Source organism: Rhinolophus hipposideros, assembly GCF_964194185.1.
Source record: "Rhinolophus hipposideros genome assembly, chromosome: 5".
NCBI classification, from domain to species: Eukaryota; Metazoa; Chordata; class Mammalia; order Chiroptera; family Rhinolophidae; genus Rhinolophus; species Rhinolophus hipposideros.
In genome coordinates, this window is record NC_138051.1 from 95135840 (window position 1) to 95207420 (window position 71581).

Below are 71581 nucleotides of genomic sequence, written 5' to 3' on the forward strand. Positions count from 1 at the left end.
CCTGTTGGTTCCCACAGCTGTGCAAATATCACAGTTGGCAACGGGGGGGTTTCGAAGTCATTTACCCACAGTAGGAGGGGAAAGAATGCTAACAAGTGAATCCTTACAAAAATTCCCGGTGTTCTTATAGTCCAACCAAAAATCAACTTGAATTCTTACATGTCAAGATTCTTTCAACCACAAATGGCGGAAAGTCAATTCAAAGTGGCTTAGCAAAAGACAAGACCTATTGGCTCACTTAGCTGCAAATTCCAGGGGCTCGGAGCGTGTTGTCAGAAACCTGTCACTCCACCTTCCCATCCTGATGACCTTGGCTTCCAAATGGGCTCTCCCCTTATAGAAGCAGGTGCTACCAGCACCTCAACTTGTCCTCTACCAGCTTCACGGACTCCAGGGAAAGCAACCTCTTTTTTTCCCCCTCGTAGTTCCAAAGAAAAGGACTTGCTTGACTCTTGTTGGAATAATTCATCTATCCCTGCTAGATTGTGGGACGTAATCACTGACTCGTCATGGAGTAACCACTCACTCAGGCTGAGAAGTTGAGAGGTGGAGGAGTGGTCAACCTGGTCTGATCACTCTCTGGAGACAGTTGGGAAGGTCTGTTTCCCCAGGAAAAGAAAGGGTGCTAAGAGCGACAAGGCAAGGATGAAATGTTAGGCAGGTAAAAACAATAGATGTCAACTATGTCCTGCACTTTGCCAACCTCCCCATACCACAATCTTCCCATGCCTTCAAATATGCCTCCATCTAACGTAATGCAACAAAATCACGTGCAATCAAACACTGCTCTCTCACACACCTCAAAAGAGACAACCTAAAGGCGTGTCCATACCCAGAGCTGCATCCATGATCCCCGGGTGAATTTCATTAACTTTGATGCGCTCTGAGTGTAGTTTCCAGGGGTCCAGCAATATATGGCTGAAGGATAAATTAACTCTCTCTCTTAACACATCTCTTGTACAACAGGTGAGAAAGAAAAATTGCAACAAAAATCTCTTTGGGAAAAGAAGATAAGGAGAAACAAAATACGACTGCCCCTGTCCATATTATTGAGCTTACGGATAAGAGCATGGAGTCCATCCTGATGATGGACCAGTTCCTTGGGCGGCCACTTTGAGCTGCTCCAGCTTCTTCTCTCTCTGAAGAGATGCTCCGCATCCACGGATCTTCACTGGTGGATCACGAAGGATGTTCCTTTGGAAGCCGTGTCTTTGCCCATCCAGTTCCTGCTGCTGTAGGCCCAAGGCCTCGTGACTGCCTCCACGATTGAGCATCTCGGGGTTTCTCTAGAAGTCCGATGAGCGTACAAGCTCATTAAAATCCTAGTCGACTTCTTTCAGGACAACTCCTGGAGCTAGCATCCAGATTTAGAACTCTGCTGGAGGTGAGGGTCCTTTCATCCAGGTGATGGCTTGGGAAATTCCACAGCCATCGAATGAAACAGGCTTCCCGCTGTCCTCTTGTCTGCCTCTCCGTCACAGGCAGAAAAAGGCCCTTGTGGGAAACTCAGCTTTTATTCTTGTTCATCACTTGGATGGGCCAGCTTCCATCAGAGCTCATCTCTGTCTTGTAAGAACTCACTGAAGTCCACAAGAAGTATGCTCCCAGATCCTTTTTCCCTGCCATAGCCCCAGTTCCAGGACAGGCAAGTGACTCTCAGCAGCTGGTTTGCTTCCGTATAGCAGGGGCTGCAGATGGGGAAATTCTCATTGCTCCACCCCATCCGCCATTCAGCTGTTCCCTCGTTTGAGGTGATGTCACCTGCAACACCCCACTTCTGCTACCAGTTTCTATATTGAGTCAGATCTTTTGGTTTCAGGAGACAAAACTCTAATTTATTTTCTCCAGTAACTGAAAAGTCCAGACGTAGATGCGCCTTCAGGCACCATAGGATCCAGGTGCTCAAACGATGGTATGGGGAACTTCCTTCCTCTCTCAGCTCTGCTTCCCTATGGGTTGGCTTTGGTGGGAAGATGGCTACTATCTTCAGATTTACATTCTACCAGCTTAGCAACCTCACAGAGAGCATCGCTTTCTACTGAAAATTCCAGGGCCAACTCTCATTGGACCAACTTGTAATTATATGTCCACCTTTGAATCAAATTCCTGTGGTAGCTGGTGGGAAGGGGGGAGGGAAGGCCCTGGTTGAGCCTCATGGACAGAGAGCTGAGGATGGGGTTTGCCCAGGAAAAACTGGGGCGCTGTCACCAGAACAGGGAGAATGGATGCTGGAAAGGTATAAACAGCATACATCCACCGTAAGTATTCAGCCTTAAATGGCAGCTGCAACTGGAGAGCACAAAGCAAAGGAGAATGAACAATTCTGGAACACCCTACTGTGTGCCTTTCATCTGTTTATTTGTTCCACATAAATTTTCGAGCACCTATTATTATGAATAATAATAACAGGTAATTCTTATAAAGCATTTATCCATTACTAGGTTTCACACTGTTAATTCATTTAATCCTCACGACTTTACAGGGTAAGTACTAATTATCATGCCCATTTGACGAGAAACTGGAGCACAGAGCAAATCTTTCAGTGAGTGGAGGAGCTGGGCATCCATCTTAGTTTCCTAGGGCGGCCGTAACAAAGAACTACAAGCTGGATGGCTTAAAACAACTGAAATATATTCTCTCACGATTCTGGAACTGGAAGTCTGAAATCAAGGTGTCTGCAGGGCCCCTCTCCTCCTGGTACTCTGGGCAGGCTCCTTCCCCATCTCTGCCAGGCTGCCTTCGCCCTGCCTGTTTGTGTCTCCTCTCCTCTTCTCATAAGGACACCAATCACTAGATGAAGGTCCACTCTAGTGACCTTATTTTAGCCTGATGACATCCGCAAGACCGTCCTTTCACATAAGCTCACATTCACAGGTACTGGGGGTTCGGACCTCAACATATCTTTTGGGGGGAACAATTCAGCCCGTAATAGCACCCAGGCCAGGCCTGGTTCCAGAGTCCGTGATCACCTTTATCTTGGGGTTTAGGGCACAGCGGTGAGGAAGCCGGCTGTGTACCTGTAGGGGTTTTGGTGGAGAGATACACATTCAGCTGGGAAACAGTGAGCGCTCCGATCAGGGTGGGCACGAAAACTGGGCACAACCCAGCCCCAGGCAGGCTCCAGGGTGAGGGGATGTGTGCAAGGAGCCTTGAGGGATGAGAAGGACGCAGGAAGGAGGGGGCAGGGGCCGACCAGACAGGAGGAGGGTGTTCCTGGCAGAAGGGAACCCGGGAGCCAAGCCTGAGGGAGAGGGAGCACAGCGTGTTCAGAGGCACCCAAACGGTCCATGGGGTCAGGCCAGAGAATTCAAAGGGGAATGTGAAAGAGGAGAGGGCGCTAAAGAGGCTGCGAGGCAGAGCTGGGACGGTGGCGGGAGCTGTGGGAGAGCTCACCCTGTCCTGGATGTCACAGGAGCCCTGGGGTGGGGGTGGGGGCAGGGCAGGAGGGGCGGTTCCTGTGGAGGTTCTGGCTCTGAGGGACCCCTCGCTGTCCTGTGCGCTCAGTGATAGTAGCCCCATCTGACGCATAGAAATCCAGGCTCCCTGAGAGCAAATCAGCTAGGTGGGGGCAGAGGCAGAATGTGTTGGGCTCTGATACTGGATGTCCCCTAGGGACACATCTTACTCCTGGGAGTTGGGATATAAGGTGGTGGCAGAGGACAGACCACAAGGCCAGATGCTGAGGTCCAGTCCTGCCCTTCCACTCATTAGACTTTAGGGCAGTTCACGCAGACACCTCGCCCTGCAGGGCAGCACAAAGGGGCTTGGAAATCCACATGTAGGAAAACAGGAGCAGCCTGGTGACCACACGACGGCCTCCAGCATTCTCACTGTTGTGGTCCTTACCGGGAGACAGTTGGATGTGGCCGTCTGGGCAGGCAGGGCTGGAGAACGAAGCTGGTGCCTGCATCACAGCCCTGCCTCTCTCCCCAGCAGACCTGCGCCGCCCCCACCACTTCCTCCCGATGTCATCAGCGCTTTAATTAAAATGAGTTCATCAGGGCCTGGAGGCACAGTCAACAAAGGAAGCAAAGCCAGCAGTTACCTCCTGGGGACAGTGCCTGGAGCTTTGGAAGGTTCTGAGGCAGAGAAACACGTGTGGGGGATGTGACCAGATTTAGCTGGGCGTTTGGGGGAGGAAGAGAGACCTACCTCTCTGTGTGTGTGATACACAGTCAGGTCCCTGGTCTGGGCCTGGGATGGCAGGGTGGAGTGGACGTTATCTTCCCCAGATAGTGAAATAAGCGTGGCTGAACTTGAGATGCCTTTCTGTTTGGTCTGGGGAACTGGAAACTTATTCCGGTTCAAGTTGCCCCCTGGCTAGAACAAGTCGTCTGTCCCCTACTCTGTTCACCTGCCCCAAACCAGCCCGTTCTTTATGGCACAGACCCTCCAGACCTTCCTGCACGCTCGCCAGCATCACAGAGGAGACTTTTCGCTCTGAACTGTCTCTGCCGGTGCTCTTCCACACAATGCCAGCCGTGTACACAACGTGTTCTAGTAGCCACATTTAAAAAAGCAAAAAGAAAACGGGTGAAATCGATTTTAATAATACATTTTCCTTAGTCCGATATATCCGACATGCTGTCATTTCAACATGTAATCAATATTAAAACGTATTACTTTTTTATACGAAGTCTCCAAAATGCTGTGAATATTTTACATGTGCATCTCAGTTCAGACTGGCCAGATTTCAAGTGCTCAATAGCCACATGTGGCCCGTGGCTATCATCGTACTATGTCAAGGTTGGGCGATGGCCTGGTCTGCATTTATCAACTTGGTACATTTCCCTCCATTTCCCTCCAGGGAGCCCGGCACAGTGCCTGGCTCTTGGCAGAAGCTTAGAAATTGTCGTGGAATGAATGATTTACAAGGGTCCTTCTGCCCTCATATTAAGAAATGGTGCTAGGAGTAGTGGGTCTCTAATTCTCTCTTGGTGGGGTAGTGGCCCAGGAATCCCGCTCCAAGTTCCCTTTCTCTTCCCATGCTGCAGGAACCCCACAAGAATGAGGAAATGGTGAGACCCACAGGTGAGCTTCTGGCATCTGTCATTCTCTCATTAGAACTATCAGCCCTGATGCATTTGCGGGGAAGGGAAAGCAGGTGAGACCAAAGAGAGGGACAGGAGACATTTTACTTCCTACAGCCTCCTACTTAATGTCATCCATTCATTGATTCAACCATAAATGCTTATTAGCTCATTAGTTTGCTCATTCAGGAAACATTCTCAGAGCACTTCAGTTAAGCCAGGCTTTTGCTAGATGCTGGGGCATTTCATGGATAAATAAGAGACCATCTGACCTCTGGCGCTGTAACCCTCTGGTGCAGAACGTGAATGAGCCAGGACAGACATAGCCCACGAGCAATCCTCATATAAAACTGGCACCTTCCTTCCCCCCAAGAATGTAATCTAGCCTCCCTTCTCCCCTTCCATTGACAGCACATGTGCCAGGGAAAGTGCTTTCTTTCCATCATCTCATTCAATCCTCCACTTTTAGAGATAAAAAAAACTCTGGCTCAGAAAGGTTAAGGAAATGCCTAACGTCATCCAGCTAGCAAGTGGCAGAGCCAAGCCACAAACCCAACTTTTCAGCCTCCCCAAACGGGGAGCTTTGGATCACAGACTAGAGCTCCTTGTCATGGCTGCTGAAGCTTCGCATAGGTCTCTCTAGCCCTTCCAGGCACACAGTGCCCAGCACACAGGAAGGGTTCAGGAAACACATATTAATGGATGAATGGAATACTTGTTGAATTACAGAACGAATGAATGGATGAATGAATGAATTTTTTTTTTGCAGTATTCTGACTAAAACGCAGGTTCCTTACAGACAGGAACCACAGGGTACGAGACATGTGGACTCTGCAATCAGCTGGGTCTGGGTTCAAATCCTGCCTTGGCCCATATTTGCTGAGTGACCTGAGAGAGTTCCTTAACCTCTTTGAGCCCGGGGTTTTCTGGGACTTGGAGGCAACGTGTGGGAAGGATGATAAGCCTGTGCACTGCAGAGCATAGATGCTCCGTAAAGACCAGTTAAATGAAATGAAATTGAGTTGCAATTTCATAACAGAGTCCTAGGGAGGCCTGGAGAAGAGGAGGCTTAATTCTGGCTGGGAGGAAGAGGGGCTGGCATCGGAATCATTTGGGGACAGTACGCAATCCTGATTGCATGGTCCCCTTCCAGAGAATCTGATCAGGAGGGATCTGCCTTTTAACAAGGTCTCTGGTGATCTGCATACTGATCTAGGAATCACTTTTTGAAAAACACTAGGGGAGACCCTGAAGTGAATGGTCAGAGAAAAGCATGTCTTACTGAGAGAGTGGACAGAGGAGGGAGTGCTGGGGACAGGCTTCAAAGGACAGCAGGATTTCCTGTGCATTTTGCTGTCCCCAGTGTTGCCCTCAATTTTGGCTGCCTGCTAGAAAGAGGAGTGGATGCTGGGCCACCCCCACCCCAGTGATGTGCCTTGAAGAATTGATCAGGTCGCTCAGTGAGCATCTCATGAATTCTTAAATCCTTTTAAGGGCCTCCAAGGAAGGGAGGGCATCCCCCTCCCCAGGGTCTCCGTGGACCCCTGCCCCCTACATCTGGGGCCCAGATGAGGCTCACTGACAGTGTCAGGTCCCCCTGCTGTGACCTCAGTCTGAGAACCTTTGAAAGAACAGAATGTCCCCCTCACAGGATCCAGCGTTCTCTGCACACATGAATTATGTATCCAGCACTTGGCATCACAGCAGCCTGAAGATTGTCCCTGAAACCCAGATCCTCTGAATGTACTGTACAAAGATGCATCCCTTCCTCTGTCCCCTGGCCACGCTGCCAAGACCGAGAGCATGCAGATTGTTCAAAACCCGGTACGCTCAGAGCCCACGGCAGATTGCCTCTCCCACCAAATAAGTAAACTCAAAAATGGAGGAATGCTAAGGAAAAAATAAAATACGGTGCGTTTTCTTTTATAGACAGGCTACTTTAGCTCGGGAATGCCTCCTGGAGGAGATGACTTTTGAAATGAAACCTGAACCATCAAAAGAAAGAGGGTAGAGGAGAAGCATTCAAGCAGAAGGAACAGCAAAGACTACACCCCCGAAGGGAAGTGTATTCTGTGCTCCTGCCAGGAAAGAAGCCCCAGGTGGCACAGTCAACAATAGGGTTAGACAGCTGAGAGTGGGTATCATGGAGACAGAAGCCTGAAGGATAATGCCTGGATCTACTGGCCCTTGTGAGGCCTTTAGGGAATAAGCAAAGGCACCCCTTCCTCTGGACAGACACAGCCCCTCACCTGAGCACAGGATTCCATAGGAGGAGCACGGCTGGGATTTACCCTTGCCTGCCACTCTGCCACGCGCCCATGTGCAGCATGCAATGTGCAAAAGTGTACATGGAGGACCCGGGAAGTATCATTATCTGCTGTGATACAGACAGCTGGAAGGGGGGACTCATAGCTCAGTGCTGGCCAGGTTAGATGTGAGATGCCATTAGCCACCCAGGAGAAGGTGCTGAGTAGACAGACGGATGTGCCCGTCTGGAGCTCAGGATGGAGGTCTGCATGTCCTCATTGGCTCATTACATACCCACATGAGGTCACTCAGGGACAGCTAAAGAAAGGAGAGTGATATTTCTAATGTACACGTCTGTGAGGTGGTTACTGCTCAGTCGGTGGGGCCAGCATAAAAATTTGATCCCAAAGTACCTAGATATCAAAATTTAAGGAGACACGCATACTCGGGGTCGCACAAGTGCAGAGACAGTGTGTGGGCCACTTTAACTACTGTGTCCCCTTTAATCTATTCTTAGTCCTGGGCATTCGATGGAAAAAGGAGAAGTCATTACAGTAAATGGTGCTGGCACAATCTGACATCCATTTGGCAAACCAAAAGTAAATAAAGAAATAAAGAAATAAAGAACCACAACCTTTACTTCACACCATATATATAAAAAAAATAGGCGATAGACCTAAACATAAGAGCTGTAACTATAAAATTTCTGGGGGGAAAGGAAGAAAACGTCTTCATGACCTTGAGGTAGGCAAAGATTTCTTAGGTCACAAAAAGCATGAATCATAAAAGAGAAAATAAGATCAGTTGGATTTTATCATGACTAAGAACATTTTGTGAAAAACACCATTAAGAAAATGAAAAAAGCCACAGACTGAGAGAAAATATTGGCAGTACACATATCTGACAGAGAACTTGTATCCAAAACACATGAGCAACTCTCACAACTCAATAATAAAAAGACAATTGATCCAGTTTTTTTTTAATGGCAAAAGATTGAAACAGACCCTTCAGAAAAGAAAACACACAAATGGCAATGAAGAATGGCAAGTAGAAGAGATGTCCACCATTGTCAGTCATCAGGGAAATGTACACTTAAACCATAATTAAGTACCAGTTTACACCCATTAGATCAGCTAAATTCAAAACCATGAAAATACCAATTGTTGGTGAGAATCTGAAACAACTGGAACTCTCATACACTGTTGGTGGGAATGAAAAGTATACACCCTTTCTCAACAGTTTGGCAATTTCTTATAAACATACAACCAAGCTATTCCACCCCTAGGTTTTTAGCCAAGAAAATGAACACAAAATGTCTATACAAAGACTTGGACACACAGATCCATAGGAACTTCATTCATAAGAGCCCAAAACTTGGAAACAACCCAAATGTCCACCAACAGGAGAATGGGGAAACCAACGTGGTACATCCATAGAACAGAACACGATTCCACGATAAAAAACAGAACTGCCCATCTGTGCAACAATATGAATGATTCTCAAAAACATCATGCTGAACAAAAGCAGCCAAAGAGAAGAGCACGTTCCATATGCTTCCATCTATAGGAAAATCTAGCAAAGTCAAGTCTCGTCTGCAGTTTTCGATACCTACCTGAGCAGTGGTTGGATGACCTGTGGGACAGAAATCTGAGGCTGGAGGTGGGGATGCAGGTTGACTGCAAAGGCATTAGAGGGAACTTTTAGGGGTGAGCGGCATGTTCTCTCTCTTGATTGCAGTTATGGTTACATGGATGTATATTTGTGTCAAGACTCTTCAACCTGCATTTGTAAAATGGTTACATTTACATATATTGTACATCAGTACAGTGATTTAAAAATACCTCGATTCCAGTGTTTGTTGACAACTTTTTAAATCCTCTCATCCTCCTCCTCGTCACTGAAAGTGGTAACTAACATAATATATTTTCTTTCTTCAAGGACATTGGGATTAAATACCATATTTCCCTGAAAATAAGACTGGGTCTTATATTAATTTTTGCTCCAAAAGACGCTTTAGGGCATATTTTCAGGGGATGTCTTATTTTTTCATGTATAACAGTCTACATTTATTCAAATACAGTCATGTCATCTTCTTCTGGAACATAGTCATAACGTACTAAATGCGTCCGTCTTGCTGACGATCTTAACTGGGGCTTATTTTCGGGGTAGGTCTTATTTTTGGGGAAACACGGCAGTTCTGTTCACCACCAGGAACGGATGGATATTAAAAATGGACTTGAAACTAGCACACTAGTGGGTCCACGTCTGCCCCTTCTTTTAGAGATGAGCGGAATGGGGCCTGGAGAACAGCAGTGACTTGTCCAAGGACACACAGCTTGATGCAGGCATTGACTGCAAGGTGCCACTCAGACATTTGGGTGTAAAACAGAAAAAACAGACATCCTCAGCTCGCCTCCTGTCTTGTCTCTCTTTTTCATCATGGCCGAGTCCTGGGACAGGTCTGGGTTCCCACGGGGAAAGCCGGGCTGCCAGGTGGGGGACTGCACAGGCCCCTTGCAGAGAACCTTCTAGAGGAGGCGTCCACTCCGTCATCACATGGGCAGTGAGGGCTGCAGGACCGAGAGCCACCTAGTGTAGGTCTATCCTTCATCCTTGTCTTGTCTGCCACCCAGGGTCCTCATGAGAAGCAAATGAAAACATGGATGTCTGCTCTCGCCACTCGTATTCAACCTAGTGCTAGAAATTCTGGTCATCGCAATAAGGCAAGGCAAGGAAATAAATTCTAGACCACAGGATGCAAGATAGATACAATAAATGATATTTCTATAGATAGTAGACACCCCCTTATCCACAGGGGGATATATTCCAAGACTCCCACGTATATGCCTGAAACCACAGATAGTACTGAACCCTACATACGAGTATGTATACCATGTTTTTTTCTTACACTCATACATACCTTTTCACTTGAAGCACTTGAAGCCTTCGCTTAGGCATATCCAAATTGCTAGCATCACTACTATTGTGCTTTGGGGCCACTGTTAATTAAATAAGGGTTACGTGAACACAAGTACTGTGATACTGCGACAGCCAGTCTGATAACCCACACAGCTACTGCGTGACTGACGGGCGGGGAGCAGACAAAGGAACCATTCACGTCCCGGACAAGACCAAGCGGGATGGTGCAAGATTTCATCACGCTACTCAGAATGGCGTGCATTTGAAAACTTATGAATTGTTTATTTCTGGAATTTTCCATTTAATATTTTTGGGCAACGGTTGACCCCGGGTAACTGAAACCGAGGAAAGAGAAACTGTGGATGGGGGTGGAGTGGGGGGGCGACTATACTAGTGATGAACATATAGACATCAAAATTAAAAGTGCACTTTTACAATCACTAAAAAGGAAAAAAAAAAGAAGAAAGAAAAATACTTAGTTATGAACTTAACAGACATGCCCAAGGCTTGTATGCTATAGTCTACACAACACTGATGAAAAAAAACTCAGAGGATGGACATAAATGGACAAACACGCAGTCTTCATGGATTGAAAGACTCACATAGTAAAGATGTGATTTCTCCCCAGTTTGATACGTAAATTTAACCTAATTCCAGCCCGGCAGAATTTTTTGTAGGTACAGACAAAATTATTCTAAAATTTATATAGAAAGACAAAACAGAACTGGAATAGCTAGCACACTTCTGAGAAAGAAGAATAAAGTGAGAGGACTCTGTCTACACGATTTCAAGACTTAGCGTCTAGCTAGAGTAGTCAGTACTCTACTAGTAGGGTCAGTGGTATCAGCAAAGGGACAGACACATAGGTCAATGGGACAGAATAAAGAACCCAGAAATAGACTCACACAAATACCCGACTGATTTTGACAAGAGTGTAAAAGCAATTCAGTGCAGGAAAGATAGTCTTTTCAATACACAGTCCATACGCAAAATAAAAACTTCTACAGAAGTCTCACACCTGATATAAAAAGTAACTCAAAATGGACTTACCTGTAAAACATAAACCTATCAATATTTTAGAAGAAAACCTAGGAGGAAATTGTCAGGATCTAGGGCTCGGCAAAGAGTTCTTAGAGCTGGCACCCTAAGTACAATCCAGAAAAGTAAACAGTGATAAATTGGATTTCATCTAAACTTAAAATAGTGCAAGCGGTCTGGCAGAGGGAGAATTCAGCCTTCCAGCTCCTTTTTGTTCTCTTCTGGCCCTCAGGGTGTTGGATCGTGCCCACCCACAGTGGAGAGGGCCATCTGCTTTGCTCCGTATACCGATTCAAAGGGTCATCTCTTCTAGAAACACCCTCATGGACAAATCCAGAAATAATGTTCAACCAGCTATCTGGGAGTCCTGTGGCCCATTCAAGTTGACACATAAAATTAACCATCATGGCAACTAAATCAGCATAGGATTAATGTAGGGAGAGATGAACGACCAGTGGAACAGAATAGACAACAGGGAGACAGACCCACACCTAGAGGGAAATCTATAACAAATTTGGTGGTTAATCAACCCCAAGCAGTGGGCTGGAACGGCCAATAAAGGGGCTGGGATGTTGATTATTCACATGGATATGTGAAAAATGAAATTGCTTCCTTAATCCATACTAAAAAGTAATCAGTTACAAAAAGGCTGAAATACAAAAAAAAAAAAAAAAAAAACACACAACAAAAAACCACAGGTGAGTACCTTTGTGGTCTCAAGTTAGGAAAGGATTTCTTAACAAGAGTTATCTATAGAGGAAAATACTAATAAAACTTTGACTAAATGAAAACTGAAATCTCCTGTTCTCTTGTCTCTTCTTATGAGGGCACTAACCCAATCCTGAGAGCTCTTCCCCTCATGAATTCATTACTTCTCAAAAGCCCCATCTCCGATTACTGTCACATTGGGGATTACGGTTTCAACACATGAATTTTGTGGGGAACGCAAAACATGTAGTCTCTAAGTCAGTAAGTCCCATTCCAACCACCCCTGCTGGGCTCTTAGCTGCCGAGTGACCTTGAACAAACACCTTCATCTCTGTGCCACAGTTTATTTGCCCTTGAGAACGCTTGAGACTGCCTGGGCGCCTTCCTCACAGGCTGTCTAGAGGCTCATGATGACCATGGGTGAGAAGATCCTGGGAGAAACACCAACCACCAAGCTGGACAAAGTAAGGAGACCTGTCAGAGCAAAACCCAAGCCTCCCGGTCAGCCCTCAGAGAAGGGCAAAGCTCCCACCTGCTCTTCCGTAGACTGGCCACCAAGTGTGGGTGTCCACACACACACACACACGGAACAGGCCCCTTTGAGCATCTCTGCTGCTGTCCTCACTATGGCGTCTGCACAATTTGGGACACTCGTTTGAGCCATAGGGTACCAGTTGGACAAGCTGTACACTACGTTATGTTATTAGCCATGTTAGAACTCACATTTCTTGAAGACGCTACATACCAACTATATGATCCCATTTAATTCTCAAGTTGTTTTCTTCATTTTACAGAGGACAAAACCCAGATTCAGAGAGACTACCTTGCCCAAGCCACACAACAGAGCAGAGCTGAGATGTAAACCTCCTTCTGCCCAGTGGCAGAGCTCCGAGCACTTCGGACTCTGGGCAACGAGTTGGCGCAGAAAGCCTGGTCCCCCCGACCCTCACCCTCAGACCAGGGAGCAAGGCATGCGGCCCCACGAAAGCACTGCTCGCCGTCCCTGGGGAGCTGGGCTCCAAAGCCCCCGGAGGGGATGCTATGACCCCTGGACTTGGGTTCAAGGCTGGTTCCGGCACTGACCAGCGGGGCGGCCTCGGGCTCCAGGGTCCCCATCCTGCCCACGCGGGCAGATGATTGCGAGTGCTCCGGGGTTCTGCGGGCCCCACCCTCGGGGGTGGGGCTGGCAGTGGTCACGTGGAGGGGCGCTCGGTCCCGGGAGCCCGGCCCCGCCCGGCTCGCGCACTCCGGGTCGTCCTCGGGGTCGCTGTCTGCAGGCGGGAGCTCGGAGCCGGCGGAGGGCGCGCATCTTGCCGGAGACGCGCCACCGCGTGGGGGCTGCTGAGGTCGGCGCCGCAGCGGCGGGGTTCGGGGACGGCCGCCCCCTGCTCCACCCGCTCCCGGCCCGCTGTGCGCGCGGCGGGACCCGCAACAGCAGCAGCGAGGACTCGAGCGCGGGCGGCTGCAGCCGCCGCGGCAGCGGGGACACCATGGATCTGTCCTTTATGGCCGCGCAGGTAACGGAGCGCCTTCCGTGCGCGCCCCGGGTCGGGCGGTTCGGGGCCACTGTGTCTGCCTCCCTTCCTAGGCTGGGCACGCCGGGGGGGCTCCGGGCACGCCGGGGGGGCTCCGGCCCGCGGTGACGCCGGCCGGGAATGCACACCCCCGTCTTTTGTCCCCAGCCCACGCGTACCCACCTGGTGCGCGCGTCGGGGGTGGCGAGCCCAGCTCCCCGGGGGTGGGGCGGGCCATGCGCCCTGGGCTCCTTGGGTTGGCTTCTCCCCAGGCTGCAAGGGGCCTGGGCCGTGCGAGTCGCCCCTTCCCTGCCCATCCCCCACCCGCTGTTCCCCCGGGAGCCTCCAGGCCCGCCGTCCAGATGCGTGCTGATCCGGGTGGGCGGGCAACCTCGCTCTTCCCCGTTCTGTAGCTTCCGGAAGCCCCAGGTAATGTGTCACTTGCACCCCCATCTTGCGTTTCTTCTCCTGAAGCGGAGGCCACAGCCGGGGAAAAGCAGTAGACTCGCCTTGTGACCAGGCAGACGCCGAGCGCGGCGATAGTTTCATCTTGTTTTGCTTTGGGCTGAGTCCGTAGCCGTCAGTGACAGCGCGACCATAACTCTTCCCTCGACAAAAAAACAGGTTCCCAACGTCCGGGAAAACAGATGACCTCTCATCGCCGGATCGTTGCTCCACGAGAGTCCCCCTGAGCTCTGAGGTTGGGGGATCTATGTTTCCGTGCCTGGAGTCTCTTGAACCAGAACAAAGGCTCACACCGCTTTCTCGCGCTGTCCGTGGCCTTTGGGCGGACCCCGTGCTGACCGAAGCCTGTGCAGGGAAAGGCTGCATTTGGTCTGAGAGAGTAGGTCCCAGTGTACCAGATTCAGACATTGCACCTTCTGTGGGGTTGGTTATGTGCGGAGCCCAGAGGTAGGAAGCCCGCTGAGGTTCCCTTCCCTGCTGGGTGTGTGGCAAGGGCTCCACTTGCTGCTGTTTCATTTTCCAGGGAATGGAGTTTGAAGAGACACGTTTCCTTTTTTCCCAGACTTCACTGTGGTGGAAGCCTGTTTAAAAGGTAACAGCAAAACGCAGGCTATGTGGAGAGTGAGTCCCTAGCTGCAGGCAGGAAAGGGTGCAGAATCCCCAAGTTGGCTTCTGGGAACCCAGATCCAGCTCTCAGCAGCCTCTTAACACGTTTTCTATAATGCTAATTGCTCCCAGAGCAATGCTGGCCTTTTTTGGCCTAATTTTTCAGTCTCCTGTTCTTAAACCCATGTTTATAAATATGGTGATGTGGGCACCATTTTAAATAGTGGTGACTTCAGCTACACAGTAACTAAGGAGGCTTCGTCAAATTTATTTCTAGAGGGGAGAGCGACTCACACAATGTCTGTCTGCCTTGCTCTCTGGATCCCACAGAACAGCTGGAGTTCTGTGGTTAAAAAATTGATCTCTGCTCACCCTGAGGCTGGCTGGACCATTACGAGTTGCTATGGCAACTCGACTAGATAAACATAGAACTTTTAGCACCTACAGGAACAGAAATATGAAGTGCTATCCAATGGGGAGAGACACTAAGGTTTATTGAGCACCTGCTATTTGCCAGACGCTGGGTAGTTGCACACTTTATTACAGTAAACCCTTACAAGTCTGTGACCTAGGTGCCGTTATCCTCATTTTACAGATCAGGATATCAAACTTCAATGAGAGTAAATAATTTGCCCAGGACAGACACACCATTAGTAAGGAGGGGAATGGGTTTCAGATTTCCACCTTATTGCTTCACCCTGAAGACACAATGTAAGGGACAGGGCAGCCATATTTCAAGATGACTCATCTCTTCCTCTAACCCTGGGAAGTGGTCTTTCCATGGTGTGTTGTGTTCTAATGGGTGCTTTCTGGGGTTGTCCTGTCTCTCTTCTCCCCACAGGGGCGGGAACTTTTACTCCTTTATCTGGAGCATTCGCAGTGCTTTGGCTCCGCACACGCTCTGAGTGTGCAGTGATCACCAGGTGTGTGGGACCAAGTCACTGTCCCCATACATCGGCAGTGGGCAGTGTGATAGAGAAATGGTAGTGTCTCCGTCCCCTTCAGCAAATGTTGAGTACCTCCCTGCCTTGTGCCAAGCTCCATGCCAGGCATACGGATGGGAATGCTGGGGGACAGAGTTGAATGGGATGTAGATTTTCTTTCTGGGTGCTCACACAGTGTTGGAGAAATAATGAGCCAGGTCATTCTCATCAGGGGCGACCAAGGTGGCTGCGTGTCGTAGGTCCTCCACAAGTATCTGTTAAATGATTAGCTGAGGGTGAGAAGATGTCTGTGCACGAAAAGACATTCACAGGAAAAGACAGTGAATTTGAGTTGTTAGATGCTGTCCTTCCAAACACCTGTCATCATCCGGACTTTGGGGATGGAGGTTTTTTTCTGACGGACGAGAACAGGCAGATGTCCTCTGGTGGGCCTGGAAATGAAGGCATTCTAGGCAGAGGCATGAAGGAGGGAGGCCCAGAGCTGGAGGGTGAGCAGGGACAGAGGCCAGGGCCAGGTTACAGAAGGTGCTGCCTGCTGGGGATGAGAAGTTCACTTTAATCAGTAGGCAGTGGGAGCCATTGCAGGTCACGGAAGAAGAAATGGTTTATGCCTGGAGCAGCGGCTTGGAAACGCCAGCCCCAGTAAAGGACAGAAGCTGGAGGGTGGGTGGAGTCAGGAGTGCACACCTGCCTGATTGAGGGAAAGAAACCAGGTCTTTGTGACCCCTGCACCCATCCCTCTTCTTTGGAGTGCTGTGAAATGTGATGCCCATCCATGGCTTTCAAAGACCCAGAGGCTATAAGGTAGCCCTCTCGAAAGCTAAGCATTCCAAAGACACCTTTCTTGGATATACAAGGTGGACATCAGTCACCTGGCAAATCCTCTTAGGCAGATAGGCCCACACGGGGCTGTGTGTTACGGCTGAGAAGAGGCTGAGGACAGCTCAGTTCATGGACTGCCACCTCACACTGAGCCTTGGAGGTGCTCAGCCACCTTTTCCTCCACCCTGGGAACACCCCAGGCCCTTCTGCACAGTCCCTGGGTCCCTGGAGGCTGGGGGGTTGGGCAGTGAACAGAAGTATCCCTTTCTCTGAGGTGGCCAGGAGGTGGCCAGGAGGGCAGGGCTACCCAGACCCCCAGGGGGCTGGAGACTCACAGACTGAGGACTGAGTCCCAAATCCCTGTGTCAGTGGTGGGGTCGCCCATCTCCACAGACGGCCCCATCCCTTCCTTCTCTCCCTCCTGGATGAGCATGCTGGCCCCCACATCAGGAGGCAATTCTGATACCGCCTCCCCTTAAATCTAGGCTGACTTAAATCTATGACTTAAATCTATGACTGACTTTGTTGACCAAGAGAATGCAGTGTAAGTGACACCCTGGGACTTCTGAAATTAGTTTAAAAGAAGCCTGCAGCTTCCCCTGTGACTACTGAAATGCTTGCTCTGAAGGAAGTCCAGCATCATGCAAGAGACACAGAGACTCTGAGACATCTGTACTGCACAAGGGAATGAACACTTAAGGAGCCCAATGTGTGCTGGGCCAGCGCATGACATGAACCAGAGAGACCAGGAGCACCTGTCCCCATTTCCCTAGGTTGTCACGCCCTGTTGAACAAGTACCCATGGCTTAAGAGCCAGTCTTGTTTTTCAATTTTTTTTTCCAATTTTTTTTTTTTTTTTTGCGTTGCACTGTCCCGCCAGTGACTAGCCTAAACCCAGTAGTTCTCAGATGTTACTGCCATTAGAATCACTTGGGAGCTTTGAAGCATCCTGCTGCCCAGGTCCCACCCCAGACATTCCCATGAGAGTCGGGGCTGGGGGCATCAGTGTTTTCTTTTTAACCCTAGTTGATTCCAGTGTGTGGTGAAGGTTGAGACCCGGAGCTTAAAGCCACACGGTAGGGCTATCTTGTTGCCCTTCTCTGGATGGGACAGATGCTTGGCTCTCTGGTCCCTTTTAGGTCACAAAAGTCATGTGGTTCCTGGAAATCACTCCAGTATCAATTCAGCAACTTAAAATAGTGAGACCTGGAAGAATATAACCTGGGAATTTGCTTCACAATTGAGGTGCTCCCCTCCTCCAGACCACACCTGCTACAGGTGGGAAACCTGTAGTTGGGGTGGGTGCCTTTATTATTCCCATGGTACAGATAGGGAGGAAGTACAGTCAGGGAGGCTTGGCTGACAGGTACAGGAGCCAGGTGGGGAGCCCTGTCTGCTGACACAAGGCCTTTCTCCATGGCAGCACACCACCTCACAGGGCAGGTGATGTGGGAGCAGGTGATGGGGGGATGGGGGGGCGCCCGGGGACCCCCACGCATCAGCTTCAGGGAACCGTCGACCCTCTGAGGTACACAGAGTGTTGTGTGTACATACATTTTAAAAGAAGTCCTAGAAGAGGACTTGCATTCATTTCCTAAGGCTGCCATAACAAATTACTGCAAACTGGGTGGCTTAACACAAGAGAAATTCAATCTGTCCCAGTTCTGCAGGCGAGAAATCTAAACTCACGGGTCGGCAAGGCTGTGGTCTCTGAAGGCTCCCGGGAGAATCTGTTCCGTGCCTCTCTTAGCTCCACGGTGTCGCGTGCAATCCTTACTGGTCTGCGCTCGTACATACATCACTTGTCTCTGTCTCTGTCGTCACGTGGCACTCTTCCTGTGTCTCTCTGTGTCTTATCCTTTTCTTATCAGTGCCCTGGTCATTCTGGATCCGGGCCCACCCTAATGACCTCACCTTAACTTGATTACCCCAGCACACATCCTGTTTTCAAAGGAGGGCTCATTCACAGGACTGGGGGTAGGAGTTCAATATATCTTTTTGGGAGACCCAATTCAGTCCACAGCAGGGTCTGAAGACCCATAAAGAATAAGGATCTTAGTTCTTTTCTTAGTGGCCGCTGGTCTTAAGCAGTAGACATATCACGTCCCTGAGCCTCAGTTTCATCACCTGCGGCATGGGGACAAAATTGCCCTCCTCACCGAACTAGTCATCTTGTCATTCAGCAAATGTTTCCTGTGTGCCAGGCCCTCCCTACCTGGAGCACTGAGGAGGATGGGGTCACAGGCCCCGCCGTGTGATGTGTGACAGGGTAGAGGTAGATGCAGGTGCCCTGGGAACCCCAAGGTGACACGCAGCCCACCTCCGGAGGTCCTGGGGTCTCCTAGAGCTGAGTTTGAAGGATACCTAGCTGTTATGGAGACAGGAGGAGTGAAGACATTCCAGGCAGAGGACCGTGTGTGCACAGAGGTTGGAAATGGCATGCGGCTGGAAACAGTGTGTTCTGTTGGGGATGGGGGTTGCAAGTAGCCGTAAGGGGCAGGTGGGGAGGGAGTGGGAGATGAAGCCCGGGAGACGGGGGCCAAGTAGGTGACCTCATGGAGTGGAGCAGAGTGGGGTGGGGGCTGTGGTGACTCAGAGAGCAGAGGTCTGGCTGCAGGGGGCACGTGCAACATCGCTGGGCTCCAGCTCTTTACTTGTGCCGTGCCGACACTCAGGCCCAGAACTGTGTGTGGGTTCGTCTGCGTTTTCAAGAAAACTGAAAATTCTGAGTTTTACATGCATTCTGGATTTTCTAATCTTGGCACCTAATTAAAATTTTTGAACAAACAAAAGCAGCCATGATGTAAGCTGTTTCAGTTACTTATGGCTCATTATTTCAGTTACTTAGTAGCGTAAAGCAATCATTTTAATTTTGCTCACAAGATTGGGGGACCAGAATTTGGGAGGGACTCAGGCAGTGTGTTTCTGCTCCAGTGGCATCAGCTGGGCCAGCTGGGACTGGATCTACACCACCAGCATGGCTTCTTCACACACATCTGGCCGCCCAGTGCCACGTAACCATTCTCCCCGTTTGGCATTTCATCCTGGGAGTGCTTTTCCGGGCAGCTCGGGCTTCCTGCCAGGATGGCGGTCTCAGGGTCTTTGCACTTCTCATGTGGCACTCACTGCCTTTCCTCCAAAAAACATTCCCAGGTAGTAGTTGCAAAGCTTCTGGTCACTCAGCCATGAAAGAAAGTCCCAGAGTGGCACTAATTCTGCAATCTTTTGGTCAAGAAAGTCCTAAGGCTGGCCCAGACTTAAGGGATGGAGGAGCAGATTCCACCTCTTGATGTGGGAGCAGAATGCGGGTCCAAGAGGGAGGGAAGCAATGGATGGGGCCGTCTGAGGAGACTGGTTAGGCCTCCTGCAGCGTGTGGGCTGGATTCATCCTGCGGCTGCCACTGTACTTTCTCTAACTGGTCAGCTGTGTATAGAGTTTGACAAAACCTTGCAGTAAATGTCCAAGGCTGGGAGAGAAGTTAATTACTAAAAAGGTAGGCCGTGATTTTGTTAGGCTGAATTTAGAAGTTGCTGAAATTTGACCATTAAAACACAAAACGACAATTTTATATGGTTCAATTGATCTGGTAAGATGGTGGAATCACTCACTATCTGCTGGGGAGGTCTGAGGAGGTTTCCTGTGTTTAAGGACTGAGGCCAACCCCCTCCCCCACTTCTCCCCTCAGCCTGGCTCATAGAACCTTGGTTGGCCCTGCTGGTGGGAGGACAAGGTCACGCCTGGAACATTATGCTGACATTGGGCTTTCTGGAAGACAACATGTGTGGTCTAATCATAGCTGAGATGCAGAAAACATCCCTCTCCAGTTCCCTTTCCTCCACCCCGAACTCCCCCTGGACTTTGGGAGGCTCACAGTTAATTTGCATTTTAATCATTTTTCATGGAGAGCAAAAACCCACCAACGACATCTGGTAGTGCTGAAGAGGCAATTCTGTTATCTCTTAAACGGTAATAGCTACACTCGGGGCCTGTAGGATCAATCCAAAGTTTCTGCAAGAAACCAGCAAAAGCTTTCCTTCCCTAGAGGAACCGACCCGAGAAAAATGGAATTCTAGGGAGTCTGGCAATCTGCTACTTAGAGAATGTTTTCCCCAGCCAGAGACTGCTCCTTTTTCTTAAGGCAAGAATTACCATTAAAATACAAATTGTCTATAATCCTAAATGTTTTTAACCAAAGGGCCCATCTTGTACTTCAGATTCTCATTTGAAAGATTTAAATATTTTATTATTCTAATTAGACCTGCCTCAAGAGAGAGAATCCAGTGCTACATTTTTGCAGGGATGTAAAGAGCAGTTAAAGAAGAAGTGAAAATCTGTAGTGCTTTTTGTAGACCACATTTTCAGATAGTGTTTCAAGAGCCAAGGCGTTCCATTTGACTTGCAATAATTGTCTCACAGAGCTAAGAAAACGGGGGGCATCTGGAGGTGGATTGCAAGTCTCTAATTAAATGCTTGAGTGTTTATAAAGCACCTGCTGTGTGCTCAGCCCTGCACTGGGGAGTCTGAACCCCAGCTCCTCTTACTCTTGAGATGATGGAAACCCATCTCTATCCACTTCTTCCCTGTTCTGTCCCCTCCAAATGTCCCTGCACCTTCCCATCATAGCTGCCATCAAATGCTTAGGGCTCCCAGGCAGGCCCTGTGTTGAACAATGCACAGAATCTCACTAAATCCTTATAAGATCCATGGAATAGACAATTTTAAGATCCATTTGCCAGATGGGGAAGCTAAGGCTTAGAGAGGGAAAGTCACTTGCCCTCTTTGCACAGAGCAAAGACTCAAACCCCGATCTCTGTGCCACTTCAGCTTATCTTTTAAATCTCATCCGACAATCTCTGCCTTCTGATTGGAATGTTTGAACCATTTATGTTTAATATGATTTTTTAATATATTTGGGTTTAAATCTATCTTGTTCTGTTTTGTTTTTGATTGGTCCCATCTGTGGTTTGTTTTCTGTTCCCTCATTTGCTGCTTTCTTTTTGGAGTAATTGAGAAATTTTTATTCCTTGTAATGTCTTCTGTTGGCTTATTAGCTATAACTTTTTGTTTTGCTCTTTTAGTGGTTTCTTCAGGATTTCGAGTTTATATCTTTAACTTATCACAGCCTATCTACAAGTGATACTTTTTCTCTTTACATATAGTGTAAGAACCTTATAATACTATACTTCTATTTCTCCCCTCTCAGCTCTTGTACTATTATTGTTACTCGATTCGTTTCTCATTGTACATAGTACATTGTTATGTTTGTTAAAAGTCAACTACCTTGTAAAGAAATTTAAGTTGTTAGAAAAAATTTTATATATTTCCCCATATGGTTATTTCCATTGTTCTTTTTTCTTTTGTGTAGATCCATATTTCCATGTGGTATTTTTTTGTTCTTTTCTTTCTAAGAGACTTTAACAGTTCTACTAGTACAGAAGTGCTGTGATGAATTTGTTCAGCTTTTGTATGTCCGGGAAAAAAATCTTTTTTTGGCTTTTATTTTTGAAAGTTATATTTTACTGGACATAGAATTCTAGGTTGACCATTTGTTTTTCGACAGTTTGAATGTATTGTTCCTCCATCTCCTGCTTGCATTGTTTCCAGTAAGAAATCTGCTGCCATCCTTATTTTATTCCTCTGAACATACTGTATCTTTTTCCCCCCTTTGGCTGCTTTTACAATTCTCTATTGATTCTGATTGAGCCCGTTGATTATCATTGTGTCTTAGTGTCATTTTCATCATGTTTCTTGTGATGACAGTTTGGGAGCTTCCTGCATCTGTGGGTTTATACTTTTCATTACCTTTGGAAAATTTTTTGCCATTCTTTCTTTTTCCCCCAGTTTTATTGAGATATAGTTCACATATAACATTGTATAAGTTTAAGGTGCACAATATAATGATACCTTCACCATATGTATATGTTGCAAAATGATTACCACAATAAATTTAGTTAACATTCATCTCCTCACAGTTACAATCTTATTTTTCTTGTGACCAGAACTTTTAAGATCTATTCTCTTAGCAACTTTCAGATACATTACAGTATTATTAAGTATAGTCAGCATTCTGTACATTACATCCCCAGGAGGGACTCTCTCATAACTGGAAGTTTGTCCCTTGTGACTCCCTTCACCCAATTCCTCCACCCCCTGCTCTGGCAACCACCAACTGGTCTCTGTTTCTGAGTTTCTTTTTTTCAGATTCCACATATAAGTTGAGATCATACAATAGTTGTCTTTCTCTCTCTGACTTACTTATTCACTTAGCATCATGCCCTCAAGGTCCATCCATGGTGTCACAAATGTCAAAATGTCCTTCTTTTTTTAATGGTTGAACAGTATTCCCGTGTGTGTGTGTGTGTGTGTTTGTGTGTGTGTGACATTTCCTTTATCCATGTCTATGGACACTTAGGTTGTTTCAATGTCCTGGCTATAGCAATTAATGCTACAGTGAACATGGGGGGCGTGCAGTTATCGGTTCAAGATAGTGATTTCATTTCCTTCAGATACCTACCCAGAAATGGAATTGCTGGATCATTACGGTAGATCTATTTTTAATTTTTTTAATTTGATTTTTTGAATATCCATGCTGTTTTTCATAGTGGCTGCATCAGTTTACATTCCCACCAACAGTGCACAAAGGTTCTGTCTTTTCCACATCCTCATCAACTCTTGTTTTTTCTTGTCTTTTTGATGATAGTCATTCTAACAGGTGTGAGGTGGTCTCTCGTTGTTTTGATTTGCATTTTCTGATGATTAGTGATGCTGAGCACATTTTCATGTACCTGTTGGCCATTTGAATATCTTCTTTGAAAAAAAAAATGCCTGTTCATGCCCTGTGCCCATTTTTTTAATTGGATTGTTTGTTTTTTGCCATTGAGTTGTATGAGTTTGCCATTATTTCTTTACATATTTTTTTCAGTTCCCTCTCTGCTCTCCTTTGAGACATCATTTACACATGTATTAAGCTGCCTGAAGTTGTCTCATAGCCCCCCGATGCTTTCTAATTTCTTTTAGCCTTTTTTCTGTTTGTGTTTCATTTTGGATGGTTAACATTGATATGTCTTCAAGGTCACCAGTATTTTCTTTGGATAGCTGATCTCTGTAATGCTATACAGTGTATCATCTGAGACATTGTAGTTTTCATGTCTAGAAGCTTCATTTGGGTCTTTTTTATATCTTTAGTTTTCTTCTTCACATGTTCAGTATTTCCTCTAGCTTTTTGAACATATGGAATACAGTTATAAGAACTGTTTTCATGTCCTCTATCCTTATTCTAAATCTGGGTCAGTTCTGGGCGGTTTGGGTTGATTGCTTTATCTCCTCATTGTGGGTCATACTTTCCTGCTGCTTCGCAAGCCTGATAAGTTTTGATTTGGTACCAAACATTGTGACCTTTACCTTGTTGGATGCGAGATGTTCTCATATTCCCATAAATGTTCTTTTTTTGTTTTGTTTTCTTTTCAACTTTATTTTAAGCGTGTTTTTCCAGGACTCATCAGCTCCAAGTCACGTGGTTGTTTCAACCTAGGTGTGGAGGGCGCAGCTCACAGTGGCCCATTCGGGGATCTAACTGGCAACCTTGGTGTTATGAGCACCGTGCTCTAACCAACTGGGCTAACCGGCCACCCCTCCCATAAATATTCTCAAGCTTTGTTCTGAGATGCAGTTATGTCACTTGGAAAGAATTTGATCATTTGGGTCTTGCATTTAAGATTTGTCAGGTGAGACCAGAGCCATCTTTAGTCTGAGTAATTATTTCCCACTCCTGAGGCAGGGCTGTTCTGAGTATTTACCCAATGCCTTGTGCGTTATGAGATTTTCAAAATGGCTGGTGGAGACAGGCACTATTTCTGGCCTGTGCGGGTGACAGGCACTGTTCCCTGTCATATTTTGGGGTGATTCTTTCCTGTCTCGGGTGGTTTCCTCACTCACATTCACTCATCAGTCCTCTGAATGTTTGAGCGGTCCTTTTGCCGATTTCCAGGATTCTCTCCCTGTACAGCTCTCACCTCTCCATACTCTGCCCTGTGGTCTCCAGCTGCCTTGGTCTCCCCACATTCAGTCCTGTCTCTTCAATCAGGAAATCCACCAGCCTCTGCCAGGGTTCCTCTTCCTTGTTCCACAGCCCAGGGAGTAAACTGCGGCAATTATAGGGCTCACCTTGTTTGTAACCTCTTTCTCAAGGGTCACTGCCCATCATGTCCTGCTGTCTAATATCTTGAACATCACGATCATATATTTTGTCCTTTTTTTGTTGTTGTTTCCGTTGGGAAGGTAAATCCAGCCGCTGCTACACCATCTTGTCGGGAAGCAAAATTTTCGCAAGCCCTGTGCTGCTTTTTACAAGTCTGTTTTCTTCCCTCCTTTCCTCCCACGGTGGACAAGGAATGTAACACTTGAGTCTGAATCTGGCCTAAGGCCTTCCCTCCCAGCTGTGTGACCTCCCCCAGTACTTCCCTGTCTCTTCTGAACTCTGTAAAACGCGGGTAATGTGTGTACTTACCTCACAGGTGAGTCACTGAGACCGGAATGGGAGAACCAAACTGTGCATCGACCGACCGAATTTCTTTCCACTCCGCCGTTTCCACTTGAGTTTCTTCAGAGCGTCCTGTGACAGGATGTTCCAAGAGACATTAAGAGAGCTACTTGATGACGCAAATGTGAGGTCTGTGCGCCGCCAGCCAGAAGTTGGGCAGCTCAGGGACCGGGGCTATGTGCCCTTCGGCTTCCATCCCACGTGCCTGGGCTCTGGCAAGCCTCATTCCCCAGAAGGATGAAAGCAAGAGGGTGGGCAGCAAGTTGCTCCAGCCTCAGGCCCACCGGGGTGGCAGCCAACAGCTGGGACCCTGTTTGTCCTCTCCAGACTCCACGACAGCCCCTCATCCATCTCCTTGGCACAGAGCGCTGGGGGCTGATTAGAAGGTCATTAAAATTTGGCTTCCAGTGGCTTTGAGGGAGACTGGAAAGAGGTGACTAATATGCTCCCTGGGCGCCCGGGGTCCCCGCCTGTCTTCGCTGAGCCATGGCAGTGCCGCCGGCATCTCCCACCTCTTCTCTGACATCCTGCCAATCCTTTCCTCCCCATGGAGATTCTAATAACCAAATCAATCGTGCAGGTTGGGCCATGCAGGCAGCATGCCTTGGACACACCTGTGTTATATGTGTGTGCGTGTGTGTGGGGGGGTGGTTGTCAAGGAACCAAGAAGAAGCTACCGCCTGTCCTTGCCATGTTTGTCATGCTCACCAACATGGTGCAGGCTTCACATGCAGAGCAAGGCTCTCAGGCAAGCAGGCAGCGGGGGCCGGAGCCTGCCCTCGGTGGCAGAGAAGGGGACAGATGGGGCAGATGAATCTTCGGCACCTGCTGAGGGCCGGGCTCTGTGACAGCGGTACTGTCTGTCACATGCCCATTTCAGAGAGGAGGCTCAAAGGGCTTGCGCGTCTGGCCCAAAGCCACCCAGGTAGAAGGGGTTCAGAGCAGGCTGGGTCTGAGCTCAGGGCCCAGGTAGCGGTGTTGAGCAGCAGCTGACGGACTGCAGAGTGTTGAAGTGGGAGAGAGGCCCAAACAAACGTGGTCCTACGTCACAAACCCCCGCAGCCCCGCCCTCAGAATCACATCTTCCTTCCGGGAACCTGTGTGGCTGAACTGAGTTGTTCCAAAGCACAGATAGGCTGGCGCCAGAGTGAGGGCCAGGGCCCACAGGAGGGGAAGGGCCTGGTGGAGGGGAGGCTTGTTCCCTCTGCAGGTGACCCTCCGTCCCTCCTCCTCCGCCCGCCCCGCCCCTCCCCGCTCCGCCCTCCATCAGAGCATCCCTCCTGTGTGAGGTTCCCTGAAGGCAAAGCTTCCCCTCTCATTTATGTCAGGAGCACTGCTGTCCAGCCCAGGGCCAGAGCTGCTAAATATTTAATAAATTAATTGAGATAGAGGGAATCAGCAAAAGCATGAGAAAAGCTGGGTAGAAAACCGTGTCTTTTAGTGTAAATTAAAAATGTAAGCAGAAATGTAAATTTAAACCATAATGAAAGACCACTGTATAATGGCCAAAATCAAAAATTTTAAAACTCCCCATATGAAGTACTGAGAGGAGCAAATGTCACTCTCAATGTGTCCCTAGTGAGATTGCAAAATAGTATAGTTGCTCTTGAAAACAGTTTGGCAGTTTCTTATAAAGTTAGACATACACTTTCTGTATGACCCATTCCACCCTACATTTCAGTATTTACACTACAGCCAAGAGTCACACATTTTGTAAATAAAGTTTTATTAGCACACACACACACACACACACACACACACACAAAGTAAACCGTGTCTTGCATCAGCTTGTGGGGCACTTCCTCCTGGGGTTTGGATCACAGCTTCCCCTGAGGCCACTAGTTGCTGATAACACCTAGTCCTGCCATCCTGTCCCTCAAACTTCCCAGGCTCCCGCACCTTCCCCTGTCCCCCTGCAGGGAGACTGCTGCTTGCTGGACCACAGGCTTTCCTCTGCAGCATTTTGTTCTATCCTCTGAATAGTCCCATGGTGTGAGTGAACCTTTTATGACCAGGGTGTGAACTATGGTGCTATGGTGTGAGTCTATGATGACCATGGTGTGAACCTGTAGTTGTCTCCAGTTTAAATGAAGAATGGAGCCCAGGGAGGTTAAGACCTCTGCAGAAGACAGCTGATGAAACGGGTTTGAATAGAAGGCTGACCCCTCCTAACCTCTGGACTTCACTGTCGAAATGGTGATTCAGATGTAAGGTGACAAGCCATCCCGGTCTGCCCAGGACTAGGGATTTCCTAGGATGCAGGACTTTCAGTGCTGAAACCTCGACAGACCCAGGCAAACCAGGTCGCTTAATCACCCTTCTTGGAGATTATCTGGGGTTCATAAGGGCTTTGGGGACCCCTTGAGCATGATTAAATACTCTTCCAGAGTTTAGTGCACCTCATCCTGTCCTTCAGTAATGTTCTTGCTCTTTAAAAAGGAATGGGGATGGTTGAAACTTTTCTAGGATGAGCACCTTCCCTCTGGCCCATTCATTTCTCAAATATTTCATAAGCACTGAGTATGGGTCAGACACCATTCCAGGCACTGGACACACTGGAAACAAGCACTCAAGTCCCTGCTCTCCAGGTGGGGACAGGTAATGAACGCAGAGGTGAACAAGTAGATAGCTGGCTATGGTCAGTGATGGCACCAGGGCTTGACATCTTGTCACCTCCCATAAAGGTGGCTAAGGACCACAAAACTACAGCCCCTGCTGTCCACCTACCTCTGTGCCCCAACAGCCACCCGTACGGAAATGTTGACATTGATTAGCTTCATCGGAATGTGGCAGGGGGTGAATGGGACCCATCACACCCTTAGCCTCCGGAGGCTGACTCCCCCGAGCAGCTTAGGCCATGCAAAAGGAGTGGTCACCCTTCTCTTCTGGGGTCCTAGCGCTGCCGTGTGCCCTCGCAGAGCCTGCTTGCACATGGTAGCCTCTCCAGTTATTTCCCAGGGTCATGGAGAGCATCTGAGATGGGAACGCAGGAGGCCTGAGTTCCAGACCTGGCTCTCCCAATCATGACTTGGAGCAAGATGCTTAATTTCTTAGAACCTCAGTGTCTCTGTCTTTGAAACAAGAATAGTAACACCTAGCTCACAACGTGGCCAAGAAAATGAAATGAGATGATGGACGTAAAAGTACACACTGTATAGGACTAAACAAATGCCAGTAATTATTATTATGTTTGAACCATCATCCTGTATCCATTCTCCCTCTACACCATTCGTTTTGGGGGGGGAGGGGGAGTAAATGTAGCTATTTTCCTCAACTATTTTCCCAAGTGACTATTGTCTCTGGAATCTTCACCAGGTCAGGCTCTGGTCTGTCACTGTTCTTATAAGCCAGTTTACTCAGAACAAGACATGACGCTACAAAAGAATCTGTCACCTCCTTGGATCTAGTTCTAATACACCCATTAATGTGGCTGCTGAGAGCTGAATCTTGCCTTCCGTGATGCTGTACCTTTGACTCACACCAATGAGTGGTCTCTTTCCTGAGTGTTACTGATTTCTGCCAGTTCACCCTCCCAGAATTTGTGCAACTGATGTTTTTGAACCTTAGCACAGATGTGTTTAGAACTGTGAAGAGTGTAACATTTCACCCTGCTTGCAAGTTAGCTACCACAATTCAAAACGTGCTGACAGGAGACATGAGGCTTCTGGAAAAAGGACTCGACTATTCACTGCACAGCCAGCAGGTGTATGTTCATCAGCCCCTTATCCCACACGTCCCCTGGGGCCAGGCAGAGCAGCCAGGTGGGTTCTGTGCCTGCAGGGGTTTGTGTATCCGCTGAGGACCCCCATGCTTAGGGAACCCCACTCCTTTAAAGGGACCTGCTAGCAAACCTGCCCAACCTTTTTATCTCAGACGGAGATACCATCCTGGTCAGGAAAGAAATGTGCCCTTTGCTCCAGAGGGGACACTGTCCCTTTCTTCAGGGCTGTCTGTTGTACGAACATCTTTGAAAAGGTAATCCAGAACAAGAGCTGTCAGTGCCTTTACTCAAAATGTGTGCAGAGCACAAGAGACCCATGGAGAAGTGTCCCTTTAGAACCTGTTTTAATACCTCCCCAAGCTGCTGTGCATAGATCCGGGCTTGCGTCTCACCGGCCTCCGCTACTCCTGAGCTGTGTGACGCTGGGCGAAGTACTAGTCTCTGATGCTCAGCTTTTACAATCTGGACAGAAGTGCTATACGGGATTCTGTGAAATAGTCCCTGAAGCGTTCTCACTGGGCCTGGTGGAGAGAACAAAGCAGAAAGTGCGGCCACCATGGTGTGGAGTCCATCCTTCTGATAACTGATTTTCCCCGTCTTTATCATCCCTCCCGGGGCTCCTGCCAAATGGCTCAGAATAACCATCCTGACAGAGCCCACCAGCCGGTGGTGAGGGCCTGGGAAGCTGGTGTCAGGAGGCCTGGAACAGAGAACGCAAAGCCTGGTCCACATCTGAGCCTCAGTTTCCTCATCTGTATCCTAGTATCGTCCTGGGATTCAAGGAGGAATGAAAAGGGATGATGAGCACGAGATGGTTAAAACGTTTCTGCATGTAATGAGTGCACAGCAGAGCCCTTAGGCTGAGACTCCTGGAACGCAGTGGGGGCTGACGACAGGAGTTTGCTGCCTGGTGAGCAAAGCGGCCGTTCTAGCTGCTCTCTAGACGGAACTGATTAGGAAAAGCAAAACAAAGGGGACTGTGGGGCGAAAGCGGCTTTTTCAAGCCTTTTGCAGATCACGCAGCATGCTGGCTGCATTCAGGAGCAATTTATTGGGCATTCCTGTGGCAGCGCCCTCTGTGCGCCTCCAGCACCTCGTGTATGGGGATACAGAGCAGACCAAAGGCGTCTTTCCATGGAGTTAGGGGAGGGGGCAGCTTGGAACTGGACCTCCTGAGAACTGCCCGCATATTGTGTGACCTTGGGGCAAGGTGACTGACATCCCCTCTCTGGGCTCCATTTAGGAACCTGGTGGTTAAGGAATTGAGAGAAGTAGAGTCAGACAGACCTGGGTCTGAGTCCTGAGTTCGGAATCAGCTGGGAGAGGCAAGCATGTCAAACGAGGTCGGACAATTAAATTTGCGAACTCATCCTAGAAAAAGTGCCACATACCTCATTGTTGAATATCACTACGGTCACCTTAGAAGTCCTCCCCTTGGGAAGCTATGCACCAACGTCAGTGCCTAGTCCACCCTTCAAAGCTATTTTGGAATTCTTTTTCTGGAATGGCCATCAGAGCTGTCATTGTATTACCCTTGATGTCCTGAATGTCATCAAAATGTCTTCTTTTATCTTCGGGTAAAGAAAGAAATCACTGGGGCCAGATCAAGTGAGTAGGGAGGGTGTTCCAATACAGTTATTTGTTTACTGGCTAAAACCTCCCTCACAGACAAGTGCCATGTGAGCTGGTGCATTGTCGTGATGCAAGAGCCATGAATTGCTGGTGAAAAGTTCAGGTCATCTAACTTTTTCATGCAGCCTTTTCAGCACTTCCAAATATAATAGTAAACTTGGTTAACTATTTGTCCAGTTGGTACAAATTCACAATGAATAATTTCTCTGATATCAAAAAGGTTAGCAACATCGTTGCAACAAAGTTCTCGAGCTTAATTGTCAGACCTGGTATATCCTTGCAAGCCTGTTTCCTCATCTGTAAAGTGGGAATAATGAATGCCCTTTCCCACCTTGTGGAATTGTGGGGCTCTGACAAGGCCCTGTGTGTGCAGAGCCTGGCCAGTAAATGGCGCCTATGACAGTGTGGCATTATTGACTGTTTCTTGGTCTGCAAATTGGGGTGGCTGTGAAGCAGGCAGTGGGGTGGGACCACAGGACCACAGGATTTCTTACTGCATGGAGAGATGGAAAACTCCTGGAATCACGGTCAGAAAATTCTGATCCTAATTATCTTTAGCCTCTTCCCTGGTTGTGTGTGACCTGGACAAGTCACCTCAGTTCTCACCTGACCCCACCGTCACCATGCCTCGACGGGGACCCTGGCCCCTCCCAGCTCTGAGCGTGTCAGTCATCAGGGCTGCCGGCTTCAGAGAGCACCCCACCTAATCAGAGTCACGGTCAGTAGGAAGGTAACAGACACGAGACGCTGGGTGGGGCCAGAGGAACACACAGACAGGCTCTCAGTGTGGACTGCAGACAGGTCCCAATGGCTGGAGCTGCCCGCTGTTCTGTCCCAACCCAAGCATTAGTCCTGGGGACGCTCCCTGGAGTAGTTTGGGCTGGTCCCCGTGGCTCACTGCACCCCATGGGCAAATGGGGAGAAGCAGCATGTTCTGCAAAAGGAGAATCTGCTCAGCCTCCTCCTGACAAACGTCTGCTGGGCCCTCAGAGGTGGAGTTCATTTTTTATACTTTGGTCGGGAAAACTAAGTGGTGCTAACGGATATTCTGGGGGGGTGGAGCGTGTAGGCCCTTCTGTATTCCCTGGATCCTTTGTGGGTGTGAATGCACCAGGGCTGCTGCTGTCTCAATTCATGTCACGAGAGTTGGAGGAGTTGACCTCCGGGACCTGTCAGTCCCGCAGGTCACTATATAGTGCCGACTACAATAATGCCTGCCGTTTGCTGGGTGCCAGGCTCCCTGCTGAGTGTTTTACCTGGAGTAACACAGCTAAGCCTCACCACCATGTGCTGAAGTAGAAATTACAATGATGCCCGTTTTCCAGACGAAGGAACTGAGGCCCCGAGAGGTGAAGTAAATAGCAGAGCTGGGATTTGGACTGGCTGCCAGGCACTTATCTGTTCTTGCTCACGGCTGACCCCCTGGGCTCTGTGGCTCTACAGTCTGGCTGGTGTGTTTCCAGGTCTGGGCTCAGTCCAAGCAGGGAATCACAGTAATTGTGATTCCCATAGAGCTTTTTGGTTTGCCGTGCAGAGCAGGAGTCAGCATGAGTTCTGACATGGGAGTGGGGATTAACATCTTTGTTTTCAAAAGCAGAAACCAAGGTGCAGAAGGGAGAAATGGGCATCACATCGCCACACGGGATGCCTGCTCTATGCCAGGCTGAATTCCAGCTCTTCCAAAGGGTGCAGCTCAGGAGTCAGAAAAACCGACAAAGGAAAGCAAAAGGGACCCTGTGGGAGGTGACGGAAGGGCTGGTGTGCGGTCTGGGAAGGAGCCTGAGCTAGGGAGTGGGTGCTCCATCTGAAGGGTGCTCTGTGTGCAGGGGAAGCCCTGCTGGAGGCTGGCAGAGGGAGCTGCACTGAAGGTGGATACTTTGTGCCTATTGGGGATTAACCATCTGGGCCTGGAAAGCAAAAGGGCCCAGGCCACAGAATGACCAGACTGATGCCACTCAAACCTTTGTGCCAAACCTGGTCTTCGTTCTTTGATTCACTTCATTCATTCATTAGCCATCTTCTGGGCCCCTTCCTGGGCCTGGCTCTGCACTGGGTATTGGGAGAAGAGGTGACTAAGACAGTTCCAGATACCAAGTGGCCAGCTGTTTTGTGGGAGAGCAGAGGAACCAAGAGAATCGACAGTACTCAGAGAGAAGGCTAGGGCCAGACCTCAGAGCAGGGCACCTCAGCAGTCTGCAAGGGCAGGCTCTCCTGGAGGGCTTCCTGGAGGGGGTGGTATCCTGTGGGGCTTCCTGTCCTCCTGCTCAGCTTCCACACACTTGAGCCTTTTTCGTTGGTTGCAGCAGCTCTGGTGTGACCACGGACTCTGGAGGGAACAGGCTGGCAGATCCCTGAGTTCTGTGATTCTGGGCTCCAGTGACCACAACGTTCTGTCTGTTTTGGAACATCCAAAGTTTGACAGTGGGGTGGTGAGACCCTTCTGGAAGTAAGGAGGGCTAGGCCAGGGCCAGGGCCAGGGCAGGGCAAATCCAGGTGTCATTTCTATCCGGGGAGGCTCAGAAGCCTGTTATGCGTCCCCTCTGCTCATCACACTTATAAAGCTCTCAGCTGCTACTAGCTCAGAGCCCAGGGGGCCTCATATCTGCCAGGTTCCCCTGGATTTGGCCCAGGCGCCTTCCTGAGACCCCTCCTGTGCGGGCATGCAGGTTTCCAGGTGTCTACCCACCTGCAAGTGTTGCTTCCCCAGTGGGGCGGGCGGTGCGGAAAGGCGGAGCACGTGAAGCTCAGCCAGCCAATCCCAGACTTGCACCTGTTGCGGCTGGAGGGACTTGGCATTGGTTCTTCGTCCGCACAGCCGGAGCACGTCCTGTGTGGACAGCTTCGGGGGGGTGGGGCTGAGCCCCGGATAGGGTCTGCACCTTTGCTTGGAGCTGGCCTCTAGAAGAGGCGCCCTCTTAGACCATCTGCTCTTCCTCTGCCTTCTCGTCATCAGTCTTAACTGTCCAGTCCTCCCAGAAAGCCTCCACTTTGGGGGAACATGCTGCTCCCCTGGACCCCTTCCTCAGCTGTGCTTCTTCCCTTGGAGGAAGACACAGCTGCCTTCAAATTCTGGTCCTACCATCAGGCTGCTGTATGACGTAAGCCAGCCACCAAATGGCTCTAGACTTGTTTCCTTTCCTGTAAAATCCAGCAAATGCCATTTGTCTGGAAGGGTTGAGTGGGGATTGGAAGAGCAAGGGCACAGTACCTGGCACTGAGAATGATCTATCTCCAAGGAAAGAAGGCCCAGGGAGGGCAAAGGCCCTGTGTGTCGTCACCGGTTCAAGGACACAAACCCGTGGGGTTGAGGTCCCTGGTCACCCTGCTGGGGTCTGTTGACTGCTTTGCGCTCCCGCTGACTGGCCTGGCTCCAGCGGGCAAAGGCTCCAAGTCAAGCCAGGCCCTTCTCCCAGAACCTTGTCTCAAATAGGAAGATTCACTTCCCATTGTTTGAGTTCCTAGGTCAGGTGTGGTGCAGGGCGGCAGGTGAAATTCGGCATTGCGTTGGAAAGCTCCTCTGTCAGCCACATTGTTTTACTTGCAAAACAACTGTGCGCAAGGAAGCAAAAGCCTTTGGCTAGGTTCCTGATTGTCAGACAATGAGCACGGTTGGGTTGATTCACCCTAGTTTAGGAAATTGGCAGGCAGTGGGCTCCGTATGGCTAGGCTGGTGGAGAAAAGCCTCCTGGGGCAAAGATAGTTCATAACCTCGGGTGACCAGCAGCAGAAGAAAACAAATATTCACAGACTCACGGTTATAAGTCAATAGCCGTTAGACCTGTTCCAAGAAAATGTTCATTGTACGGTAACGGCAAAGCAGGTGGCACTTCTTGGTTACACGGAATGAAGTTTGGCCTTTGGAGGACAAGATGCAAACTGCATAAGGCCCTCCCTTAAATGTAATGATACTTTATGTAAATACTTCATGATCGTTCCCCTTATCTGTCTAAATGAAGATAAACACAAAAGCCCAGTGTCGGTAGCTTCATAGTCTCTCAGGTTTCACGCAAACGTATCTGTGGATTCTGTTTTACTGCTTGTTTGTTTCCGGTTTTATTCTGTAACTGAGGAATGACTTCCAGACAACGTAGAGCACGAGTCTCGAGCGATCACCTGGGCTGTGCCGTCGACTGTTAGCCTTCCAGCTCATGTGAGAGAAAGGCCTGCTTCCAACGTCGGCCCGTGGCGGGGGTCCTTGCATGTAGAGCCCGGGAGGGTCCGCACTGTCTAACTGATGGGGATGGATAAGGATGGCTCCCTGTGCCGAAGCTGTTTGGGAAACAATACAGAACAGGTTCTTCCCTTCCGGGAGTCTGGGAGTGGGGTCCGTGGGACCAGCCCCAGTAAAAACCCTGGGCCCTGAGGATCCTTAGTGGCCACGTCTTCGTCACAACCTGGTGCTGGGAATTAGGTGTGTCCTGTGTGACTCGACTGGGAAGCTGGCGTCGGTTTCCCGTGGACCTCACCTGCGCTCCCTTTGCTGATTTTGCTTTGAGTCCGGTGCTCTAATAAATGGTAGCCCTGAGTCCTCCTAGGGGATCATTGAACCTGGATGGACTTGGGGCCCCCACATGCATATGTAGACACCTCCATAACTGCCACCCACATCAAGACAGAACGTTCCCAGGGCTTCTGAAGGCACCCTCTCCCAGCCAGTGGTCATTGCCCCCCTGCGCTCTCACTGCCCCCCCATTCCTCCCAGTCGTTCTTAAGAGCGCCTCCTTCTCACCTGATCACACCTCTGCATCTGTGTGCACACACCGAATTGTTTACTTTTCATGCACACGGCTTACTCACAAACTCATCTTTCGTCTCCTGGAAATAGCTGCCCCTGACCCGGTGACCTTTATCTACCAGAAGAATGTTCCTGAATGATCCCATTTCTACCTCCCTTCTTCGCGGACCCCCCGGCACCAAACTCCCTCTTCTTTTAAAAACCTCATGACTGCTGGCTTACTTAAAAATGATGCCCCTTATTAAAATGCTCCCAGGGAGATTTAATAGTCTCCGTCCTTGCTGGAGACACCTTAAAGGGCTCCCATCCCTCACCTGCTCTGAGAACATTTTAAAGCAGAGCAAGGTTTCTCAGAACAGGTTTTAATCTAAGTTAACGTGGTTTTTCCCACACAGCCGGACACTCAAGCATGTTGTGGCGACTTGCATGTGGTCTTGGACGTGCTTCCATGAGTGTCCTGGCAAGGAGGGAACTTTGGGGATGGAGGACGGCAGCCATCCATCCAGCTGTTTCCCTCCCCAGGAGGATCAAGGTTCTCTCCTGGAATGACAGGCTTTTCACATTTTCAGCTGAAGGAGATGTGGAAAGGGTAGCCTTTGTACCATGTTGAGCAGGGACAGTAAAACATTGAAATGAGCAAATGGAGGTTTGAAAACGACTTCACACCGTGAGTTGATACTCTGAAACGCCGATGATTCTGGCATCGATATAATTTTCATTAATTTTTTTCCGCTGTAAAATTCATTTCCATGCAAACTTTCAAGAGACCAATACGTTTCTGTCTATGTTTAAATGAAGCTCTTGAAATAAACATGGAGCCATGCAAATACCAGCCGCTTTCATGGCTTTTATGGAATGAAATAACCCGATTAACTCGCATTTACATTTCTTCATGTATAAATATCACTTTCTTATCACTTATTTTTGACCCAGAGCTTGAGGTCACTCCAGAAGTTGTCTTCTAGAAGCTAGGAGGAGAATGAACATTACCGTGTTTCCCCGAAAATAAGACCTAACTGGAAAATAAACCCTAGCATGATTTTTCAGGATGACATCCCCTGAACATAAGCACCAATGCGTTTTTTCGGGGAAACACAGGTGACTGGTGTATTACTTGGCTACCTCACCCTGGACACAGGACACTAGAGATTAAATATTTGCTGCAAAATGGAACATGTTCACCACATTAGGTTAAAGAAGGTGTATATCTTTTATTTATAAATGAAATTTGAAAACGAAGAAAGTCTGGATGTGCGATGAATCAGACAGGATGGACGTCAATCAGGGAATTCCATGTTCTGGCCCGCAACCCCTTCTCTCCCCCCCACCCAGCACCTGTGGGATGCAGCCGGAGGGCCCAGAGCAGCTGGAGGGGCACGCATCTTCCATACGGGTGGACAATGCTTGCCTGAGGGGCTCCAATTCTGTGGTCATGCCTCTGCCATGTCCCACGGGTACCCGAGTAACTCATAATTCTGAGCCTGTTTACGTATCTCAAAACAGGCTCAGTAACACCTGCCACACGGGTCTCTTCTTAACATTGGTGGTGCTGATGTGTGCAGACAGCGTTGCAATTTATTGAGCACTTACTAAGTGCCCGCTCCTACTTTAAGCAGTGTATGTATGAATCTTCCCAACAGCCTGGGGCTGGAAGCACTCTTGTCATCATTGCCATTCTACAGATTAGGAAACGGGAGCCCAAAGGTTAGGTCACTTGCCCAGTCATAAGACTGAATGAATGGCAGAGGGGGATTTGGTATTCACATTCTCTTGCTACCAACCATTATGCTCTGCCCACCTGTCAGAATGGCAGCATGACTTGTTGGATATTTTTTACCTGTGGCAGTCCCCACTGAGGGAACCCTGGTGATGTGGAAACATCTGTCCCCACATTCCGTTGCCATGCTACGGCCCTTGGCCAAGCCCCCTCTCCTACCTGGCCACCTGAGGGGCCTCTCTCCTAGTGGCTTATCTCCAATTCCATCCTGACCTGCTTTCCTTTCCTCACCCCAGCTGTCTCCTGCCGAGGCTCCTCAGTGGTTATCCTGCCCGTGGGATAAAGCCCCAATCCTTGGGTTCACCCTCTGTCCCCATAACAAACCTAGTCCTCTTCTCTAGGCCCAGGCCACACAGCCTCCTTTCTGGTCCCCGTTTCAGCCACGCTGAGACATGCACAGCTTCTGTTGGTGCCGCCTGAACTCTCCATGCTTTGTCCCGAGAGCCACCTCCCCTCCTTCAAGGCCAGGTTCTGAACCTATCTCCCACGAAGCCAGGTGCCCTGGGCCCTGCACTCGAAGGCAGTGCTTTTTCTCTGTAGCATTCTCGTGGCACTTCTTACCATCCATCCAGCATTGTGATGTGTGCCGACCTCTGGTGGAGCCCCTGCTGGCCCAGACCCATCATTCTCCGTGCCACAGGACGCGCAGCTGGGATAAACTCGGTTCTGCACAGAATATGAAGGCAGGTGGGGCGGGGGTGGCAGGCCCAGGTCTGAGCTGGCCCCACACACTTGCTGCGGGATCTTCGGCAAATCCTTGCCCCCCCCCCCGCCCCCAGAGCTACAGCCTCCTAGCGGTCCAGTTGGAATGCTAGTGGCCCTGTTTCTACATGAACATGGACAGGCTGAGCCAGTGGAGATGTGCTTAGATGTGCTTTGTGGGGGCAGACTCCAGTGACGTGCGTGGGTGTGGGTCCAGCGGACGGACAGGATGCTGAGTTTATTTGAGCAGATGGCTTGCATTCCCCCACGTGCTCTCTTGCTAGGGGCTGGCAGTTCAGGGCTCCGCTTACCCTCGGCAGTGTCCTTTCTCCCTCTGTCTTTCTCACTCTCCTGTCACACCCATTCACTGGCTTTCCTCCTCAGCCAGGGGCCTCTGCCCTCCTACCCGCACCCAACCCCAGCGATTCTGCCCACCGCCGCGAACCAACAAATACATCTGTCTGAAGAACCATATGCCCTACATCCATCACACCAAACGTCGGAGGACCCAAGACGCCATGTGCTTAGGGGGTGGGCAAAGGGTTCTCTGATCCCCTCAACACACACCCCCAGCCCATCTCCCCAGCTCACTGCATAGTTGCTACACTCTTGACTTGGAAGGAGGCTATGGAGGTCATAATTCCACAGTTCGAACATGTTCTGCCCAGGGGATGCACCATCCTTAAGGAGTGAAGACAAAGACTGCCACCAGCAGCTACTACTACTACTAGTACTAGTACCACTAAGAAACGAGGTAGTTTATTAAATTATTATCCACCTGGTGCCAGGCCCTGTGCCAAGCACTGAGCTCAGGTCTCTACGTCTGTCAGCTCCCGAAGTCCTCATAGCACTTCAATGAGGGAGGTGTTCTCATCAGCCCCATTTTACCGATGAGAAAAGTAAGGCTCAGAGAGGGTGAGGGATTGGTCCACGTCACACAGCTCCTTGGTAGCCTCATCAGACGTAGAATACAAATGGCCCAGCTTTTTGTCCTGTACTTTCTCTCTGTTGGAATCTTTGCGGTTTGGTTTTCTTGGTTGCCATTGGACATGTGTGTTGTTGCCCTGTATTTCTGTCCCTAAGTTTACTCAAGGAGCTGCTTGCTCTTGGTTAAGTGTTTGACAAATAGCAGACATGGCCACCAGGAGATTCCCGTGCAATTGGTAGGGCTGGCTGTGATGGACATCTGTACTCAGCAATAGAGAAGATTGTGTGTGTGTGTGTGTGTGTGTGTGTGTGTGTGTGTGACTTACTGTATTTTCTTTTAAGTAGAACTCGTCAGCCACTGTATAACCATGTGTAACAGACGACGCCTTTCGGTGAGCAAGATTTAAAGAAATAAACTCTTCAGCATAATTCCACAGCTTTCTCACTAATCCTCAATGGGATAATTCCGTCCTCTAATACTTCATCCCGGTAACCACCTCTCTCCTTAATGAGGAGTTAATCAAACACCCTGAAGGTAAATCCTCTATCCAGCTGGCCTCTGAGCCTTCAGTATGTTTTGAAGTCCAAAGCCCTCGCAGGCAGCTTTCTTATCTGCTCAGGCTTTTCTCCAGCAAGTGCTCCATTTACCGACTACATGCTGTGTACACACATCATCTCCCCACCTGCCCACGGTCTGGCAGGCAGGGTGCTGTCCCCCAGGTCAGATGAGGAAAGGGGCGTGGGTGAGGTAGCATGTCTGTGGCTTCACCATCCGTAGGCACAGAGCCTGAATCTGCTCCCTGGCCTGAACCCCAGGCCCTCTCCTTTCTACTTCAGCCGTGGGACAAGCATCGCAGTCTCTGATTGTTTCCGGTTACTCAGGGGAGAAAGTTAGCCCAAAAGACCAATGGGCCTTTGTATCACCCTTTCGTTATCTGCCCTTCTGTCTTTCTTGCCCGTTGCGAAGGCGGATATCGAGATTACAGCCGCCCACGTGTGTCTTTACAGTAATCCTTTGAGACCCCAGGACTGCCTTTTCCAACTGGAAAGGGGGCCTTTGAGCCTCTTGTTAGAGGAAATTCCTCCTCCCTTCTCTCTCCAGCCGCTGGAAAAGATCAGGGTCTCAGTGTCACTTCTCTGGCCCCATTGCCAGACCCCTCGGGGAACAACAGGCTCAGATCACTTTTCTAAGCTTTTCAGCTGTAACTGGACCAGGGCTTTTCAGCAGGAGGGAAGTGCTTTTTTTGCTCCTGGGCGATCAAGCACATCCTCTCTGGGGTGCCCTGGGCCTCGTCTGCCTTCAGGGGCCCTTCAATACTTGAGGGAAGAATACAGCTTTGTTTCTGAGATGATTTCTCTCCAACAGACAGGTTTCCTGTGGAGAATAATACAGACTTGAGTTTGCCCTAACAAGCTAGCGAGCATTTATTGAGTATCTGCTGTAGGCAGAACATTTGGGATCAAAAGTGACAGCTCAGGTCCTCCCTGCCCCGAATCACAAAACGAGAGGGTGTCAGTACACAGTACAACCACCACTTTCATCACATAAAAAGACTTGTCATCTGACGCTCACAGAATCTCCAGGAGGCAGAGAGGTGGTAAGCAGCTGTGTAACAAGGTCTCAGCTGTCCTTGCCCCTCAGTGAGCCCCCAGTGGAAGATGGGGCAGAGAACTAAGAGGGGTAGCCCTCCAGCTGGACGTGCCAGATGAAAAGGAATTAAGCTTCTTCTTCAAAAGTCCTCTCAACCCGAGGAACTGTGGGGTCTTTTTCAGAAATAACAAAAGTCACGTCCCAGTTATCTGCTTTGTTGGCACTTAGACTTCTCCACCTGGGACTCCTCCGTTCAGGCCAACTCTGGTGGCCTTGCTCTGTGGCAGGGATTCTGCACGTGGCGTGGCGTCTGCCTCCTTTATCTTCTCTGCCCTGTTTTCTTCACAACACACTTGAGTTCTCTCCCTCCCACGCACAGGCAAGGGGCTTTGACACAGATAGGGGAGAAGACTCTTTCTCTAGCTTCTGACCCAGTCAGGCTTGCAGAAATAGCTGTGAGGGCGGCTGCACGTGTCCTGAGCTTGCATCAGCAGTAGCCACCTCTCCGAGATGGTACCCAGCACAGCCAACGAAAGATGGCGAGAAGTTTCTAGCAACCAAGTGCTGACTCATAATTTGAGCAAGCAGTGGACGGAACAACCCCTTTCTCTGCCTGACAGGCTCCTCCCTGCGTATCTGATGGGACCCTTCTCAAGGGACATTTCTTCATCGAACCTTCCAGAAGTTTCCTAGAACATTAATCATGCCCGGCCTTGTCCTATGTCTGTCCCTTCTTCCTGCTCACACAGGTATCCCTGTGGGGGAGGGGTACATCTTCCTTGTGGGGAGGGAGGAGACTGGCGTTTTAAAAATGTTTCCGTGGGGGTGTTCCATCTTGATGGGTGTTTGCTGGTTTCTGTTCTGGAAGAGCTGCGTTTAATACGTCTTTGCAGATGACACTCGTCACGATCTCCGCTACTCAAATTGATGATCATTGGACTGGTTTCGAAGAATAATGCAGAAAAGATGTTCAAGTAGAATCTGCAGACCTTTTGTGGTTATTTCTGGTATCACATTTGTCATCATTCCTGAGCTGATGGCCATTTATGAAAGGTACTGGGAGCCAGAGGAAATCACTGCTACCCAAGTAGGAGAATTTTCGGGGTCAAATTGATGCCTTAGGAATGGAGGACCCAACAGACACCCCCTCAGTATGATCTTATGTTAAACCTGGAGGTCTTTTGGCCTTTGGGCTTTTTTAAAGTCTCTTGAGCATTTTTAAATAGAAATAAATTCTGGCTTTAAAAAAATAAATAAAAATTAAAAAACGTTCCCATGGACATCTCAACGTGCCCGTCCAGTGGAGAGTCGGGCCTTTTGTTGTTTCACTATTGCTACTGAAAATGATTTTGTCGTGTGGAGGAGAGGAGATTTAAAATGATCCCGAAGGAACCACTAAGGAGGTGAAGACGCCGGGGTGCCGGTGCCCGTCCCACCTTCGCTCCAGGAGGCAGCGCTCTCTGCGGTGGCGTTCCCTGCTGTCTTCTAATTTTATTTCTGTTGTTAGTTGTACTCCCCACCCCTCTCCCTTCTTCCCTCACTCCCTCTCCTCCTCCTTCCTCTTCCTCTCTGCACCTTTGACTTCCCCAGCCCCCTGGCATGCAGTAACTGCTTGTTTAGCCAATGAATGCGTGAGAAATTGAACAAGCACGTTTCCCACCCACCACCCTAAGGCCCTGAGACGGTGGCCAAAGGGGATTTAGTGTGATGAGGAGGATGCAGGCTCGCTGGGACAACCACTTGCTTCCACTGCTGCTATTTAATCGCTCCAAAGAGGCTATTAAATTAATTGGGGCAGAATAGGTACTAATTTATGACAGCCCGTTGCTTTGTGTTTGCTCAGCTGCTGATGTCCAGTGAAGGTGGTGTGAGTGTCTCAACCGAGAGATGCGGCGGCCCCCCCACCGGCCGGCGGCCCCTCCACCGGCAGGCAGCCAAGGCCTGTAGAGGATTGTCAGGTGCCCTGAGGGACAGTGGTGGTCTCCCCAGCTGACTTTCTCCTTTAGGTGTCAGCCAGCCTCCTCTACGAATGAGTGTGGCCCCCGACTTCTCACTGTGGACCAGGGACACGCTTGTAAAGGACAGGGTCCTGGGAGCTCTGGCCTTTCTGTCCCCCGAAGGCCAATCTTCCTCCAGGGTTGGTAATCCAAGATGATATAATCTGACCAGACAGCGTTTTCTCCTGCTGTGTTGTGCTGAGTTCCTATGGCAACGGCTTCAGAAGTGGTGACTGTGCTTTTCCCTCTTAATTCTGTAATGCTCTCAGCCTTTCCAGAAATATCCTTAGCATAGGACCACCTCCTTTGCCATGTACATACCAGGGGTACCAAAAAATTGTACACACGACTTGTATTTGTCTTTTGTTATTGGGATATATGGAGCATTAGAATTTTAATACAGTATTTTTTCCTTTCTTAAAATGTGTATACGTTGTTTGGCACCCTCTGTGATACATGTGTAATCCAGTAGTGCAACGTACAGCAAGTAACTGAGCAAACATTTTTTTTAATAAAAAATGTTTTAGCGTCTACTCTGTGAGTTGATGTGCTAGGCGCTGGGATTCAAAGGGAAATCAGATTCAGCTTGTGTCCTTACAGAGCTCACAGTGTCAGAAAGGCAGGCAAGTACACAGCGAACTATAATACCAGGTAATAAAATGTAACATAATATCCTATAGTGTAATGTTAGTACACGTCTAACTATAATATACTGTAACCTGACACAATGTAAATACACAGCTACCTGAAATGTAATGTCAACATAATATAAAGCAATGCAACATAATATACAATAATATAATAAATATAATGCAATGTAATGTAATAAATATTTTGTCAGCTGTAGGATCTAATTAGTATGGGGCCCCAGTAGAGAAAGCCATTAGTTTGCCGAGGGTGACAACAAGGGTTTGGAGTTGGCATACCTGGATTTTCATTTCTGATCAGTTAACTTAGGAGCTGTGCAAGCTCAGGGGAATGACTTCACTTCTCTGAGCCCCCAGTCACCCACCTCGTGCTGGGCTGGTGTGAGAATGAGGTGACACTGAAGTTATGGCACCCAGTTCAGAGCAGCTCCTCCTTGAGAGATAATGCTCATCCCCGTTTGGCCCGCAGTGGAGAGGCAGTGAGCATAGGTGGGGGACCTGCGGGCAGAGGAGGGCCCGTGAGCCTGGGGCAGAGACAGCGGTGTGAGCAGCAGGGTGGGCAGGTGAAAACGCCTGGCACATCCGGTTCAGGGAGAGGTGAGAAGGCCAGTGTGGGCCGTGCAGGGAATCTGATATGAGCTGTCACCATCCCTGGGCCCCGCCCGGACCACAACCCCTGTGAGAGACACTACTGAGCAAGACGGCTGTCAGTGGTTCCTGACTACTGAGGGAGGCACCGAAATAAACAGACGTTGCTCTAAAAGTTCTCTGTGTGCATTCAGGGCCAATCCCGATGTCACTGTGGCTTGTCACATTTGGGGTGCAGCAGGCATGACCTCTGCCTCCACCTGTTTGAGGGAATGAAGGGTATCTCCTCTTTGCTGGCACACGACGGTGTCCACTCAGTATGGTTACAGAGCTGGTTGTGGGTTTCCTTTCCTATTAAACAAGCAGGAGGAGGTACCCACCTCATAGGGTGGTTGGTGATAAAATGCACTTGTGCCCATAAAGTATCCAGCCTGCCTGGCATAGAGCAGGCTCTCAATAAACAGGAGCTTTGATTGTTATTTCCTACACATTGTCTTTAACTGAAAACTCCCCAGTGTGTAAACATTAGCCAAAAAGAGTGGCAAGTATTGCTGTTAGGCAGCAAATATTAGAAGAAAAACGCAGCAAGGTTGGTGGCTCTCTGGATGTTGTAAAAGTTGATGAAAGGGCAGAACTGCTTTTTTCCATAATGGACTCTCCACAATGTAGCCAAGTTTGAAGGCCAGTTGTCTGCAGGACATTATCCCAAAATGTCTTGGGGCTGGACGACTTAATGAGAAGGCCTGAAGGCTTTGGGGTCCAGAAGCCTGTTTGCTGTTCCCAGATGCGTAATGCTCATTTGAAGGATGCCGGAAGCCCGGGGCCGGGGTTGCTTGCTGTACAAACCAGCGGGCACGGTCAGCATTCCCAGAAGAGCCTGCCCGCCAACACCGCTTCCAAATGGGACCAAAGCAGGGACTCTCTAGAGCCCTTTGTTTCCGCCTCCGTCAGGAGCAGCACATGTACGGGGTGGGCGGCTCACGGCTTTCATCAGCAAAAGCCTGAGCATCAGCCTTCTGCAGAAAGTTTCCATCCCTTGGCACCTTAGCAACTTTGACACATTAAGTTCCAGGCACTGAGCAGTGGGACACAATGGAGATTACTGATTCCATAATAAGGCTCCTGGAGTAGCGCCACATCGGTGCAATAATACTTAGGCCATTTGAATTCAGGCTCTGGGACTTTGGAAATTATTGAAGCCTCAGTTTTACTGTCTGTAAGATGGAGAAACACCACCTGCTTTCGAGGCACCTTCACTCACAGGGCTGGTGTAGGATGGTCAGGAAGCAGATGGCATGAGAGGGGCACATGGTGGTCCGTATAGAACTGGGGCAGCTGGCCTGGGCAGGCAGGACAGCTTTTGAAGACTTCAGCCTCTTCCAGTGGCCTGAAAGGCCCAGGGCTCAGAGCCAAACATCTAACCGTGGCCTTCATGAATTACTCATGAGATGGAGTCGAAGGGCGTTGATGTTGAGCTGGGCTCCATGAAATGCTGCCTTTCTCTTAAATCTTAAAGGACTTAAATGGGTATCGTTTTTAGAGGGATGGCTCTTGCTTTATTTTGGGGTCCCTTGTTCCCAGCAGAAGCCACCCAACCTTTCTTTTTACAACCTGGAAGTTTATATGGTGCCCTCGGCATAAACCCCTTGTTAAGGTGATGTCACCAAACCTGTGCTCATTAGCATTCCTTCCAGCGTTTTCCAAAGGTCTCAGGAGGAAATTGAGAGCAAGATACCGTCCTGCTTCCAATTAACACTCTACACCCGAGAGCCCTGCTCTTGGAACAGGAGTTACCTGTGTACTAAACAGGAGCATTTGCCGAAATGCTCCCCTGGATCTCAACACCAGCAGGGGGAGCTGCGCCAGGAGCCGTGAGCCGCAGGCTCCGGTGGGCAAGGGAAGGTTTTCTGCTGTGGAGGGCACTGGGGTTGTCTTTCATGGATTGTGCATTACCCTTGGTGACTAACCCTTACGTGCCCGGAATCCTACAGTCTTCACCTCACCTAGTTGTTTACCTTTTGAATAAGTGATGTCCCTTTTTAGTGTCCCCCAAAGCATGGACGGCCACCCTTTCCTTGGGTTGCCGGGGCTGGACTCAGCCCACCTTCCCTCTGAAGCTGGTTACCTGTCATGTCCACACTCTCCTCTGCTCTTATGAGCCTCTCTCCGGTCTTGTGCCCTGAGGAAGTCCTCGGCAGATAAAACGCAAACCATGCTTGTAGAAACGCAAGGCCTCAGCGACAAGGAGTCACTTAAAGCATGTCATCGATAGTCCCAGAATCTGAGTTTGAACTGGTGTGTAGATCGCAAAGTTTCACTCACCTGTGCACATGAGTTCTCTTCTGCATGTATATTTTCTCTCTTTCTCTGTCACACACGCGCACACACATACACACACACACACACACACTCTCACACCACTTCCCACACTGCCCTTTTCCACCTGAGGAACTGACCTTGGCGAACTCCTGAACCCTTTCTGGAGGCAGTTTCTGCATCCATTTGGTTGAAGACATTAATGAAGGTGCCACTGGCAGTTGTGAAGATCCAAACGGAAGGTGTCCTGGGGAAGCAGGGTCTCTGGCAGGCAACTAAACAAGTACAGGTCACTGCTGGCCCTGGTGGCCTGCTCTGCAGGCACAGGCGCTCCCTGGTGTGCTGAACGGGAAAGTGACATCTGTGCAGTGTGAACAGTCTGAGTAGAGGGTCCATCTCCAAAGTCCTTGGAGTCAAATTCAAGATTCCTATGCGAGCCTCACCTTTCCCTCCCTCTTCTCAAAGGACAACTTGCAAAGGATAATAAACGTACAGGAAAATGTACAGCTGGATACATTTCTTCCAAGTAAGTGCCCATGTAACCAGAACCCAGATTGGAACATAGCCAGCTGCACCCCCAATCCCGGCCCGAAAGCCCCTCAGGCCCCTTCCCAGACTTCACCCCCTTCCCCAGGGGCAACTAGTATCCTGATTGGACACAAGATATTAGTTTGGCCTGTTTTCGACCTTTGTAGAAATCAGGCTTTCTCAACCTGCACACTATTGACATTTGGGGCTGGAGAATTCTGTGTTGCCAGGAGGTGTAGATGGGGAGCAGCGTTCCTGGCCTCCACCGACAATTTTTTATAAAATCAATTGACCACGTTTATGTGAATCGTGTTTCTATACCCTCTGTTCTATTGATCTACGTGTCCATTCCTTTGCCAACACTACACTGTCTTGATAACTGTAGCCTCATATTAATAGTAAGTCTTGAAATGTTGTGAGCTCATGGACCTTGTTTTTCTTTTTCAAAACTTTTGGCTACACTTGGTCCTTTGTCTTTGCATATATTGGGTCAGCTCGCCTGTATCTACAAAACTTCCTGCTAGGAGTTTGATTGGGATTGTGCTGAATCTAGACATTAATTGGGGAAGAATTGACAACAGTATCGAATCTTCCAGTTCATGACCATAATATTTCTCATTATTTAGATATTCTTTGTTTTGTTTGATCAATATCTTGTTTTTAGCACTCAGATCACACACATATTTTGTTAGATTTATACTTAGTGTTTTGGGCTTCTGGGGTGCTCTTATAATTGGGATTTTCTGAATTCCAATTGTATATTGTTTGAATAGAGAGATACCATAGATGTTTTTTCATATTTTAAGTATGATGTTAGCTCCAGGCTTTTTGTTTGTTGTTTTTGTAAACGTTCTTTATCAGATTTAGGGAGTTCTCTTCTGTTTTTAGTTTGAGACGCGTTTTTATCATGAATGGATGTTTGGTTTTGTCAAATGCCTTTTCTGCACTGTTGAGATGATTATGTTTTGTTTTCTTGTTACTTCGCTGGAGTGAATTATGCTCATTGATCTTTGCATGTTGGGCCGGCCTTGCATTATCCTTTCTTCATATTGATGGATTCTGTTTGCTAATATCTGTGTCTACTTTGCGTCTCTGTTCAATTAGGATATTGATCTGTTTCCTCGTCACATTTTTGATGGTGCAGGCAGGGAAACGCTGGCGTCATTAACATGATTTGGGAAGTGTTCCATAACATGAGTTGGAAAGTGTCTTCTATTTTGTGGAAGAGACCGTGTAGAATTGGTATTGTTCTTCCTTACGTATTTGGCAGAATTTGCCAATGAAAACATTTGGAGATTTCTTTTTTCAGAAGATTGCTGCCTCGCCCTCTGTAACCAGGGGTCCCAATGTCACTTCTGACTGTAAGCTTGGCAGTGCTGGGTCGGCTCACATCCGCCTCTCAGGGCTGGGTCTGGACTTGGGTTTGCAGCTTAATTCCATTCTCAGAGGCTTCACTACTGTGTCTTTGGATCGCTTCTGTGCATGCACCCCTGGGGCAAGCCCAGAAGGTATGCGGGTTCGGATACAGAATAGGCCATCCCCTTCGTCAGCTTTCTTCCCCTGGGACACTCTTTGGCTCCCAGGGGCCTTCTTCCCTAACCCTCTGGCTAGAAATTCAGTGTTTCTGTCAACTTCTTCCTCCTGTGCTGTCACACAGCTCTGCACTGCCAGATGCCCGCTGGGCAAAGGAGAGAAAAGAGAAAGAAAAGACAAGGGGAACTCCCCACACTCTTCTGACCACGGGGCCCCTTTTCTCAGCTCCTCTGGCCTGAGAGAAGGGTTTTCTCTTGTGTTTTAGGGACACGTGCCCCTACCGCCACCATCCCTGCCACAGAAGCGCAGACCAGCAATTGAGGCTGGGCCTGGGGTGGGGCTGGAGAGACAAGAAACAAAAAGAAAGAAATTGGGGATCCCCTCAAACTCTCCCACTCCAGGAGCCCCTCTTCTCAGTTCTCTGCCTAGGAAGAGGGGGTTTCTCCTCGGCTTTTGCTGTGGGAGTTGGGCGCTAATGAAGGAGAAACGTGTGTCTTCAGGTGTTTTTCCTCCCTCCAAGCCACCTGCTGCTGCCTACTCTCGACGGATTCTCAGGGCCTCCGTTTGTGTCTCCTCCAGAGTTCCTAGCTGTACTCTGTAATGGGCTTACTTGTTCTTGGCTGAGACTAGAAGCCTTTTCATTGTATCTTCACTTTGGCATAAGGATCCCCTGAGTCTGGGGCTGGAATTCTCATTGTTTAGACGGGAAATACAGCCAGCAGAAGTGGCCCTGTCCTGCAGGCACAGGGCGGCCTGGAGCCAGGACTGCTGGTCCTCCTGGGTGGGGGGACAAGCACATCTTCTGCATGTTCTCGGCCCCATGGTTCCTCCTGTCCCCAGGTCAGGGCCGTGACCTTGCCAGCGTGCTGCACCACCGTCCCCACCTGGGGCTCCTGGGAGTCTGTGCTGATTAGTAAGATTACAGAGGTGGGAAATGAAAACTCAGGCCGCCTTTTCTCTCCCTGCTGCTTCTGCCCTGATGGGTCTTCAACCCTCTCCTTCAGAACACACTGTCAGAGGATCACCATTTATCTTGCAGGGGGCCTTCCATTTCTCTTCTCATGTTACCAGTGGAATTCACTTAAAATTAACCAGATCCAAAAGTGGAAAATGGAGAAAATCAAGAGTTCCACTAGGGTGAGGCTTTGAGAGGGCAGTAGGCCTGGCTCCGCCCTGGGCCCCCCCGGGCCACCCTGCATGTCAGTAATGATAATACTCACAGTTGTGGCTCATGTGCATTGAGATTTACAGCCAGGCGCTGTGTGTTTCAGGCTCATGAGCACGTTTCACCCCGACAGCACCCTATCGGGGGTTCCCACTATTATCCTCTTTTTATAGATAAGGAAATGGAGGCCCAGAGAGGGCCAGTCACTTGCCCATGTCACATAGTCAGGAAGTAACGAATGGGGGTCCAGCCTCATACCCGATTCTTCAGCCCAAGTGATGAACCCCAAGCCATCCTGCTTCACACGTGAGATCCAATTGCTTTGTTCTTATCTCTGTTAAAGTGCATGTAATGCCATTTTATGATGGTGCGTTTGAGTATTGTTTTTGAATGTTGAGCACTTCAAGGTCAGAGGTCACAGGTTACCTTTGCCATCCTTAGGTCTATCCACCTCCTGGTGTAGAGTGGGCCTTCAGCATTTGTCAAGTGAATAATGAATGGAAGGATGGCCTTCCGCATCCACCCAGCCTTTATATTTGAACCACAGAGATCTTGTGAGAATTTACTGATGATAGGAATTACTTTATAATGTTTGTAAGCTGGCTGGAGTGGCACTGGAATTTTCCGATGAACTAGGTCACCCAGAGAGCCTGAGCCACAGATGGCATGCTCAGAAAAGACAAAACTGAGGGCGTGGTCACTGTACAAATTCTGAAATTGCAGCGATTTCTCGGGTTGGCCACACATAGAATTGCCAGATTTAGCAAATAAAAATATAGGACGCCCAGTTAAACTTGAATGTCAGATAATTTTTTACTATCATTATATTTTTTTACTACAATTGTGTCCAATGCAGTATGTGGGATATACTTATACCAAAAAAAAAAGAAAGGATTTTGCTGTTGTTGATCTGCAATTCAGATTTAACTGGTGTCCTCTTTTTCCTCTTGAGGATTTTATCTAAGGGTTTATCTGAGAATCCCCCCGGCTTCCACCTTAGGGCCATCTGTAACTGACGCTGACCTTCTCAGGATCTGGCATGGCCTTTGGAGCACTGAGCGTGACCTTGGCGACCATGCTTCTGAGCTGCCCCCCAGTAAGTGAGGTTCAGAGGAGGAGGCAGGGCTCCAGTGGGGCCAGAACCCCAGTCTCCTGGCTCCACAGACATGGAGAGAACAGGACAAATGTTTTGACTCCTGTAGAAATTTAACTTTAAAATCCACACCCCACGAGCATCAAATTCTAGTTGTGGCCGCCAGGCCCTGCCGGTGGCCTTGTAAGGGAGGAGGGTCCAGTGGGGACCCGAGCGTGGCCAGCAGGCCCGTTCGCCCAGCCTCTCCAACAAAAGTCCATTCTCCCTTGTTTTCTCTCAAAAGCCCATTCTCCGTTGTTTGCCCTCCGCTGAAGGGTGGTCATTATTCAGGGAAGTGCCCGAGCCACACGCTGGTTACCGTGCTTTGAAGATTTCCTTTTGAAAGCATTTTCTGTTTCTTTCTCGGGAAAGGCCCAGCTTAGGGAAGACTTACATAACCTCTGTCTCCTCAGCAGGAACAGCTGGGGACCAGGAGGCCGCCCCTGTCTTCTGAGCAGCTGTACTATGGGGAGTTGGGTGGGGACTGCATGGCCCCCAGGGGACAGTGCCCCAGTGTCCATGACAGCTGTGCCCTCCTAAACCCCTCCACACAGCACTTGGCGACCATGTGCTACGTGGTGACCCCCGCACTGAGAGACGGGACCCTGTGGGTGGGGGCACCTTCCTGGCTTCCGAGAGTGGTTGGCCCCACAGTGGTGATCACCCTCTCGTGTGCCATGCACGCTAGTGTTTGAAGCATTGTTCTTAAGGTTATAAAGTTTAAAATACCATATGCCCGCTGACCAGAATAGATCATTTTTTAAGTATTTCATCATGTTTGCTCATCTTTTCTTACAGTAAACTCTTACAGACAAAAGCAGGCTCCTTTATCCCCCATGCCCCTCTTTCTCAGAGGCAGCCGCTATCTGAACCTGCCTTATATATACACTATTCGTGTTTATACCTTTACTTACATATATGTGGATCCAGGAATAATGCATAGGATTATTTTGTAGACGTGGTTTTAATTTCAGGAATGGTATCTGCGTTTATTTTGTGGTTTGTCTTTTCTCCCGAGAAAATATTTTCCCCGTGATGTGAGAGCCTTCCACAGCTTCCTTCTATAAGGAAATTTATATTAATTTCCCCATTTTTAAATGAGAAACCTGAGCCTCGGGGAGATTAAGAAATGGCCCCAGATAGCATACCGAGGACGTCTTAGCGCTGGGGCCAAATCTCATCATGCCCAAGGTTCCTAGCTTGTGGTCCTAGAATTCATTCATTCATTCACCAAATATTTTTTGAGTGTCTTCGCTGTTCTAGGCACTGGGGATAATGTGGGAAAAAGGGAAGTCCCTGCCTTCCTGGAAGTTGTGGTCAGGAAGCACAGCCCTTATAGATAACATTGACCTTCAACATTGGGCATGGGTCCACTATGTCCTGGTGCCCCCTCTTCAACAAGCCAACAAGTGTTTTTCTGATCTTGACGTGATCTGATGGGGAGACGAGGCTGCCTCCCCCCACCCCTACCCCACCCATGTCGTTCTGACTGTTACGAACTCAGCAAGAGGAATCTTATTTTCTTGTTCTGCCTCCGTGAGCCACACTCTTCTCTGCATGACAGCCCTTTCAGTGTTTGATGTTAGGGATTGTACCCCCCAACTCTGCTCTCATCCAAGGATTCCATTCTCAGGGGCCAGTGAGAGCCTCCCTGCACACTGGCGTGAGAAGACCCAGTTGCCACGTGGAGGACATCTCCAAAAGTGGCTTAAAAGTAGACAGGGGCTGGCTGGAGGGCCATTCCAAGGGACCTTCCAGATGCTTCTCTCACCACCTGCTTCCAAGCTGGTTTCAGCCTCCGTTCCTTCATTCTAGTCTCTCTTCTGGGGACTGTGTGCCTATGTACGAGAAGCTCTGAAATGTTCCTGCCATAGACCCGGAAGTCCTGTATCTGAGAGTCTGCCCCAGTAAATAAAAATGCATGAACGCACACCCAAATGTATGTACAAGGATGACCATCTGTGCATTACTTATAACACGACAAATTGAAATTCCTAAATCTCCAATTCTAGGGGAAACGGTTACATTATGGCTTGTATTTATGATAGAATATTATACTACTGTTAAAATGGTATGTTAGTGGACTTTTTATACAGGAATCTAAAACCACGTTTAAACGTGTTCTGTCGCTCTTGTGGTTTCTCTCATGATCTCGGTCTCTCTCTCTCTCTCTCTCTCTCTCTCTCTCTCTCTTTCTCTCTCTCACACACACACACACACACACACACACACACGGAAAAGAGATTCAAAGGAAAAATAATCCCAAAGTGGTGGGATTATGATTCTCACTTTTTTCTTTATCCTCTTTTATATTTTCTTAACGTTCCAGGCTGAGCATATATTACTCTTAAAATTAGAAGAAAACTGAAGGCATTTTACAACCCATGCTGTCATGGAGGGGTCTGACATGGGGGGGGGGGCGTCTGAAAGTCCCAAGGAGTTGCCAGCTGGTTGTTGGATGAGATGCCCAGCTGCTCTGTGCCTTAATGCTTCCATCTGCAAAATGGGTGTGGGTGTCTGCCTCCAAAGGTTGCTATGAATACTAATTTTTGTAGATTAAAATACATACTGACGATTATAGAAAAGCAAACGCAAAGTCCCATTAGATGTTGTATCTTCGCAGGCGGTGGCTTCACCACGCAGGTGTCCCTCTGGATGGCCGTTCCTCCCAAGCCCCCAGGACCCTGGCTAATTCTCCCTCTCGTTCTTCACAGCTGCCCATGATGGGAGGAGCCTTCATGGACTCGCCCAATGAGGACTTCAGCACCGAGTACTCCCTCTTTAACTCCTCCACCAACGTCCACGCGGCCTCCAACGGCCAGGGCCAGCCCGAGGAGCCTCCGCGGTCCTCCAACGACGCCGTCTTGCTGTGGATCGCCATCATAGCGACGCTGGGGAACATTGTGGTGGTGGGTGTGGTGTACGCCTTCACCTTCTGAGCGACGGTCTCCAGGAGCTCAGGACGGCCTGCCCTGCGTGGGGCTCACGGGGGATGAGGCTTGGTTTGCATGGGGCGCCGTCGCTGTGGGTCTTGGGCTGCGCCCACGTTCTAGAAGCAGGACTTCGGGTGAGCACACGGCCTCTCCAGGGGCTGCGACCATGCGTCTGGAACCTCCCCAAGCAGCCCTGACTTCAACTATCCCATGCCGTAGTCAGGCGGATCCAGAAAACGTGGAGGCGTGAGTTCCCAGCCCCCGGAGGCCTGGCGGGCAAGGCCTTGGAGAAGCAGAGGGGGCAATTCTCGAAACTGCTTTCCAAGAATAAGACAAAGACCCAAGGGAGTGAGTTAGGTGCAAGATACTGACACGGCTGGGGATGGCTTGCTGGGTGTAAATAATCATTTCCTGTGTCTTGTTTTCATGCAGACTTACCTTGTATGGAGTGCTGGGTGCCCCCCAGAGCACCCTCAGAACCGGGTGTTCCCATCCCAATCTCATTCAGCCCCTTGGGATATTGGTGGCCGTCACTCGAAGGGCTATGGGACATTCCTCGTTTGAACTGGAAATAGCGCCTTTGTCACCAGACAGCTGGCCCCTTAGGAGACCCCAAAGCGTCAGGAAACCCAAGAATGAGAAGATTACTGGTGACATGGCAGGATTTCTGGGGTAGTGGGGGGGGCGGGGTGTTATCTGCTGGACGGACTTTCTCTTCTTTTTAAAAAGAGGAGAAGGAGCCTTTAAAATTAGATCTGCCAAGCACTTGACTCTTCAGGTCACTCACATGAAGGATGCTCTTTGTTGTCTGAGCAATCACGAATTTCAGGGATGAATAAGGCTCGTGTCCACTTAAGCATCTGATGGATGGGCAGGAGAGGAGGCTGGCTGGCCTGTGCTCGCCAGGCATGTTAATGAAGGGACCGGGTCAGAAGGGACGTTTCCTGACTCAGCTCAGGGCTCTCTCTCAGCCCTCTTTCTAGAAGATTCCTGCCTTCTCAGCTGCCTTCAGGGAGAGTAATCAGAGGGTCCTGAACTGTGTGCAAGGTGGGCAGGGCATTCAGATACCTACATTTTAAACTCGGCGTGGCTACCACGCACTCTCTTTCTTGCAGGTGTGAATGAGCTCTGCCCGAGTCAGTTTCCTTACATTCTTAGGGGGCCTGGCAAACAAGGAAGCCCCCACATAAAGACCAGAGCAGACAGGACATGGTAGGGGAACAATATGGGAAAGGGCTCACTTCAGACCTTAGGAAAGGCTATTGCACAGGAACCCCCTTCCAGAGGCAGCCTGCCTGTGTGACAAGACTGGGTATAAGAGGACTCACTTGCCTACAGGCGGGGGGGTGCCTCTCCCCTTGCTTTCTCCCTGCGCCATACAAAAGAAAATAAATGGCACAAAGTCCCTCTCTGTGGTTGAGAAACTTGCAAGACTGGTTAAAAAGCTCTTGCGCATGTTTGGGAACAATTGCAAAAAGAATGAATTTGGCACTGTGGTCTCAGGAGAAATGTGTTCTTGGTGACAGGCAAAGGGACATTTTAATTGTCCAGGGGCAGCCAGTTGCCTCTGGGAGGCTGGCACTGAGCTGCTGCGATAACAGGATTACCAGCCTGACCTCCAGACAGCTCCGGCAGAGGGCCACCAGCTCTTATTGGTCACATCTGTCACTGCAGCCCACAAATGCTTCAGCCCAAGTGGAGGTCAGGAGCGCAGAGAGCTGGTGTGCTATTGCAGAGAGGGAGAAGGGATGTGGGGCCTTCTTCCTGGATTGCTTCTGAAATCCCCGATGGCCCTGCTCTCTGCAGGACCCGCCTGAGGGCTGGGCTGGCTAGTCAGCTGTCGTGTGCCCGTCATCCCAGCAGTCTCCTTTCTGTCAAGTCCCCATGTCAGCCCCATGAGCAAGGTCTTTCTTAGAGAGCTGACGGGGGAGGTCAGAGCCAGTGTTGGGGAGACAAGGCGATGCTCGGTGTCTTCATGGGGGTCACTCAGCCCAAATACTCTGATTTTTCCCCTTCTAACCTCACATCCCTGGGGGAGTCTGCAGCCTTGTAAGAGGCAGATGGCATCTCCCCATTCTCCAAATGGCCTGTGGAGACAGGGTTCTATATTTGCTGTGATGGGGGGAGGAGAGAAAGGATGGCTTCTGGCTCGAAGAGCACTCCAGCTTCCCAGGGCAGGCCTGTGGGCCTGGTGTTCACTGGGTACTCTGGACACAGCCATCTCCCCCATGAAAGGTTTTTTATTTTTTTCCCTCTGACCTAAATGTCAGTTAAATTTAACTTTCAAGTCTTTCTGTTCGGTGTCAGGGCCGTGGATGGTCAGGAGCTGTAGGGACCATCTTGTCCACACTTTGCATTATACACATTGCAGTGACTTGCTCAGGGTCCTTCCATCTCAACCTCCTATGGTTTCATTGTCCATCATTGCTCCAGTGCACAGATAAGGATCCAGAAACTCAGAGAAGTGGAGTAACTTGCCCGAGGCTGCAGAGCATGAAAGTGATAAGCTGGGATTTGAACTTGGACCATCTGGCTCTAAAGCCAGCCTTTTTCTGCCACGCCATGCTGTCTTCAGTGGCTGGATGTTACCTCCAGGGCACATTTAAACCAGGCCCTGAATCTAGAGGCCATTTCCCAAGGTCTCATGTCATGGGGTGGCTGGGCCAGCACTGGCTCCCACAGGTGGAAGTCTCAGAATAGGGCTCGGTCATCCCCCTGCCTGATACCCTCTCTGTGCCCAGGTTTCAGGGTGGTGGTCCCTGTCGCCTGCTCGTCTCTTTAAAGTTGAGCACTAGTCTCTGTATGGTCAGAGAAGTTCCCAGAAACCAGCTTTCTGAGGACGCATGCAGAGGGGAGCACTACAGAGGAGCCCCCAGGAGTGAGACTTGTGCAGCCAGAATTGGTGAGGAGGGTCATGGGACAGTCTGTTGTAGGTTGGGTCCCAGCTGGGGCTCCCCCAAACAGGAGGAATGATGCTCCTCTCTTGGTCCCCATCCTGGGGCACCCGTCTGGCTTCTACTGGGTTAGGTGGCCCCAGAGCCCATCTGGACTTCAGGAGCCAGAGGAAGGGCTGGCTTCTTCAGTAGCTGCTCCTCCGAGAAGGGATCCTAAATTTGGTGGAATGTTCTTTGCATTTGCTCCTCCATTTCTGTTTTGCAAGCTATCGGTGTCACGACCTGTGTTAGTCGCATGAGGGAACTTCACTGACCAGAGCAACAGCCGCTTTATGAGGTCATGCGTCCTGTCATGAGCTTTGGTGGAGAGGCTGGAGGACACTTTTGGCCAAGTGTGTCCTAAGGGGATTCCACCCCCTGGAGGGGCCTGGGTAAGACGACTGCTCTGCCAGTTCCTTCTCTGTCATTGTTGTCCCTCCTGTTCCATGAGATCAAAGTCAAGAGGCAAATGGGACAACCCTTACCCTCTATGCTCTCCCCCAGAGAGAGACAACTATATCTCCTCTCAGGGATCCCCCAGGATCCGAGGGAGAAAGGAAGAGAGGGCAGGCTAGTGGCACTTGGCTGGAGAGGCAACAGGCCACCTTCCAGCGCATTCTAAATGGAAGGCTTGGACGCCCGCCAGACCACTTGCATATGCTGGACTCCCTCCCGGGAGACGAGAGATTCGCTGTCTGCACCGTTGCCGGATTCCTTCCAGACCAGTGGTACTCTCTGCCCGGAGCGCGACCTTCTGACCTTCCTTCATCAGTAGTGATATTATTAATAATTATTCCTCATCCTGCTGTCATTTCTTCTGCATCTTCCTTGTGCTGCATGTGTTTGCATCTCATTTACTTCTCAAGTCACCCCTCGTGGACAGGAGTGAGGGTGCAGAGAACTGCACACTTATTGTCCATTTTTCTGTTGAGAAAACTGAGGCCAGGCTATGTGCCCGAGAACCCACAGCGGAGGAGCTGTGATTGGGATCCAAGTCTGTTGGCTGTGCAGGCTGGGTAGTCACCCTACAGCTAGCTCCCTGTGTCCACACCCGCCATGGTGAGGCCTCTGGAACGGTCCGTCCCAAGATGGGCCTCTGAGGCTGGGGCTGTTTCAGTCCTGGAGAACGGATTTTGACTGTGAGTCCTGGAAAGGGCCAGGCAGCCATATTTATAAGTCTCGAAACCTCACAGCCTTAAGGGGCTTCAGAGAGCATCGACTCAGGACCTTTAGTTTTGGGGAGGGCAGCTGGGCTACAGGGTAAATTAGTGGAGCACCAACAAGACTCTGATGCCTGGCTCAGGGCACCGTCTGTCTCCCAGAATGCCGGGCATTCGCCAGGGAGCTCCGGTGGCCCTGGGACAGGCATCGTGCTCTCCGCCACCTGTTGCCCTGCCTCTTTTCCATGTCCTGCAAAAACCCTTTGTCCCCAGAGGGAGTCCTGGGTGGGCTGGACACCCGAGATGCAGTTCTCAGAGCCAAAGGGAGCAGCTGGAGCCTGAATGCTCCGTGTCTGCCTGGTACACCCCGCATGCCCGCCTCGCCAGCTCCATGGAACCCTGACTTTGGTCATTCAGTGAGAGGGACGGAGGAGAGGCTGGGGAATTGAGCCCGGAGAGCCCAGAGGGCCAGAGTCTGTAATCTCCAAGCAGAAAAAGAGGCTGCTCCCAGAAACCCACTTAACCAGAATTACTTGGAGCCCAAATGTTCCCAGTGAGACACTTCTGAAATCAGACCTTGAGCATTTCCTTTCTTTTTTTCTATTTTCTTTTTTTTTGGGGGGGGGTGGTGGTGGTGGGTGGGATGTGGGGATGGTGGTTAAAGGACAAAACAATGCAAAACCCTAGTGATGGAAGAGAGGAAGGATTCCCCCAGCGTGAGAAAACGCTAGCTATCAGGAACGTAATGAATGGAATGGTCGAAAGTACATAAAATGGACTACATCAATTTTGGAATGGAAGTCTGCCTTGTTTATTCTGAGTCACGGTAAAAGTCATAAACTGTTTTACCAAGATGGATAATAAAAGCAGAGAAAGCTGTTGGAGAGGCTGGGCAGGCGGCGCAGTACCCGGGACGTACAGTGCGGACATGCGCCTGCCCATACCGCTGCATCTCCATGGGGGAATCCAGACCCTCATCCCTCACCCAGGCCCCTGTATGTGGCTGAGCAGCCGCCGATGGCCCCAGTGTCTGTCTTTCCCCAACATCATTATCGGAGAATCACTCATTTTCCGTTCAAAGCATTGTCCCAGCAATCACCATGGTTCTGACCTACGCTCTGTAATCTGTAAATTGGCAGGAAAGGGACTTCCAACCTTTTACACTTGAGGAAACTGAGTCTCCGAGGGGTTTGGTAGTTACCAGGTCAGGGTGGTCAGCAGAGAGGGGGGTCTTGAGCCCAACACATCTGTCTACAAAGTTTCAGAACCATTGGGCCAGTGCTTCTCCATGGGGGGAAATTCTGTCCTCCCAGAGGACTTTCGGCAAAGTCTGGAGACAGTTTTGGTTTTCACAGCTTGCAGGGGAGGAGGGGTGGTTCTAGTGGCATCAAGTGGATAGAAGCCAGTGATACTGCTGACGGTCTCCACGAGGACAAATTATCTGGCCCCCACACACCAGTAGAGCCCAGGTTGGGAAACCCAGCACTAGGCCATACTGTCTGCTCCCCGCCACGATGCTATTTCCCCAAGGCCTGCGTGTCCCCATTTGTGAGTTACTGAATAAATCAACAGCAACGACCCTGATCTCTGCCTCGAGTTCAAAGAGGCCCAGCCGAGGGCAGTGATCTGGACTCTGGCAAGACTTGGAAACCCCCTTGACTCCATTTCCACTGTCTCGTGCTTTCATGAGGAGCCCCAGCCTGGGTGGAGGAAAGCCTACAGAGAGGGCAGGACGGACGTTGTCCCATGCCCCCCCACCAATGCCTGCGAAGCGCAGCTTAGGGGGAACCTTACAAAGCGTGGGGTGGGGGCGGGAGGCTGCTCTACATCTTCGCTGGTTCCAGACCCTTTCCACGTGACCCACCCTACTTCCCCTAGTTGACAGCTTTCCTCATACACTTTCTACTACAAGTTTTACAGAAAACTTATTCTTGTAACTAGCCGCCGTCCAGATCCCAGTTCTTCCGAGAGAATCGGAACTGGTTCTGTGTTTTACTAACCTTTTCATAATCAACTTGTAAATGTAAGTCGTTTACTGAATAAAAAGGTATTTTAGCTATTCTCATAGTCCTTTGCTACTCAAGCCCTCCGGTTTTGCGATGAGATTGATCACTAACTTTGATGACGGTGAAAGGCTATTTCTTCTTAGAGGGTGTCAGTGCTCTTTTGATTAAAAATATCTAACTTTAATGGATGCCAAAATGTGACTGTGGAATTGTGTCCCTGTGACTATTAGCGCTGTTGGTGTTGTCATCATTTTTTATTATGATAATTAAAAGAAAATAATAACACCTACGTGTCTGAGTCCAAGCTGTGCTTCCTCCACCACTCTTTGTGAGGCTGAGCTCAGGGTCACCCGCATTCTGCTCCTTCTGCCCGACCCCCTCCTCCCCCCGCGACCCCCTCCTCCCCCCACGACCCCCTCCTCCCCCCACGACCCCCTCCTCCCCCCACGACCCCCTCCTCCCCTGTGCTCCTCCCCCACCTCCTCCTCATCTCTCCAGTAGCAAATCGCGGAAACTCTGTTCACTTAGCCATCACCTGCTCCCCCACCCTCTCTCATCTGAGAGCAAAATTTATCTCATTCAACGTTTTATCCCCTGCACCTACTGCAGTGCCTGGCTCATGGTAAACATCCAGCAGACGTTCAGGGAGTGAACGAATGATGCCTGGAAGACCGGCCCTGCAAATTTCAATCCTACCAGGGACAGTGAGTGTGCAGTTAGTTTTTTCACTGGTTCACCGGTCACCACAAACATACAGCACCTCCTGGGTGTTCTGTGCAGTTCTGAGCTCTTTACGTACACAGTGACTCTGTGTAAAGTGGGTACTACTGTTACCCTGTTTTTACACATGAGGAAACTGAGGCATGGAGAGGTTTCTCGCCCAAGGCTGGGTAGCTGGTGAGTGGCAGGACCCGGAGTGGAACACAGGATTGGCTCCCAGTCTATATTCTAATGGCTGTAAAATGTCTCCAGAATATTGGTTGAGCGCTGACTGTTGGGGTCCCTGTGCCAGGAGCAGGGACACTGAGGCAAGCAAGCAGATGGTGCTCTGGAACATGTTTCTGAGGCGGGGAGAGGCACGAAGAATGTCAGGGGTTACGTGCTGAAGTCAGACGGATCAAGTATCGGGTTCTGCACTAGGGTCCCCTCTGAAGAATCCATACCAGGCCCTAAAGGAGGTCTGCCGTGGAGGCCAGGCCCCCACTGAAGCAGGTACAGTGGGTACCAGGATTGCCTGGACCAGTGGCTTATGCAAGAGTGGACGGCTAGTGGAGCTTGGACCCAAAGCTCTGGGTCCCAATTTAGAGCCTGGTCACCCTAAAAGATAGGAGGGGTCTGCCTCTGGGGCAGCTGCAGGAGGGGCCATGCCAGTCGAGATCCATGGCTCAAGTGTCAAGGTTTGTGACCAAGAAGCCTGGGCTGCACAGGTTCCCCTCCCCACAAAGGCAGCCTTGGACTGGAGGACAAAGCAGTAATGGGGGTACGGGGGATAAGTGGTTAAAACCAGCTGGAAAGGGCCCTGAACGTCCGTGTGGGGAGCCATGGTGGGCAGTGGGCTGCCATCAGCTGTACCCGAGCAGGGCTGGTCCTCAGCGTGGACGGGGCACAGTGTCTGGAGCAGGGAAGCAGCAGAGGAGCTGGGAAGTGACTCCTGCTTGGGCCTCTCAAACCCTCCCCTCCCACACCTCCCCCGCCCCCAGCTTGGGCCAACAGCTTTGGCTTCTCCTGCCCATCACGCATGCAGACATGACAGAGGTTCTCACACAGCCGACACACTGTTCTCAAGACGGAGGAGCACCATTTGGAAATAACCAACAAAGCAGCAGCAAGATTTTTTCAGGCAAGAAGGCGGCAGTCTGCTGTACTTCTGTTCTAAGATGCTACAACGAGGTTAGTCCGTACCCACAATGCCCCTGGCTACCCACCACCCCCCACCCCCGCTGGCATTTACACTACATTTTGGGTTTTACAAATCTAGTTTGTAAATACCTATGTTCACGTTCTATTGGCCTGCTGCCAATTAATCTTGGTATTTTCATGGTTTGAAATGGGTTTCGTGAGCAGAATGTCAGGATGCGATATTGGGCCTGTAAAGAAGTAATCACTCAAGCAACCGGATCCTTCACTTTTGTCCCGGATCCGGCTGAACCAGTGGGGCAGGTGTGCTCCCCTCTCCTGGACCAGCCTGCCTGTTCCACCAGCTGTGCCACCCTGGAGAGCGAAGGCCCCCTAGGCTTCCCCTGGTGTCACTACAATGCCCAGTCCAGGCATGGCCCACGTACTTCCACACAAGTGGGTAAATGAAGGAGAGGAGCTGGGATGGAAAATGCAGTCGCCCTTGGTACGTAGTAGAATGGCCACTTCCTGCATCACTGTCCCCAGACTCGCCAGAGCCTAGAAAGGCTCAGGAAGAGGGACTGGGGGCGGGGGGCAGGGACGGTGATGAGCCTCCTATGATTCTGGGAGCCTGGCCTGTTTACAGAGCTTCAAAGCCTACCCTCCTGGGTAATTCTGGTATTTTTCCATTTGACTTTAGCAGACTCCCGGTCTCTCATTTCTCAGGTTCCCACAGAGCTCTGGCCTGACCAGGGCAGCAGAAATGGCCTGATCATTAATATTTATACAAGCCAGGCTGCTGGGGCCTTTTCTGCAAACCACACAAACATTAACTACCACGGTAACCAGCACTTGTATGCTGCCCTCAGGGTTTGCAAACCACTTTCCAACCCAGCTTTGATGCTCTGGAAAAGTGCTCAGATGTGGGCCCCTCCCAGGGAACCTCTCCCACCTCTACCCCCCAGCCCGCGACCCCCGCCCCTACCATACCGCCTGCCTGGGCTGGGCTCCCAGACTCTGGGGAACAAGGCAGGGTCCCTATTCTTTGTCTTAGGGAGCAGTGTGGGTGCAAATGATCAGCAGAAGACAAATAGGGCGCAAGTGTGCACAGTGGGAAACCGAGGAGGGGGGTCAGGGGGCGAGGGGAACCAGAGAAGGGCCTCTCAAACAGGCTGGCCCCCTCGGCCAGAGGCCAAGTCGCTCCAGCTTTTAGAAAAGAAAACGGAAGTTCATGTATTCATTTATTCAATAATTAATGGTTCAGCACTTACTATGTGCCAGGCACTATTCTGGATACTGGGGGTGCATGAGTGAACAAAACAAAGCATATGTTATCACCTTTGAGGGTGAACATAGACAAGAGGCAAATGAAGAAATAGTTAAATAATGTGGTATCTGTGACGCAATAAGAAATAGTTGATAGTGTATTGTTAACAATACTGTATCATACACTTAAAAGTTTCTAAGAGAGTAGATCTTATGTTAAGTGTTCTTACAACAACAACAAAACAAGAATGAAAGGGATGGAGGAAACGTTGGGAGGTAGAGCCTTGAGGACGGGCTCAAGGCTCGATGTATATTTCTCCCCAAATTCCTCGTGTTATATACAGTGAATATATACAGCTCTTTACATATCGTCATACCTCAGTCAAGTGGTTAACAACAGAAAGAAATATATATTTGGTCTTTGGCCCTGGTTCCTGACAGTTCCCTGCAGAATGAGCTGAGGCTGCCCTCTGTAGGATTTTTCCTGAAACTGCTACGCTTGCTTTTCTCTTTGCCACCCCCCCCAACAACCCCCAAGACCCCCAGAAATACTTCCTTGATAAACTTCTTACACATGTCTCAGATCTGTTTCTGGGGAACACATCTAAAGCCATCACCCTAACTGTCCTAAGAACTAGATTCATTCCTCTCCATTTTACAGATGGGAAGCTGATGCCCAGAGAGGTCAGGTGAGTTGCCCGATGTCACACAGCCAGTGAGTGACGGAGTGGGCTTCAAACCCAGTTCTTCTGGACCCCACACCCGAAGCTGCCCCCGCCTCCACTGACTGATCGGATACCCGAGGTTGCCACCAGCCATCCGTCTTCATAAACTAGACTTTAGCGCGCTCTCTCCCGCCACACCACGAGCCCGACGCTTGGGATCTGGCCGGGCTGACCTCCAGCCTCATGTTCCAGGCCAGAGCCTTAGCGGGCTCTTCGCAGCCCATAGTCATTGAGGAATACCGCCAGCAGCCGCCACAGCCGGGAGTTTCCTCCCTCTTCTCACTTTAATCCTGTCCATCCTTTTTCCTGCTTTGTGAGTTAAGAATGTGGTTTCTGGGAAGGAAGTTGTCACCTGTCTGTCCCTAACAGCCCTGAAGAGGACGAATATGGAGCATTTGTTCCAGGATCCAAGCACAACTGTGACTGCTGCCAAGTCAAAAAGATGCTGGTTAAAAATGTCAGAACTGAAACCTAATCTTGCAGGTACGAACGAATGCATTTCTTGCATTGTACGCTTCAATTAAAAAGCTGAGGAATCAACATGCATTAGGTGCGTGTGCTGTTTCTGAAAACCACAGACTAAGACTGTAACTATCAATATCGTTTAAGGGTTATGAATTTTACTCCACTCTTTGCTTAAGTTTATGTAGGGATGTCCAAGGGATTATAAATTCAATTTGATTAAAGTTTATTAAACCATATGTTTTATGATAAAGGGCTTTTACCTTAAGATGGCCAAAGCACTGATATATATTTGTTGTGAAGAGAACTATAAGAGTTTTAATTTTCTGGTATTAAAATTACTTAATAAAGACTTGCTTCAATTAACTTAAAACAAAAGATGCTTGTTACCAAGCCACTTACAAAGGGCTATTTATGTCCAGTCAAGTCATTCCTCATCTTCCAGTGAGCTTAGGGCTACTTTGTTTTAAGTAGGGCAGGGACAGGATGGCAGAAGCAGTATCTGGTGAATACGAAAAATGCAGCTTTTTTAAAATGTAGAGTTGGGACTGTCTTCAAAGGAGCATTTGGAAAACTCCACAGCTATCTTTCCTCCCTCCCCCACCTGCTGTCCCGTCCTACAGGAAAAAACTTTGTGTGTGTGTCTGTACCTGTGTTTGCGCTCACTTTTTTTTTTAGCCATTAAAAAGTTTTTGAATACCTTTTTATTAGTAGTATAGTTGACACACAATATTATATTAGTTTCAGGTGTACAACATGGTGATTCGACATTTATATAACTATGATGCGATCACCACAATCTGTCACTGTGCAAAGTTATTATGATATTATCGACACATTCCCTCCGCTGTACGTTACGTTTCCTTGGCTTATTTAGCTGGAAGTTTGTGCCTCTTTTTCCTTTAACCTTTTTCAGCCATCCCTCCATCCCTCCTCCTCTCTAAATACACAAAACAAAAGACTAAACCAAACAAAACAGAAACAGACCCATAGATACAGAGAGCAAACTGACGCTTACTTTTCAATTCTCTGGAAACCTAGTCAACATCCTGTTTTGCCCAGAAAAATCCAGTGCATTTACCTCATTCTCAAACATTGCTCCTAGAGGGCTCCAGGACTTGAGGGACGTGATAAAACACAGCAGGCCAGGACCAGCAGGGGACAGTGTGGCGTTAGAAATGTGATACGGCTAAGGTCACTTGTGCAGGGTGAGTTACAGGCCCACCTCAGCCATTTACTGTGGGAGAAACACTGCCCACTGGTAGCACCAGCAGCAGCTCTGACGTGGTACCTTTCAGCGCTTATGTTCCCACACAGGGAGAAGCTCTAAAACCACAGAGAAAACTTATCAGAACCTCCTCATGTGTGCCCAGACCCTGCCCACAAATAAATACCAAGCAGACACTAAAGCCAGGGTCAGAAGGGGTGGGCTCTGGGCCAACCTCAGCCTCAGACCTCTTCTGATGGGCTCAGGCATGACTCTGTTTTGTTTTAAGAAAGCGTTTTATTAAAAAAAGACAGACAGAAAAATGCATAGATCCTACATGTACAGTTCAATACATTTTCACAAAACCACCACGCTCATAAATCACTGTCTCAAGTCCATGATGCAAGCATTCTCAGCTCATCCAGAAACCCCTTCCGCCTGCACAGTGTTGTAAAGTTCAGTTTAATGCGTGGCCAACAATAGTAATAGAGAATCTGGATTTCTTGGCAAAATGAAAAGATCCCCATGTAGCTACCTGCCAAGCGGATGGAGGGAACGGAGGTGGCTGCCAGTTTCAAAGAGGTGTGTACTTCTCATTTCATGGCAGGCCCAGGCAAGAGGGGTCCCTGAGCCCCACGTTTTAAAGGGTCCTTCCCTGTCCTCCTTTATGTGCCACTTACTGGAGGACAAGGAGCCCCCGGGGGCCGGAGGACATGTCCACCCAGATCCGTCATTTCAGTATTCAGGACCCAGAATTCTGTGCCCTCCTCTAGGCCTGGGTGGTTTGTACTTTTGAGACTTGACAGCCATAGGCCCCAGGGTGGTGCCAAGGGGCAGCTGTTTTCAAGATGGGGAGCAGGGCATGAAATGGAGCTCACATATGCAGGTTGTGGGGAGTAGGCCCCGGACCAGAGCCCACTGTCTCTGGAGATTATATTTTAGCATAGAACCCCACAGAATCTGTATCAGTCGGGGTTCTCCAAAGAAACAGAACTAATAGGATACAGACAGATAGAGAAAGAGATATATTTTAAGAAATTGACTTATGCTGTTATGGGGCCTGGCAAGCCTAAAATCTGCGGGTAGGCCATCAGCCTAGAAACTCGGACAGAGTTTCCAGTCTGGAGGATTCCTTCCTCTTCTGGGAAGAGTCTACCTCAGGCTTTTTTGTACAGCCTCAACTGATTAGATGCGGCCCACCTTTTTACCCTGCAAAAAGGGTAATCTGCTTTTTGCAGCATTTACTGATTTCAATGTTAATCACATTCACAAAATACCTTCAAGCAACATCAAGACTGGTGTTTGATCAACCAGCTGAGCCACCACCACCTAGCCAAGATGACACATAAAATTAACCATAATAGAGTTCAAGAACTCTGTATCCAAACCCAGGTATAGTTGTCAAGACAGAAGATAGAAGAAAGTATGTCTTTTGCTCTGATGCATGAGCTGATTTGTAGCTTTTACACATTTGGACACATGTTATGTGGACTCTGCTGGTACAATCGCCCTGGCCTAGCATGTGCGAAGGGCAGCCCATCTCAGTCCCACCTTACTTGCCTGGCCCCTACAGACTTTGGGTTTGAAAACTAGGATTTAAAAAGCATCAGTTTGAGAAAGGTTAGGGGAAGGTAGAATTAACAGCCTGCCTATTGGTATCAGCCGGGCTCTAGCTCTGAGAAGATGTAAGATCTTCCATAAAACCCCACCCATCTCCCCATCGTGTTGGGTGTTGAGGCCGGGAAGTGAGATTGTTTATGGTTCTATTTCCCGGGAATAGGACACAGGAGTGTCCCATGGATTTAAGGAGATGATATCAGCAGCTGGCCTTGCACATGGTACACACTCTCAGACTGTAGCAGTTATAGTAGTCCCCCCTTGTCCGTGGGGGATACGTTCCAAGACCCCCCTGGGGATACCTGAAACGACAGATAGTACTGAATCCTGAATACACTGTCTTTCCTATACATACATACTGATAATAAAGTTTAAACTACTCTTGCACTTTGGGGCCATGACAATGTAAAATAAGGGTTACTTGAACACAAGACCCGGGATACCACGGCCAGTCGATCTGGTAACCGAGGGGACTACTAAGTGACCAACAGGTGGGGAGTGTGTCCCGCATGGAGATGCTAGACAACGATGATTCACAGCCCTGGCGGGACAGAGTGGGACGGCGAGAAATGTCATCATGCTACTTAGAAGGGCATGCAATTCAAAATGTATGAGTTGTTTAGTTCCGGAATTTTCCATTTAATATTTTCATATTGTGATTGACTGCAGGTAACTGAGACTGCAGAAAGCAAGACTGCAGATAAAGGGGGACAACTGTATTACCCTTTTGAGGTCTCTCTGCTCAACAGATCGGCCCAGTCTCCCATTAAAACTGTTCTCTCCTGGTTGGAAAGCGTTGGGTCAGGACCTGTTCTGCCTTCAAGTTCATCAGGGAGCACCGGTCTCCTTGACTGGTGTCCTGGAGGAGGCTAGAGAAAGGATCATGCCCTAGGACAGGGGCCAACAGAGATCATCGCCTGTTTTAATAAATGGAGTTTTATTGGAACACTCACAACATGCCCATTCCTTTACGTCTTGTCCACAGCTGTTTAAGCACTAAGATGGCAGATGAGAAGTTGCAATTTCTCCAAGACACCATGTGGCCAGCAAAGTGGAAAATGTTTATTGTCTGACCTTGTACCAAAAATTTGCCAACCTCGCCCTAGAAGGTAAGACTGAGTTAGCCAGCCACACGAGCAGGGAGGTCCACCTGGCTGGTCAAAGCAAAGGGCTCTCCTCCTGGCTCTCCTCTTTGCCATCTTTGGGGCACAGCTTAGGAGGAGGCAGCTCGGGGCACAGCTGGCACGGGGAGGCAGTCCCACATCCATTTGCTCCCCTCTCCCCCATCTCTACCCCAAGTAGCCTGCCCATCAGCCTTTGGGTTAAGAGGGAACATACATAGGGGCAGCCTTGGTGGCCACATAGGGTTGTCACTACACAGAGCTATCTGGCCTCCGGGGTCATCCATGGGCTGACGTCCAGCTCATGCCACTCACCAAGCTGAGTGCCTGGCATGGGCTATACCTGCCCAGAAAAAAAGGGCATCTCCTAATTCTCATAAAACGACCTGTGACCTGTATGAACTACTGTGGCAGCCCTGTTGGCAATGTGGGTTTTCAGTCTAGTCCTGGTCCTGAACTTGGGCAAGAGAAACAATTTCTCCAAGCCCCAGTTTCCTCATCTATAAAATGGCAACAAGAGTAGCACTGTGACAGGCTGAACAGAGGCCCTCCAAAACCCTGCCATCTCATCCCTTGAACCTATGTATGGTACCTTCATGGCAAAAGGGACCTTGCAGGTGTGACCATGTTGGAGACCTGGAGAGGGGGAGGTGGTCCTGGATTATCCAGGTGGGTGTCAGAACTACAGGGGACCTTACAGAAGGGAGGCAGAGGCTCAGCATGAGTAGTAAGAGACGTGAAGATGGAAGCAAGAGGTGGAAGTCATGCCAGCAGGGGTCACGAGCCCAAGAACACAGGTGGCCTCTCGAAGCTGGAAAAGTCAAGGAAAAGGGTGCTTCCCTCGAGCTTCCGGAAGGAATCAGCCCTGTCAAGACCTTGATGGTAGCCCCACGAGACTGACTTTGGACTTCGAGTTCAGAACTGTGAGATAATAAATTTGTGTTGTTTGGAGCCACTAAATTTGTGGTAATCTGTTCAAAAAGTCATAGGAGACCCACACACGTTCCTATCTTACAGGGCGGATTTAAGGATGAACTGAGAGTCTGAACATCCGGTGACTGGAGCGTGTGTGGAGTCAGTCAGGAGAGCTGCGCCCTTGTAACCCCTAACTGGGCCTGCTTACCTCCGCCCTCCCCACCCTACCACTCCTTCTGGCCCTGGGAGGGCTGCAATCCCAGGAAGCTCCCGGGAAGATAAGGGGTGACCTCTGACCATGTGAGGAAGGGCAGGAGGCCAAAGACAGCCAGATGGTGGAGATTATAGTAATTGCATCCCACAGCCACTTCCAGGGTCTCCAAACCATGGAAGATGGCCCAGGGTGACAATGACGTCACAATGTGGCTTGCATAACTGGTTTCAAGTGCAGGCAGCTTTGAAAAGAGAAGTGATTTTCAGATTGGTCATTGGTGGCCAGCACCCAGTTCTTTCCCCACAAAAACAAACCACGCAGGAATATAGTCATCCCACACAAACTTTCCCTCTGCTGGTTCAGCCCCATTACCCCACTTCCGGGCCCAAGGACAGTCCTCCCTCCTCAGGCCTATAGGCTGCCTGTTTTCCAGGTCACTTAGACACAAACCATCCTCAAAACTGTCTAGACCAAGACTTGACAGGCTCCATCCCTGCGTGGATATAAACCAGAGTGGCTGAAGAGTCCCCAGCCAGACCTGGAAAAGCTCTGGGGCGCAGTCCTTAAGACCAGAGCACATGAACATTGATCCTTGGGGCTGAGCTGCCCCCAAGCGGACACCCGAACCCCAGCGCTGAAGCTATCTTTCCGCTCCCCCACTCTGCAAGCACATTCATCCTAGCGGGGCCATGGCACGACCGTGCACTTCAAGGTCCCTCTTTCCGTTCTCCCATGAGATGTCAAGACCGTGTGCAGGGGTCCTCGCAGGATCCCTGGGGGACTTACCTTGTACTTGGGCCGTGCCTCCTGAACGTGCAGCTGCATGCAGTTCTGGCCTGGATGAAGATTCCACGTCCATTCTTCACGCAGACTTCCCCTCCGCAAAGACATACTGAGCGTGCGCTGTGCGCCGGGCCCTAGACAGGGAGACGGACAACAAACAAATAAGCAAGCTCGTCTAGCAGTGGGTACAACGAAGAAGGGAGAAGCAAGACTATCCTTCTCCCGCCTTTGCCAACAAGCACACCAGGGAGATAGCAGGGCCACCTCCCATCATTCCCCAAGGCTTCTCCCCACGCCTGGTAGGTGCACCGAAGGTTAACTAATGAAAGATTAGGGGTAATAGCATAGATTGGAAAGGCTATGGGGAAATGGGATGTGAGCATGAACAGTCACCTTGGAGGCAGATTAGAAAGAGCCCGTGAAACTTTTAAATATGGGTATAGCCCTATCTCCCAGACATTCCACCTCAGGGTACCCACTCTGGAGAAATCCCGAGTTATGTGCAGAAACAGCGTACAAACGTTTTAATGATAGCATTTTTTGAAATCGCAGTAAACGGGAAATGTTGTCTATTGACCCATGGACTATGAAGCAGAAGTTTAAAAGTAGGAAGCAGATTTAGCTGTGTGAGGATTCTCCAAGATGTGGTCACTGGTCCATAGATACCAATGTAAATATGCAGAGAAAGCATGGTAACCATGGTTACCCCGGAAAGTAGCTAAGGAGGGAGGGTGTGGTCAAATGCCTCTAGGATTTCAGTTTTTCACATTAATGTAATTAAATGTCCTAAGAAAAAGAAAAAGAAAATAGAACAAGGTGATAGAACTATTTCCATGTTGTACACCTCAATGCCATCTCAGACATCATTATCTGGCATGACAGTAAAGACAAAAGCCCTCATGTCCTCCAAGATCATTGCCATTAAGAGAACACACACACACCCCTTCAACTCAAATGGGCAGGTAATAGCTCCATCAATTAGCTTGTATTGGTTCAAAAAGAAACGCCACTCCAAAGTGTAGTGAGTTAAAACCACAACCATTTTCTTTCGCTCACAAATCAGTAGGCAAGTTGGGTGATGCTTCTGGTCTGGGCCAGCCAGGCCGATGTTTGCTGGGTTTGACCACGAGTCTGTGGTCAGCAGGCAACTGGACAGTCTACAGTGATCTGACTCATAGACCTGGTAGGTGGCATCTTGTTCTCCCTGGCCGGCTCTCAACCTCCAGCAGGCTAGCTCAGGCATAGTCACACGAGGGAGTCAGGGTTCCGAGACAAGCAATAGTGAAAGCTACAACACCTCTTGAGACAGGCTCTGAAATTTACACAGTATCACTTCAACCACATTCTATTGGTCAAAAGAAATCCCAAGACTAGGCCATGTTCAAGTGGTGGGAAATAGATCCCACTCTACCCGGCTAATAACAGGAACAGCTACTATGTGCCAGGCTCCTAAAGTGCTAAGCATTTTAGATAGATTTTCTCATGATGTTTTCATAGTAACACTGTGAAGACAGTGTATGGTACCACTTTATAGATGAAGGAACTGAGGCACATTGGGTGTCAGAGAAGGGACTCTCTTCAGAGGCCCTCTGGAAGCCTTGACCTAACCCACAAACTCCCCTACAGATGCCTGAAGCGCCACCATTCTCTCCTGATAGGAATGAATTATGTCTAAGATCCGTACAGCAAAGCCCTCACTCCCAGTGTGGCTGTATTTGGAGGAAGAGGGTAATGAAGGTTAAATGAGGCAGAAGGATGGGGCCCTGATCTGATAGGATTAGTGTCCTTGTAAGAAGAGACACAGTGAGCCCTTCCATGCTCTCTCCCCATGTGAGGAACAGAAGGAAGGCAGACATCTGCAAGGCATGAACAGAGCCCTCACCAGAAACCAAATTGGCTGGCACCTTGATCTTGGACTTCCAAGACTCCAGAACTGTGAGAAATACACATCTGTTGTTGAAGCTGCTCAGTCTGTGATAGTATCCTCTATGGCAGCCCAAACAGACTGAGACATTTCTCTGTCCTCTGTTAAAATGCAGTGCCCATCATGCTGATGGTTACACTCCCTCCCTGATTCCTCGGAGCACACTTGGTGTTCACTGCTCTCCTTCCCAGTGGGACAGACTTCAAGGTGATGTTCCCAGGACATCCTGGTACTGTATAGAAACAGTCTCAACCCCAGTTTTTCTCTGCTTTTTTATTATTACTCTGCTTGGAAGACACTTGGACCCAAAGACTGCTTGGACCCGACTTGTATGTATGGAGTGAAAAGAGAACACGGAGAGAAATGGGTTTGAAGCCACCTCACCTGTCTGTGATGATAATAGAGTGGGAGCAGAGCTCCACCTGGAGGGGCCCAGGACTCCGCCTGCCCCGCCAGGACCTAAGCCCCCAGCCCCCAGCACGGAAGTTAAGGGCAATGGTGCTGACATGGGACCGCAGGGGCTCAGGACCCATCTCTCACCTTTCAGCTGTAACCTTGGCACATCTCTCAACCCTTAGTTTTCCTGCTAGTAAGGTAGAGATAACAGTGGCACTTTCTCAGAGGGTTGCTGTCAGCATTAAATAGGCTAATGCCC

The 71581-nt window shown here is 49.4% G+C and overlaps 1 protein-coding gene across 1 annotated transcript; it reads left to right on the forward strand.

The window, feature by feature from the left end:
• The first annotated feature begins 13060 nt into the window (after positions 1–13060).
• On the forward strand, positions 13061–54159 carry LOC308497129 (uncharacterized protein C14orf132 homolog). The gene is made up of 2 exons (XM_081047393.1): positions 13061–13459; positions 52539–54159. The coding sequence occupies exons 1-2, from the start codon at positions 13076–13078 to the stop codon at positions 52761–52763; spliced, it is 609 nt and encodes a 202-aa protein (XP_080903519.1). The 5' UTR covers positions 13061–13075; the 3' UTR covers positions 52764–54159.
• Positions 54160–71581: the final 17422 nt, after the last annotated feature.

What these genes read in the sequence shown, in the direction of transcription:
- LOC308497129 (XM_081047393.1), top strand. Translation starts at nt 13,076, where the DNA reads ATGATTGCGAGTGCTCCGGGGTTCTGCGGGCCCCACCCTCGGGGGTGG. An exon ending in TGTCCTTTATGGCCGCGCAG is followed by an intron (nt 13,460 to 52,538) that starts GTAACGGAGCGC and finishes CGTTCTTCACAG; the next exon opens with CTGCCCATGATGGGAGGAGC.